Consider the following 72,089-nt stretch of genomic DNA (forward strand, 5'->3'; position numbering starts at 1 on the left):
TTGCATTTATGCTGTTGAGCCTCGGAAAGCGACAACTACAACAAGAATACCTAAACAGCTTTAATTACCTTTCTGCGTGTGCTGATGGGGAGGAAATGCCTGCTCGTTATGCGGCGAGGTGTTGTGACGGGATCAGATGGAGGTGTCAGAAGGGAGCCAAGCAGGCGTTTGGGAGGCTGGAGCGATGCCAGCGGCACGGAGGGAAAGGTTGGGGTTGACACACTTTGACACCGGGGTGAAATGCACTCCGACAACAAAGGAAAATGGGAAGTTTCAGCTAAACCCACACAAAAGCTCGCTGGCATCTTCTGGGTGACAGATACATGGTGACTTCCATTTTTCTTTTCTTTCTTTTTTTTTTTTTATTTCTTTATTTTTTTTAGGAAAGGGCCGCTGCAATTAAAACCACCATAGGGACCCCCCCCGTGTTGGTGGACCCAGCCCCTCCACTGTATGGGATACATATGGGATCCTCCCTGGCTCGGAGGAGAAAGCTCATTTTAGGTTTGTTTTCTGCTTTGCAAAACCAAATGGAGCATCTCTCAAGCCACCGAGGTGCCTGATGTGCTAGGAGAGGCTGCAGTGAAGACCCAAGTTTTTCTTTCCTTCCTCAGCCATCTGGATGTTCATTTCTCTGCCTTGTCTGGGTGGCCCTGCTGAGCTGGGCTTTTATCAGGGGTCAGCAAATGCAGCAGCAGACATCTCCTGCTGTCACAGGTGTGCTGCTGCGAGACCCCTCTGCATTGCACCCGCACTTCCCATGGACACCCAGCTGCAATGGGTGCTGCACATCTCCTGACTTTAAAGGCAGGATTTAAAAAAAGACAAAAATAGTCAGGTCCGTAGAAGACCATGAAGGTTGTCCTCTGAACCCTAAGGTTATAAACCCAGGACTGATCTCCTTAGGGTCTTGAGTGACAGCTCTGGAGATGCCAACAACTGCTTTGCTGTGGCTCCAGTGGAAAACTGGCAGGGTGCAATCTGAATGCTCACCCTGGCTTTCAGTTCCAGGAAAGAGAGAAAAATTGGTGCCCGTTGGGAAGGATCAGTGGGGTTTCCGTGAGAAATAGTGATGCTCCTTGTGATTATGGGGACCTTGGGTCTCCTCGTGCAGCTCCAGCAGTCACCAGGGAGGCCAGTGAGACAATTTATGGTTTCATTGACCAGCTGCTCTTGGCCACGTCTCTCTGTTCCTGGGCATCCCTGCACCCTCTCACCAGACAGCGCATAAACCTTTGGCACACAGAGGTGTGCCTGGGCTTCATGGTGTCAGGGCAGCTTTGGTTTCTTGCCTCTGCTGCATGCTGCTGGCAGCACCAGCAGGTCTTCACCAGGGCAGGCAAACCGTTTTTCCATCTCTCACTGCTGCTGCTTAGTTCGTAATGCAAAAAGGCTCCAGTGTTTCCATTGCAGATTTGATAAGCCAAAAGCCCAGAGAGCTGCTGTCACAGCACGCCACGGCAAAACCAAACGTCTGGCCAAGGGTCCAAGAACCACACAGCTAAACCCGCCTTCCAGAAAAAGGCAAATGGGATATGCTGTAAGATTGGAGCTTTTTTAAATCAATGTGGCTTATGATATACTGTAAAACTCAAGCATTTCTTGTGAGTTGTGCTTGGCTGAGCCAAGTGCTGGTGTTTTATGGATGAGGTTGGTGGCAGCTGCCTGTGCGTGGCCCAGGCCTTTGACATGTGGAAAATAAAGTGCCTGTGTTAGACCTGCCCTGAAGGTGAGGTGGCTCCGTCCAGCATCTGTCTGGAGCCAGGTCCCACCTGCAAAACCTGCTGTTTGCCAGAGCTGAACCCAAGGCCTGGGCACAGCACAGGTGTTGGCAAGGACCTCACTTCTCTAACAGAATGTTTAAAAACCCTTAATTATCTCTGTCAAGATAAAGGGTTGGGTTTTATCTGCCATTATTGACTACTGGATACTTTACATTACATCACAGCTGAAAAAAAACACGTATGGATTGACCTTAAAAAACTAGAGGGAAGGGTGCATGATGCAAAAGTGTTGAGGAATGGGGGCCTTCACAGCAGCTGCAGCTCGGTCTGTATCAGTAAGGATACGAAATGGAAAACCACATTTTAGGTTTATGTCCCACCTCAGTACCACCTGGCTGCACTTTTTGGTTTGCCACGTACTCCAGCCCAGCATCAGTCCACTTCACCGTCCAAACAAGATTGCTGCTGAGAGGCTGGGACCTGTTCCAGATCAGATTTAGATTTTTTTTTTGTTTTGTTTGTTCATTTTTGAAGATCGCCATCTAAGTGGCAAGCAGTCCCGGCACGCTGAGGTGAGGTCATTGCTGGCCCTCAGCCAGTCTCTTCTCCACAAGTGCTCTGTTTCTTTCTGTGTCTGGAGGAAACGACTTCGTTCACTCCTAAGCTGTGGCTGTCAAACTTCACACTTTATCCTCCCATGCTGGGGCTCTCCTGCAGCCCTCTGTGGCTCCTTAGTGAGACATGGGCAAACCCTTGAAGGTGACACAAGGCCACTGTTTCACCTCCAGGAAGGTTTCTGCCTCGCTGATGGTACAAGCCCTGTGCATTACTTCACTCGTGAAGTGCCACCCTTGAACTAGAAGCACACCTGGAGAGGTGCTGCAGGAGCGAGCTCGTGGTGGTGGGTATGGTCAAGCAGCTCCAGGTACCGGAGCTGGGAATGGGTATCAGCAGTAATGAGAAACTATCTATTCAGACCCATTATCAGCTGCTCTGCAGGGACTGAAGTCCATCAGAAAACTACCTCACTACCTACTACTTTCAAAGTACAGGCGGTGGGGCAGCCTGGCTGGGTGCAGGGATTTCAGAGGGTGCGCCCTGAGTTTGATGGGTGCTTCCTGGACCGCTCCTTGGGCGAGCGGCTTTCTCTGTGATGGACAGAATTCCCTCAACACTCATACCTAGGTGACATTTATGCCCTATGTCCACTTAATCTCAGATATAAATAGCCTGAGCATTTCTGGCATATAGATACAATCTTCTAAGCATCTCATTCCCAACAGATGCTTTAAAAATTGGCAGGTATAGCCACTGTAACCTAACAAAACCAGCCCAGTCAGAGCTCCCGAAAAGTATATTCTAGTCTTTGGGGAGCATGGTTTTGGTGGGTCTTCATTTTTATAGTGCAGTACTGCTTCCATCATCCCCAATTAAACCAAATTACCCTTTTTAATTTTTTTTTTTAAGAAATAGTCTCCACTTTTTTTTAAGAAATAGTCTCCACTGAGGATTTCTCCCTCTTTAAGAGGGAGTCCATAGTAAATACCATTAAAATCCCCCACACTAGTTTTAAACTTCGAGGTCATGGGATAATCTCGAGATGTTCCTCCTCATAGACCATTGCTCTGGTGTGCATGAACAAGCTGACCCGTGCTCCTGCCTGGAGGAGGAGAGCAGGCACTGGGGCAGATGGGGCTCCACAAGCCCCTGCCCCTCAGCCCGTGGCTTTGGAAGGGCTGCACCAGGGCCGGATTCACATCTGGCTTATGATTAAAAGCATCTACACGTATGCCAGCTTCCTACTGTTTATACAGCTGGGTTTTAGCACTCAGAGCTTGTACTGGGCTTTTGTCTCATCATGTGGTAAAAAGCTGAGGCTTGTTGGTATTTCTTTTGGCACACTAACACACAGGCTGGGATATCTGAAAATGAGCAGCGTCGGTACTGAAGGAATACCCTGTCCAAATGAGCACACCACCCACTGTGGTTTCAAAATACCACATCGTTTTGTACACGTATCTATGTATTTGTTATATATTTCTATGTTTACATGCATCCATACATTTCTGTGCATATATACCCATTTAATTTATTAAACAGTTCTAAGAGAGGAAAAGGAAACATCTTGTTCCAATGTAGATTTGTGCATCATCTTGTCTGTATCTGCTACAGCTCTATCCTATAGGCAGTTTTCAGCTCAGACTTGGGTAAATAGTGGAAAATGGTGAAGTGTGGCTGCTGAAGAGTTCACAGAATCACAGAATCACAGAATTGTCTAGGTCGGAAGAGACCTCCAAGATCACCTAGTCCAACCTCTGACCTAACACTAACAAGTTCTCCACTAAACCATATCACTAAGTTCAACATCTAAACGTCTCTTAAAGACCTCCAGGGATGGTGACTGAACCACTTCCCTGGGCAACCCATTCCAATGCTTAACAACCCTTTCAGTAAAGAAGTTCCTCCTAATATCCAACCTAAATTGTTGAACCCTGCTTCTGTCAGCAGGGGAATGCAATACGACATAACCTGTCCAAGGTGGCCTTGGATGTGCTAGAAAGGTGTTTGAGACAGCAAGTAAAGAAAACAAGGAGATTTTATCAACAGGAAATACGTTTTTTAAAAAAAATGTGAAGCTAGAAGTTGGTTGGGAGGCACAAAGTACAACATTATGTAGTTTGTGTTTCTTAGAAGGAGAAGAGTTGGTGATGAACATCAGTAAACTGAAAGACTCAGTAGATGGAAACCTACAAGAAGCAGGACTGAGGGAAAAAGTTCAGGTAAGTTAGCATTTCCTTTGAAGAAATGATCCTGAGGTCCAAGTACAAGCCATTCCATCAAGAGAGGACAGATGGGAAATGTTGTAACAGACCAAATAAACATAGAGTGGATGTATCCAGAGAATTAAAAGTAGATCGTGTTGCATACAGTAGTCAGTGAGCACAAGAGAAATAGCGTGGAGCTTCAGGGGCAAAATGAGAAGGTCCAAGACATAAATGAGATGCAACCTGCAATGATGTAAAGAAAAATATTTATTCCATGGCTATCTTAGAAAGGAGTTGAGGCGGCCCACTGCTAAATGACGTGGGAAAGCTAGAAATAGGTGATGCCATGAAGGCAAAAGCACACGTTATTTTGCTCCAGCCTTACCCACATAACCACTGAGGAACAATTTTGGGTGACGATATTCATCTCAGCAATCAGGAGGCCAAATTTAGGGTGGAAGAAGAAGACAGCAGGATATCCTCCATTAGGCTGGATGTGAGGGAACTCACAGAAGGAGTCTTGGGACTTGCCGAGGCGACCGGCTCCGGGGCAGACGCGTGCTGCAGCGGAGCGCGGGGTCGGGACAGGCAGGGCTATTTTTCGGGCATCGAGCCTACGTGAGGGAGCCGCCAGGCACCGGCAGCCCTCGTGAGGGAGGCTGACGAGGCGTAGGCGGAGCCAGCAGCGTCAGCGACAGCTCCTCCCCCCGGCCGTTCAAAGGCAGCCCTTAGGGAGCGCGAGCGACCAGGAGCGCGGCGAACAGGGCCAGCAAACAGGGAGTGACGCGGCAGTTAGCGAGGCAGTTAGCGCGGGCAGGAAGGGCGGAGCGCTCACACCCGCCCATAGGGACACCTCCTCTAACGGCACTCTCCCGTCAGCTGGGCTGCAATGGTCTCCACCAGGCACGGTGCTTTCTCTAGGAAGTCAGTACACACCCAGACCGACTGCCCGTCCAAACATGCGGCAGTTCAGGTCTCCGGATGTGGGGAGTGTCTGAGCCTCTTGCTGCCATCGGCGGGAGGCAGAGAGACTGCTTGCGTGAGGTGCGAGCAGGTGGACGACCTGGTCCGCATGGTGGCGGAACTCAAGGAGGAGGTGCAGAGGTTGAGGGATATCAGGGAGTGCGAGCGGGAGATAGACTGGTGGAGTGACTCCCTGCAGGACCGGAGGGAGAGGGACCAGGGTGAGACGCCCCAAATGGGGGTGGACCCCCTGCCCTGTTGCTATCGGGCAGAGGGAGGGGACCTGCGAGTTGAGGAGGAATGGAGACAGGTTCCCTCTCGACCTCGCAGGAGATGCCCTCCCCTTCCGGCGCCGCCTTCCCAGGTGCCCTTGAACAATAGGTTTGAGGCCCTAGAGCTTGAGAGACCAGTGGGTGAGGATGAGGTAGGAAGCCTACCCAGGAGGATGCCTGAGGTGAGGAAGTTGACTCCACACCTCAGGACTGCCTCCACCAAGAAAGAAAGAAGGGTGATTGTTGTGGGCGACTCCCTCCTCAGGGGAACGGAGGGCCCTATTTGTCGGCCTGACCCCACACATAGGGAAGTCTGCTGCCTCCCTGGGGCCAGGGTCAGAGACGTTACCAGGAAGCTTCCAAACCTGGTTCGCCCCTCTGACTATTACCCGCTTTTGATAGTCCAGGCTGGCAGTGATGATCTTGAAAAGAGAAGCCTCAAGGCTATCAAACAGGACTATAGGGGGCTGGGACGATTGGTGGAGGGAGCGGGAGTGCAGGTGGTGTTTTCGTCTATCCCTGTGGGGGAAGGGAGAGGCACGGAGAGGACACGGAAAGCTCACGTGGTTAATAGGTGGCTCAGAGGCTGGTGCCAGCACAGAAATTTTGGTTTTTTTCACCATGGGGAGCTTTACTCAGTGCCCGGCCTGATGGCCCCAGACGGGTCCCTATCTCCAAGGGGAAAACGGATCCTAGGCCAGGAGCTGGCGGGGCTCATAGAGAGCGCTTTAAACTAGGTAAGAAGGGGGATGGGGCTCAAACAAGGCTTGTTGGAGCTGTGCCGGGGGAAACAATGGCTAGGCTGGGGAAGAAGGCGATGGCCCAGCTGAAGTGCATCTACACTAATGCACGCAGCATGGGTAACAAACAGGAGGAGCTGGAAGCCATCGTGCAGCAGGCAGGCTACGACTTGGTTGCCATCACGGAGACGTGGTGGGACCGCTCCCATGACTGGAGTGCTGCAATGCCTGGCTATCGGCTCTTCAGGAGGGACAGGCAGCACAGAGGGGGTGGTGGCGTGGCTCTCTACATTAGAGAATCTTTTGACGTTGTGGAACTCCAGGCTGGGAATGATAAGGTTGAATCCCTGTGGGTTAGGATCTGCGGGAAGGCCGGCAAGGCTAGCATCCTGGTCGGGGTCTGTTATAGACCGCCGAACCAGGATGAGGAGACGGATGAGGAGTTTTATAGGCAACTGACAGAAGTTGCAAAATCGTCGGCGCTTGTCCTCGTGGGGGACTTCAACTTCCCGGACATATCCTGGAAACACAACACGGCACAGAGAAAGCAATCTAGGAGGTTTCTGGAGAGCGTGGGAGATAGCTTCCTGACGCAGCTGGTCAGTGAACCTACCAGGGGTGGTGCCCCGCTAGACCTTCTCTTCACAAACAGAGAAGGACCGGTGGGAGATGTGGTGGTCGGAAGCTGTCTTGGGCAGAGTGACCACGAAATGGTAGAGTTCTCTATTCTTGGCGAGGCCAGGAAGGGGACCAGTAAAACTGCTGTATTGGACTTCCGAAGGGCTGACATTGAGCTGCTCAGGATGCTGGTTGGCCGAGTCCCTTGGGAGGTGGTTCTGAAGGGCAGAGGAGTCCAGGAAGGCTGGGCGCTCCTCAAGAAGGAAATCTTAACGGCACAGGAGCGGTCCGTCCCCACGTGCCCAAAGACGAGCCGGCGTGGAAGAAGACCGGCCTGGCTCAACAGAGAGTTGCGGCTTGTGCTTAGCAGAAAAAAGAGGGTTTATAATCTTTGGAAAAAAGGGCGGGCCACTGAGGAGGACTACAAGGATGTAGCGAGGCTGTGCAGGGAGAAAATTAGAAAGGCCAAAGCTCATCTGGAGCTCAACCTGGCTACTGCCGTTAAAGACAACAAAAAATCCTTTTACAAATATATCAACGCGAAACGGAGGACTAAGGAGAATCTCCATCCTTTACTGGATGCGAGGGGAAACCTAGTTATTAAGGATGAGGAAAAGGCTGAGGTGCTTAATGCCGCCTTTGCCTCAGTCTTTAGTGGCAATACCGGTTGTTCTCTGGATACCCAGTGCCCTGAGCTGGCGGAAGGGGATGGGGAGCAGGATGTGGCCTTCGCTATTCATGAGGAAATGGTTGGCGACCTGCTACGGAGCTTGGATGTGCGCAAGTCGATGGGGCCAGATGGGATGCACCCGAGGGTACTGAAAGAACTGGTGGAGGAGCTGGCCGAGCCGCTTTCCATCATTTATCGGCAGTCCTGGCTATCGGGGGAGGTCCCAGTTGACTGGCGGCTAGCCAATGTGACGCCCATCTATAAGAAGGGCCGGAGGGCAGACCCGGGGAACTATAGGCCTGTCAGTTTGACCTCAGTGCCAGGAAAGCTCATGGAGCAGATTATCTTGAGGGTCATCACGCGGCACTTGAAGGGCAACCAGGCGATCAGGCCCAGTCAGCATGGGTTTATGAAAGGCAGGTCCTGCTTGACGAACCTGATCTCCTTCTATGACAAAGTGACGCGCTTTGTGGATGAGGGAAAGGCTGTGGATGTGGTTTACCTTGACCTCAGTAAGGCTTTTGACACCGTTCCCCACAACATTCTCCTCAAGAAACTGGCTGCTCGGGGCTTGGACTGGCGTACGCTTCGCTGGGTTAGAAACTGGCTGGATAGCCGGGCCCAGAGAGTTGTGGTGAATGGAGTCAAATCTGGTTGGAGGTCGGTCACTAGTGGAGTCCCCCAGGGCTCGGTACTGGGGCCGGTCCTCTTTAATATCTTTATCGATGATCTGGATGAGGGTGTCCAGTGCACCCTCAGTAAGTTTGCAGATGACACCAAGCTAAGTGCGTGTGTCGATCTGCTCGAGGGCAGGAAGGCTCTGCAGGAGGATCTGGATAGGCTGGAGCGATGGGCTGAGGTCAACTGTATGAAGTTCAACAAGGCCAAGTGCCGGGTCCTGCACCTGGGGCGCAACAACCCCAAGCAGAGCTACAGGCTGGGAGATGAGTGGCTGGAAAGCTGCCTGGCCGAGAAGGACCTGGGAGTACTGGTTGATAGTCGGCTGAATATGAGCCAGCAGTGTGCTCAGGTGGCCAAGAAGGCCAACAGCATCCTGGCTTGTATAAGAAGCAGTGTGGCCAGCAGGTCTAGGGAAGTGATTGTGCCCCTGTACTCGGCTCTGGTGAGGCCGCACCTTGAGTACTGTGTTCAGTTTTGGGCCCCTCGCTACAGGAAGGACATGGACATGCTCGAGCGAGTCCAGAGAAGGGCGACCAAGCTGGTGAGGGGTCTGGAGAACAAGTCTTACGAGGAGCGGCTGAGGGAGCTGGGCTTGTTCAGCCTGGAGAAGAGGAGGCTCAGGGGCGACCTTATCGCTCTCTACAGTTACCTTAAAGGAGGCTGTAGCGAGGTGGGGGTTGGTCTGTTCTCCCACGTGCCTGGTGACAGGACGAGGGGGAATGGGCGAAAGTTGCGACAGGGGAGTTTTAGGTTGGATGTTAGGAAGTACTTCTTTACCGAAAGGGTTATTAAGCATTGGAACGGGCTGCCCAGGGAGGTGGTGGAGTCACCATCCCTGGAGGTCTTTAAAAGACGTTTAGATGTAGAGCTTAGCGATATGGTTTAGTGGAGTACTTAGTGTTAGGTCGGAGGTTGGACTCGATGATCTTGAGGTCTCTTCCAACCTAGAAATCTGTGTCTGTGTCTGAGTCTTTCATCTCTTGGCATGGTTGTGCTGTGGACAACTCATGGTGAGCAGTGGAGGCTCCCGAAGTCCAGGAGAGGTTAAACAGAGTGCCTATCTTTGGAAAAAGGCAAATGAGGGAGCCAAGGAGCTGTAGACGAGCCAGTCTACTTAGCGCATGGAAAAATGCTGGAAGAAATAATCAAACAAATTATTTATGAGCCTCTAGAATATAGCACAGAGATAAGTAACAGCCAACAGGGATTTGTCAGGAACAAATCATGTCAAACTCACCTTATTTCCTCCTATGACAGGGCAATAAGCCTAGTGCAGAGGCAATGAATATCATATATCTTTGCTTAGGGAGGCTTCTGACACCGTCTCATGGGACATGATGGGAGAGGTGGCTTTTGGAAGGCCCCACGAGCCATCATCAGCGGTGCCCCATGGTGGGACATGCTGAGTCCACAGGAACACCCTGGTCAGTGTTTTGGTGAATTGCTTGGGGATGGGCGAGGGAGAGCAGAGGTGTCAAGGGGTGAAAAGGCAGGGAACCTGTGGGAGGGCAGGGATTCAACACACTAATGGGAAATTTTGAGGGGAAGACCGAGAAAAAAGGTGATGCGGTTTAATACGGCCACGTGCAAAGTGATGCATTGAGGTAGGAATGAATGGCACACATCCTGGGTGAGGAACCATTAGCTAAGTAGGAGATCAACAGGAAAAAAAGATCTGCCAGGACTTGAGAGCATCACAAGCAGCACACAATGCGCGGTTGTGAAAGAAGCAGGCGCCTCGCCCTGAGAAGCAAAGGGGGGATCACAAGCAAGGCAGGCTCTCTGCTCCACTCAGGAGCTCAGCTGGTGTTTTCTGCCCCATTTTGAAAGCTGCTTTTTGAGAAAAATGTGGCTTAATTGGCGGGAGCCCAGCAGAGAGCACCGAGGCTGATGTGAGGTCCGGGGAACACGTTTTGTGAGGAGCATGGAGAGGTGGGGGCGTATTTAGGCTAGGGAGGGGAAGGCTGAGGCTCAAGCCCATAGTGACATGCAGGAGGCTGATCCCACGTGGGGAGCAGACAGGGTGGTCCTGGGGCTCCTTCCAGCCATCCTTTTGGGCTGGGAAGGGGCAGGTTTGCTCTCCTGGAGTTCTCCCCTCAGCCTGGCCTTGGTGCTGGGCGAGGATGCTCTCCGGAAAGCAGCGCAGGCTGCTGCTGCCTCGTCAGCATTCGGGATGCTCCGCTGCCGGCGTGCTAAAACGAGCCCTGTGCTAATCAGCACAACGGGGAGATAATTAATTATTTCCCGCACCTTCTCAATGGAGATGTTAGGAAGGAGGGCTGAACCGTCCCCGCTACCCCCCGTAATCCTGTGCCACGGCTGGCTTTATTGGCTCTGAGGGGAAAAGAGGCACATTTGCCTTCCTGCTGATACCGCGTTAAGCACGCTCACTTCACAGGCGCGTGCAGATGAAAGCGTAATTGCATGGAAGGTGAATTGATTGCAATTAACCTCGGGACTTGGCCTCAGGCTGGGGTGTCCCACCTTCCTCCCTGGGAAAGTGCTGCCGGGGGCACCGTGCGCGGCTGATGAATACATACATCATGGCCTGGCACACACACCTTACCGGAGAGCGAGCATAAATCACGCAGGAAAACACGCATTATACCAAAATGATCAAATTAGAAATGAAGCACATCAATCACGGGATTACACCGCTGGATTGTATCGGGAAACATAAATTATATAGCAAGATCCCAGGTTCACCGAGAGGTTCCCAGCATAATGAAACGGGGCTGGTGACGCTCAAGGAAAACATCACTTCACCGTGAAATGCGAATGCAAGTATCCAGTCCAACCCGCGTGTATTTTCACAACATCTTCTGTCAAAAAGGATCACAACAATATGGACAGTTAAGCACAATAAGCCCCAAGGAAGCCTCCCCTGCCGAATCAAACAACGATTACACATTAAAAAGCATGTTCGGAAGATAAGTTTGTAAGGAAGATAAAAAGTCTCCAGCAGGGCTGATAGTTGGATGGAAAAGCTGCTCCAAAGGCTGGTGACACGTGAGCGAGCTGAAAAAGCCTTGCCGCTAAGTGCGAAAAGTGGGAAGAGTTGTTTTTCAGGCAGCCGCCTGATTTCCTATTGATGGAGAGCGTGGGGTGCTGGGGCTGCGTCGGGGCTGCTGCCTGGAAATGGGCCCAGCACGAGGCTGGCTTGCGGCAGCAGCTAGGCAATTAAAAGTGAGCACGGGAAAAAAAATCCAGATCAATATCCCTTACGACTGAGAGCCAGTGGAGTTCATGGGGAAAAAGGGGGAAAGGGATATTGAGTGCTGCTGGCTTGTGCCTGATTGTCCTCCACTTTTTTCTGTCATTGGCAGATTTTCCCTTGCCCCCTCTCCTAGGCTGTTCCTTCAACCAGACACAATCCAACAGAAGACCAGCCCAGCAAATCCTACTGTGAGCATCTCATGGGATGCTCGGCCCCCATGAGAGTGGGCTCCCTGCTAATTTATTCTGAGCCAGCTTGCATGGGGACCTGGGTTGGTATTATGCGAACATAAACAGACCTTTGAGACTTTTCGGACTGCTAATCCCTGGGAGGGAGAGGGCCACGCTCAGCCTCATAACCTAAATAAGTTGGTTAAAAGTAAACGGTTGAGCCTGCTAGGTGCGGGCGTAATCATTTTACCATATGATCTATGCGTTTCATTAGCTGAGGCACGCGCTTCGCTATAACAAATGCGCGTCAGCAGGTGATGTATGCGTTCCTTTCTGGAAGGCGTGCGTGCCGCGGGAGCAGGTATGTGCTCACCAGCCTGAGCAATGCCCTCACAGCACCGCGACATATCACCGGGCTGCTGCCCACAGGGTGCTGCACATCCACCCCGCCACAGCCACCAAGAGCTCGATTCGGCAGCCACCTGGGATGCTGCATGAGCTGGGGGTGCCCATGTCACCAGCCTATCCCTGCCACGGTGTCCCCACCACCGCTGCACGCCCTAGCTTTCCCCCTCAGGGTTCTTGGGACCACCTCTGCCTTTTGGCAATGGCCCTGGCCAGCACCCCAGGGCACCAAAACTGGGCAAATAACGGAGAAAAAGGTCTGCCACCTGCTGGATGGTGCCCGCCCTCCCCCAGCCAGGCTCTTTGCCGATTACAGTATTGTTATTCCCTTGCGATGACATCGGTTATTACAGCAGAATACATATTAGTCGTGGCCACAGGACTAATGATTTGTATCTGAGCCTTCGTTTTAAAATCACTTCTCATCAATACATTCATTTTTATACACACAGCTTTATATAATTCATTACACATATTTCCCTGTACTGACCTATTTTGCTGCACCCTGCATCTATCACTGTAGATGCTATTCTGCTCTTTAGAAAAAAAAACCTGCCTTTTCCACTTTTCTGTTCATTAATATGTGCAGAAGCTTCAGTTACATGTTTTTTTTTTGGTATTATTTTCTATTTTTTTCCTTCCACCTGAAAATAAGTTTTGATTCTGGAGAGGATTGTGAAAACTGAATGAATCTGAATTAATTAGGCACTCTACTGGTGCTATGAAGGGAGTATTTCAGTTTACCCCATATATGTTTTCTGCTTAGTCCCCCCCCCCCCAAAAAAAAAAGTAAAAAATTAAACTTTTTATAGCGTGTCATTCAGGAGCAGCAGTTTGAAAGGAAACCATTTTTGATAGATCTAGTTCATCACTGAATCACAGCTCCAAACTGGGTCAGCCGGGAAAGCCAGAGACCATTAGGAGACCTGAGAAGTGTCTGTTCTCTGCGAGGGGATGAACATTTTGGGTCTGATCCTTGGCAAGCAGAAGATGGAGAGATGGAGTAGGCCACCAGTTTTATAGAGCCACAGAATTATCTAGGTTGGAAAAGACCTTTGAGATCACCCAGTCCAACCACCAACCTGACCTATCAAGTCCCATCACTAAAGCATGTGATAAGCAGCTCTGATAAGCCTCAACAGAGGCTGAAGCAGAGCAGAGTTGGGAGCAAACCAACTAAAATTGAATTTTTCTGTGCCCAAGGGCGTGGTGTGGACCTTCCCCGTGCCTACAGGGGTCTCAGGGCTGCTGGCTGCAAAGCCCAGCATGGAGCATGCCGGGAGCGCCAGTCGATGGTGCAGCCACTGCTCAGTATTGCAGCCCCTGTCACTTGTGGAAATACTGCAGGTCAAAAAGATGGGATATGCTCTTGTTTCCTTCCCAAACCGCATCGCTCACTTATCTCCTTCTTCAGCTTTTTTCCTCGTCCTATTTTATTCTGGGCTCACAGGGTACATCAGGATACCTGCCAAATATGTGCTGACTCAGGACTATGATTTGTGTGCTGGCTTCTCCACGCTCATTTGCTGACTGTAAATTTGTGTGTGTGCTCTGGGACAGGCTTTTTTAATTTTCTGCGAATTGCTGCATCCTTTTTCAGATGTTTTTGCTACCATAGCATTATGATTATGAAATGAAGTTCAAAGAACACTGGTAGGCAGAAGATAGGCTAGAGCATTGCTTTTGCTTATGGAATGTCTGCATGTTTGGAAAATAAAAAAAAGAAAGGGGGGGGGATACTGAGTTATATAGAGACCACCACAAACCCCGCATTGCTCTGATGTTTTGGTCATCAGCTGCAACACCGACTGGAGATAAATCAATCTGCAGCAGCTGCAGATGTGAAATGGCCATAATCACCAAGGGTTTTCTGAAGGTGTGGAGGAATGGGGGAAGGCCAGGGAGGAAATGGGCCCATAAAGCAATGTTCCAACTTCTCCTGCCATTTCTATTAATTCAGATGCATATATGCAGCGCCTGAAGTTTGCGAACTTGATACGCTCCCGCCTGTTTCCAATCTATAAAAGTAATGCAGGCTGAAGGAGGCTGTGGTTGCCTAAATCCTGTTTGTTTGTCGCAGTCAACTGCTTCTTATTAGAACATGATTTAATGTGCTTGGCAGCAGTAAAACTACTAGTTTTATGTTCTTTTAATCTCAAATGGAAGCTAAGCTTGGTTTTCCAAAATGTTAAAACCAGCTGTGATCTAATATGAGATTCTTGAAGGCAGTGGTGCTGGGTTTGTTTTGGAATAGAAAATCTTTAGTAATAGTGTCCCAGATTTTTGAGATAAAGTATTTATAAAGAGAATATGTATGGTTTTTCTTTTCTTTCTTCGTTATTTTTTTTAAGCCATAAAGAGAATATTGTGTAAACTATATGTGGTCTGCCTCTTGCTGCAGTTTCCTTTACTTTTTCACCTTACATGCAGTTAATTTTGCAATATTTCTTCAGCGATTCTCAAAATAGCCTGAATTATTAGTCTGTTGCTGTTATTATTTTTGCTTTCAATCTGCAAGGAGCAGCCACAATTGGTTGATGATTATCTAATATTTGTCACAGGAAATCTTTTCTGCAAATGCACTTTCAATGTGTAATAATCACACCCTATTGTGGACCTATGGCCGCAAAAGGGTTGAGCAGCACACTCTGCACATCCATGTAATGGATGGCGTTTTCATGCCAAATGATTTCAGAGTGCTATCAGTGCCAAATATATTCCTGGCTTTAAATGCTGTTTTTCCACTTATTGTGCATGTAAGCTCTGCTTTCCTTGCCATAACTCAGTGTTTGGAATAGCTAATGACTGCTGCTGATGATGCATTTTATTATATTAATACAGCGAGTGGGCCAATAACATGTATAAGGTGCTACCTGCCTCCTCTTCCTCCCCGCACATCAAAGAGCAGTCAGACAAAGGCTGAGGAGGGTTTTTATTTTTCTGTCTCAGATTGGGTGATGCAAAAGCAAATATTGGTAAGGCTGGCAGAAGCCCACCAGGAGAAGTCAGGCTTTGTGTGGAAATGTATGCGGAGGTCCCTCAGCAGAGGTTGGGATTTTGAAGACTTTAAAGCATAAACCAAGAGCAAAGCTTGGAAATGGCATCAACTTTATGGAAATTTCCAAGCGGTGTTTTAAAACGTGTGTACGGGCTGGCCTTCCTACCCTTCAGGCATACTGGGGGTGAACGGATGGAGAAAGAGAGAATGGGAGAGCATGGCACACCCACCAGTCATTAACACTGAGCCTCTCAGCCATTTCACAGAATCACAGAACGTTAGGGATTGGAAGGGACCTTTCCTTGCAGAAACCACTGGTTTCTCTTGTTTCTTGCACTCTTAGCAGTGTGGAAAGGGTAAGGTGCCTCAGATCTCCTTTGGGAACCACTCTGACACATCATTTATAAGGACTGCTTGGTAAAACCTTGCTAAGTACACCCCAATACACTAATATCACAAGTGAAAACTGATTCATGAAAAATTTTGAATAGCAAGCAACACTCAGAGAACAGGCTTTGGAGGGTCAAGTCCACAGAAGAGTAAGGAATAGGACATTCCCTGCCTGAAACTAGAGCACATAGGAGAAAGATACCACTGAGGTCTTTGTGATCAGAGAAGATGGTTTATAGCCTAGGACTTTTAGAAGTGTTGGTTTGGGCTTCTCCACCACTAAAGATAAAGCCTCCATGTTCAGAACTCTCCTCTTGCTGCCCAGCTTTGAACCCCAGAGAGGAAACCTTCAGGCAAACAAGTCCATGCGCTCTTCTGGTCCTCTGCCAGTTGGCTTCCCATAGGAAAAATGGCCAGTAGGTCACACATGTTTGGGGGTGAATGTCTGAAAAGGGCATTCTGGAAAGGGATTTCCAGAAATTCAGGATCTCTCAAGGATGTTGGTTCTTTCTAAGAGGCTGAAGGGCTTCAGAGAGCAGCACCTATGTCTTCACAGCCAGAAGGTGCACCATGATCCTACTGACCATCACTGATGGTCAAAACTATCCCTCAAGCTAACCACGCTTCCTCTTTGTATTACTTTGCATTGCTCTTATTATTGTCATTAATTTTGATGCAGTAATTGTCGACGTCACACGTATGTACCCCACGATTAGGACTTTAGCAAGATTTAAGAGGACAAAGCAGAGAAGCTTTGGGGCTGCTCCTTTTAAAAGCCATAGGGTTGCACCCCAGCAGGTCTCCAGTGTGTGATGGTGTTAGACACAGTCCCTGCACTTGGTACAGCCCTCGTTGTGTCCACTGGCCATAAGGCAGCAACGCCAAGAAGAGAGTTTTAATTCCAGTCACCACTAAGGTTGACTAAGAAAAATAACATCAGTCCTCAGGACCTGGTCAAAACTTTCTGGCTCATGGCAAGACAAAGGAGCTCCTCTACAACACCATTTGGTGTCCACAATACCATTCGGAGCAGGAGGCTGCTCCAGAAAAACACGGTTATGTCACGGTAATCAAGTGTAATCAAACCCAAGCCTCCACCTGCAGTTTACAATTGCACTTGGATACGTTGTTCCTATAAGCAAGCGTGTCGGAGCCACAAGGCGGGTTGATTAATTCCCGGGATAACATGATGCTGCGTTAGCCTTACAGCACAGTCACCGCGTGGTTGGCTCCGAGAGGAACCCCACATAATTAACACGGCTCTCACCCTTTCACTTTTAACACGCTTCCTAATTAAGCTCTCCGGAATCTGAACTTCACTTTCTGGCCACGGTGTCTGCAAAATGATTTATCCCCCGGCGGTGGTCACCAGCGCCAACCTCGCTGTCAGGGAGGCACGCTGATGCGTTTAACTCCGTGAGTTATGGCAGCCCTCCTCCTCGCCTCTGCACAGGCGTAGGGCTGGTGCGGAAACTCGCATCGCAAAGCCAGGGGGGTAAATGTGCGAACGTGTCTGCAGGACAGCTCTTGCCTGCTTATGTGTAATGGATATATATATATAAGAAACGATAAGAATGCATATAAAAAGGCATTGACCTGTAATTAGCCCATCTTGCTTTTTTTTTCCCCCAAATCTTTATGTCACTCCATTTGCAGATTAATTAAACCTAATAGATGTAATGAAACACAAAGAGAGCTGATCCCTTTCTAGTGATTCAGTATTGATTTGTATACTAAGCCAGCTTCAGTGGATTTTAAGCAATTATTGTCAATACGCAAATTCTTCAATAATTGTTTTATGCATAAACAGATCATGCTGAGGTGCAAAGTCTACCTATGTATGTACTGGATAATTACCCCCTTCTCCCCATTTATATTTACATAGCCCTTTGCGATCCGTGGATGGGAGGTGCTGTGTGCACAGCTCCGTTTTAATTCCGTGTGATAAACGCGCTGCCAGGAAGCCAAGCATCCATCATTACTCGGGTGCGTGCTCCCCTCCTTCAGGGACGAGCGCTGTCAGCTATTAGCGCCCGCTCTCTGCAGATAACGCTGCTCGGGGAATAGCACTCGGATAGGGGAGAAATCCCATTTCCAAAAAATAAATAAATAAATCTCGTTGCAGATGTGCTCTGCTGCCCGCCCCCTCTGTGCTGGGGCCTGTGGGGGCCCAAATTGGGCTCGGTGGCTGCCTTCCCGAGCGGTGCTTCCCGGGGGGCTGTGGGAATCGCGGCGGGGCCCCCCCCGCCTGCATCGCTGCCCGAAGGACGTGGAGCTGGCGATGTTGAGGGCTCGCATGAATCCCCCGAGCCAGCAAGCAGGGATTCCTAATTGTCAGCTGCGCTGTGCTGGGCTTGTTTAAAATAATTAGAGTGCAGCGGCTTAAACAGACCGGGGGGGATGTTTTTTTTTTTTTTTAATGCCTCTGTATGGGTTTTTATCGGTTGCTATCAGCTCCCGCTCCTTTCTGACACCGTCGCTCTGCCGGGCTGGGGGATGGGGAGGAGAGCAAGGTATTATGTTTTAAGTACACAAATGCTGTCGTGAAGATGGGGATGAACCAGCCCCAGCATGCGAGATGGATGGAAACAATACACCCAGTGCATCCCAGCTATATTATTAAAATAAAAAATAAAGGGGGGTGGGGGAAGGGGGATGGGAGGGTGAAAAATGTGCTTTCTCCTCTTCCTCCTTTTTTTTCCCCTCCAAGAGGGATAGCTGAAATCTTTCTTAATTACCGCTTATTCCAATGACAGAATTGTAATTTATCATTTAGTTGTAATTTGACATATGTTCACACCTTTGCCATTTCCAATTTCCTCCCTCATCCTAATTGTCTGCCTGGCTCGCCTGTCACGCGCGCCTCCTGGGATTAATTCGAGCTGTCTGTCTGGGGCTGCCGGGAGCGTGACAGTGCCAATGTGCACACCGTTTATCCACGGCATCACCCAGCCGTCACGCGCCCGCCTCGCCACGGCCCCCATTGTTTATTGTTTACCCCGCCTCGCGCTTGTGACTTTGGGGTGTTTTATTAGACTCTAATTACGCTGCCGGCTGTCAGCTGCGGGGAGAGGAACCCTTGCGTTAATTACCGGGGGGAGGAATGGGCCGGTAGATGTCTCTCGCTCTGCCTCTAAAATGCACGCCACGTTCATGTGCTCTGCCTCTGATTCCTCCTCCGTGGCTGCTTGCACTCCTCTTGCCCTCTGTACACCCACCGCGGCCTCCTGGTCCCCGAGCCTGAACTTTGGGGGCTTTAAATCCGGAAAAGAGGCATCGCCCTCTGCCTTGGCTGTCAACACCCATCATTGGGCTGCCCAGGGCCAGGTGAGGAGTTGGGGTTCCCCTGCGGGCTGGACATGTCACTTCTAAAAGAAAACCAGGATCGACAGTCCTCCACCTCTCCTCTCCCCACCCAAATCCCCACGTGCACCTTCCACTATTTCCTCTAAGTTTCTTATGGTACCGAGGTGAAGCGATGTAAAGCGATGAGCAGAATAAACCACCTCCTCCAGCTGTTAAGCCCAGAAATGCCAAACAGAAAGTTTAAAACAAAAATCCCCCAAAGTACTTATTTTTCATGGTATTTTAAATGTCCCTGTCAGCACCCCCTGCCACAGGAAAAGCAAATCGCATGCAATGAAGTTCTGAAATGATGCAGTGGCATGGGAAACTGCCGGGGAGCAGCTTGGGACGAGCATCCCCACAGCCCAACTCAAGAGGCAGAAGCAGGAGTAAATCGGCCAGCGCTGCCAAGAGCACCAGGGATGCAGGTGCCGGGGACGCAGATGCAGTATATAAAATCAAGGTGGTACTTCGAAAACACAAACCCACCCACTTGACACCGTGCCCCCTCACCCAAGGTTGCACCTTGGCACCATACCATGAAAGCAGGGCGCGTGAGCTGGAGGTCAGCGCGTCGCAGCTCACCCTGGCACCTGTGCATTGTCAGAGCCTCACAGCAGACACCAGCCAGCACCATGAGCCATGCTCTCCGTTCCCTATGTGCTCTTGACATCTCAGATGTGTCACCGTGAGTCAGATTGCAAATCCCCCTCAATTACGCCCGCTCGCAGCCAGTCCGCAGCCCAGGTGTACAGAGCAGCCAGCACTACACTGCCTGAAAATATCTGATGCCTTGTAGGAGGCCAGACTGAATGGATTTACATTTATTTAGATTTTTTTTTCCCTTTCATGTTTGCTTCCTACACCAGTGACCTTTTAAAATTATTTCACTACTTGCTTTGTTTTCTGCTTGCTGTTGTTGGGAATTTTATCTTTCGTCCTCCTCCCTTTTGCCATATACGAGGGCCAGCCTTTCCGTGCAGCTTTCGTTTAGCACCAAGATTTCCCCGAAGTGTCTGCAAACTTTTAGGAGCCAGCATTTCTAGCCTTAGCTGGCAAATAATGAGCAAATTGTGAAAACGCAAAATGCCTTGAGATGAGCTCTAAAGAAGAAGGTCCTCCAAGTACTTAGCCACATTCTCCAGCCTTGGCCTAAAGATTGAGGTACGAGGTGCTAATGATTTAGTGTTGGAAGGCTGTCTTTACGACTTATTTCATATATTGGAAGCATTTCACTGGCAATACTGTTGGAAATCAATGTGCTCATTACGAATTGATGCTAAGTGCTTTTGAAAAGTCCCTTTCTTTTTAATTTCTTCTAGCTATCAATTTTGTTTTTTGTTTTAAACCTGACTTCCTGAGGCTTTATTCATTAATAGATAAGCAATAATAAGTAGGTTATGAGCATGCAGTAGGCTCATATTCTACACCGGCATACACAGTGCCCTTCCTACCTAGAAATAAATCTGATTTTGCAAGGATGCGCAACTCCATCAGCTCGCAGAAGGTCTCCAAAACCCACATGCTTTTGCTGCAGCTGTGACAAGAATGGCAAACTCCAGACAGCAAGGAGGGAGTGAAGCCAGACCTGAGCCAGCAAACAACCTTAAGGGTAGCTGTCCTCTGCAGTATCAGCTGCAGCGCTGCATAGTGTCAGCCGGGAGATAAAGGGAAGGAAATAGATGTGCTGAAACCTGTAGTCCTGGGCGGGGAGAACAGAATGATAACTTTTTCTAGAGGTTTCATTATTATTATTATTAGCCTGCTTTTGGGGCATTTATTGTCACGTCAGTGCTATTCATTCACAGGACATTTCATCAGTATCCACCTCAAATGCTCGGTAACGTGTTTAGGAGGAAAAGCCACCTCACCTTGGCCACATGGCTGGTTTGCCATGGTGGGTACAGCCAGCTGCACCCCAAAACCGTGCCCAGAGCTTGCAGGAGGGGGCTCCACCTGTGCACCTAGGGCATGTGGGATGAGCACCCCCACATCTGTTAACAAAACCCTCTGTTAGTCCTGTTGCTGTTAAACAAAAGAATGGGGAGGACAGACCGGTAACGCCTCACCAGGAGGTCTTGCAGACCCTTTGCTGTAGGCTCTCTTAGCTTATATTCGTTTGGTATCTCTCTATCTCCTCCTTGAACATGGTATAGCACGCTACAGCTGCTGGAGAACAGATGAGGATACAGTAACTCCTTTGCATACCCTCAGCATGCAAAGTATACTTGTTGCATCCCTATCAAATCAAATCCACTTTTGTTTCCAAGTACAAAGAAAACCAACCCAGCCAAACACCATAGCTGTCTGTGAGAATGTGAAATATTTCTTACAAGTAAAGAAGCCTCTTTCATTCATGTATGGAAAGGGAATAAACTCGCTTTAAAGGAAGCACTCCCCTCAGCCCCGTAGGTAGAGATCAAGCACATCCCATCATCATCCCAAAGCACAATGATCGGGGAAACTGTGAGAAGGCAAAGTCCAGGCAGCGCCCTCATGGAAACTGTTTCTGTGCACTAAAATGTAGTGGTCGCTACTGGTGGCCGCTGTAAAAGCTTTATTTGTAGAAAGTGACAGGCTATCACACTTTATATATATGCATATATAAAAGTGACAGGCAGTGGAATGGGCTGCCTGAAGCTGTAGGCTGGCAGCTCTATAGCCCGCAGTCCTTTTATTTATTTTTTTTTCTATCTCAGTGGGAAACGTTTTCAACCATTACCCAAAAATACACAACAAACGCTGTTATCTTTTGAGGACCATGACCGGGCACACAAGGAGACCCTCCTGCTTTCACCCAGGTGCTCACTGATGTTGTTTTGTGCTTGCTTGTGTGTCAGGGTGAATTAGGGCGGCTCCTGGAGCGGGATCCCGGTGCTGGGACTACACGTGCCTGCTTTTGTGACCTTAGGCATGGCCAGGACTTGCACAAGCAGGTGGGAGGGCACCTGAACACGTGGAGCCCCACAGCGTTTGGGAAGAAGCATGGCAGGAATGCTCTTTTCCACGCTCTGGAATGGAAATCCCATAGGTCCCGCAGCACAGATGCAGCTTTTAGTGAAGCACGTGCAGAGCGCAGAGGTTTTGGGACGTGGTGGATGTGCCTTTGTGTGCTGTACGTACATTTCCTTGCCTGCGATACCCCAGACAGACGTGTGGGAGGTCTACATGAGTGTACATGCCTGAAGGGCATAAGTAAAGGACCAGCCCAGAGCAGGACACCCTATGTGGGGTGGCACATGTCTGCTGGGGACACCACTGGCAGCTCTCTGAGGGTCTCCGAGGATCACTCAGGTCACCCAGGCGCCTCTGGCAGCTGCCACTTCGTGCCTCACATGAGGAGAAAGGCTGGGGAGCAATGACATAATGAGCCGAGCAGAAAAAGAGTTGTTATCGGAAAGTAATTTGTAATACAGCCTTTCAAATAAATATCCCAGCCATTCCTCTGCTTTATAGTGTCATTTCTAACTCTAAGAAGTCAGTGTATAAATCTAATGGAGTAGGCATTCATAAAAGTTCAGGTTGAGTAATAAAAGTAACAATTTTCTGTAATGATACTTTATAGATTTGAATAAGATATAAAATATTTTTGCTTTTACAGCATATGTATGTAAAAGGAGTAAGTATACTGTATCTATAAACCAGGGATTACTTTTAAATTCTTAAAATATTTCTAGAACAAAGTAAATAATACTCTTTTTTTTTTTTTTTTTCCTGAGAGACCATTTGAGAGCCACGCAAGAAACTTTCTAGATATTTTGTCCGAAAACAATTCTCCTGCAGCCTTGGAGAAGCCACAACGCACTCCGCCCCCCCTCCTTTAACAAAGGGAACCCACAGGGTCTCTTTGCCCCTCCTGTGTCTCACCGCCACCATCCAGCCCCCAGCATTTATTTCTTTGTGCAGCCTGTAACCTATACAATGCCTGTGTGCATGCTGGCTGCTCCGGCAGCCCTGTGTACATAAATTGGGTCAATACACACACTTGCATATGGATTTACCCTCTAAAATTACTTGTAGGGCATGTTAAAGAAGGGGTCTGATGCAAATATGAAATGTGTAAATTTCCCTTATGTGTATATATATATATACACACACATATACATATTCTCTCATGTATTTACATAACATGCACACATTTCTGCATGCACACTCGAGATGCTGTGGGGCTATTTCAACTTGCATATCCATTTGATATCAAATCTTGGGGTGTGCAGCATACAGCACAGCCATAAATACCTACATCTATAGGAAAATGAAAAACGTGACTCCAAGCACAGGCAGTCTATGCACGTTTCTATTGACTTGCTTATGGATTTACACCTACAGCTTGGCTCCTGTGCCTAGCTCAGTTGGCATCGGCATCACCTTGTCTTTGTATAAGCACAAAATGGTGGTGGGAGGTGGTGTCTTCATGGTGGGTATCTCTGTATATGGCCATCTTATGTACTCTGGCCAGGTCACTATACAGCCAAAGCTATCTTTCTATAAGACTTTTCAAATAAGAAAACCTATAAAAACTTTATACATGAAACATTCATGGGCTGTAGGCAGTGGATGTCCAGAAGGCTAACAACAGACTAATAAAAAGCAAACCATCTTTTGGGTCAAAAATCCAGTCACATTTTGGTGGTAAATTATGAAAAAAGGTGTTGGGAAAGTTACTGTGCTGTAGTAGAGAGTGCAGTTCAGCGCTGGTAGCATTGAGGGCTTCAAGGTTTCAATATTGGTGAAGTATGGTTTATTTTCATAGAATCACAGAATCATTAAGGATGGAAAAGACCTCCAAGATCATCTGGTCCAACCGTCACCCTACCACCAATGTCACCCATTAAACCATGTACCTGAGCGCCATGTCCAACTTTTCCTTGAACACCCCCAGGGACGGTGACTCCACCACCTCCCTGGGCAACCCGTTCCAATGCCTGACTGCTCTTTCTGAGAAGAAATGTCTCCTCATTTCTAACCTAAACCTCCCCTGGCACAACTTGAGGCCATTCCCTCTAGTCCTATCACTAGTTATCTGTGAGAAGAGGATGACCCCCAGCTCCCCACACCTTCCTTTCAGGCAGTTGTAGAGAGCAGTAAGGTCTCCCCTGAGCCTCCTCTTCTCCAGACTAAACAACCCCAGCTCCCTCAGCCGCTCCTCACGGAACTTGTGTTCCAGGCCCTTCACCAGCTTCGTAGCCCTTCTCTGGACACGCTCCAGGGCCTCGAAGTCCTTCTTGTAGTGAGGGGCCCAAAGCTGAACACAGTGCTCAAGATGCAGCCTCACCAGAACCCTTTTTTTTTTTTTAATTATTTTATGTTAGATTTCATTTTATTTCATTTTATTTTTATTTGCCAGTTGGCATATCTCTAAAAAGTCAGTGCGCATTTCTGAAATTTCATTGCACATCTGCGAATCATTACCTGCTGTCTCGGCACTCGGGGCACGGTGTCGCTGGGGCTTTCTCTCATGCAGGGAGGTGAGGCAGCAAGGCGTAACGGCGGTGCAGCCTGGCCTCTGGGGGAGCAGCACGGCTCTTCTCAAGCAGAAGGCATTGGTCCAGCTGAAAGTCCAAGACAAAGGAGGATTGCTTTCTTTCTAGCTGTACCTGGGTAATGAAAAGGAAACAGCAAGGGAAGGATTAAAAAAAAAAAAAAAAGAAATAGAATCTTGCTATTTTTAAAACGTGGTCCAAAGATGAACAAGTTGGTGAGCAGAAGCAAATACTCCTCATAAATGCCTGACTGCAGTGAAATATGTGAAATATTCCAGGAAAACATGACAGAGGAGTATTTTTGCCAGTAAGTATTGGAGCTGAGCAAGCCTGGCGCATCTCAAAGAAAATGATGGACAAATGCTGCAGGGCATGCTGAGGAAAATAAAATGCTTACCCTTTATCCCAAATCCATTCATCTGGGGACCATTCTGGGAGTTGAACAAAGTTCTCTGAGTTTTCTTTTTTTTTTCCTCTCTTTGGCCTTGTTCTTTTTATTTTCACTATACAAGTGCCTCTGTCCCTGGCTCTGGCTTGGACCAGGAACTCCTGGCCAGGAGGAGAGATGTCACTGGGTGAGGGCACTGAATTACCTGCCCCATTCACGCAACCCTCCCAAGGCAGCTCTTCCCCCAGACTAGTTCTAATTTATTTGGTATTTTGGCCATTCTCTGTAGTCATGGCTGAGGCATAGGAGATCTGGGTGCAGACGGTCTCTAAATCTGGATGGACTTTTTGGAGTAGAGGTGGGACATTTTAGCTAAATTTTCTCTAAGTTGTTGTCTTGCTCTGTAGCCTGGCACTACATCTCATACTTCTGACAAGGATCAAAGGCACCACGATAGAAAAGAAAACCACCCTCCAGTACATTGCAACTGAGAAAATATTTTTGCCAGGTTCTCCTGAGTTCTCCAGATTTCAGAAAAGCTTAGGAGAAACTTTGTTATTATTTTTTTTTTCCAAGATCTGGGCTGAGCTGGCACCATTAACCATTTCAGGTCTCCCCTTGCTGCCAGCCAAGGGGAAAATCCAGGTCTGAGCGCTTCCACTTCTGCATTGCATGGAGAGAAGCAGAGCCAGAGGCTGGGCGCCATGGGACTGATGTTACACACGTGCCAAAAGCCATTAATTAAATTACAGATCTCCGGCGGCGGCTCAGGAGCAGCTGTGCCATCAGTCATCGCACCCCAGGCTGACACGCAGGCTCTGTCACAGGCAGGGAAATTGTGTTTTTTCTTTTTCCTTTTTTCTTTTTTTTTTTTTAAATCTGGCTGAGGCGTAGGACTTCACACCACCTGTGCTGGGGGTCTCATGGCGTCACGGAGCCCTGCTGGCTCGCTACGCAGCGCATGGGGGTGAGACCCACGCCTCGTACTGGTGATGCTGAGTGACATGGCGTGGCGTGGAGGATGAGTGGATCCCAGCCGTGCATGGAAAAAAACAAATTGCTGCTCTCTGCAGGATCTGGGACGCCCGATGGGGAGCTTTCCGACTGCCTCCAAAGAGCTGCGGCTTTTAGACAGTTAATCAAATAAGAAAGGCTGAGGGTAGTCACTACACCCTTGGCAAATAGCAATCCAGACACAAGAGCAAATAATTTGTGTCAGCATGACAAGAGAAAATGGAATGTAAACTTGCTAAACAGCCAACAGATACCAGTTTTTCTATATCTGTTTGTCTGTCTCAGCCTGAGGAAAGAACCTGGTCACCTTTACATTTAGGATCCATTTACACTGCCAAGGGCTTCATTTTTTTCTCTCCACCCCCAGAAAATATATTAGTGGGGAGCAAAAGACAATAACTTCACACCTCCTGGGCCAGCTCCTGCATGCCCACCTCTACTGTGCTGCCCGCAGAGTGCCTGGGGCCTGTCAGTGGCATGGGGCAGCCTGGCAGTGGGTGGGAGCCAGCCCAACTTTTAACGTATTTTTATGAAGAAAAAAAAAAAGGTATAATAGTTTAGTGCCAGTGAGAAGCGGCCTGCGTGCAGATGACCCGCAAAGAGAAAATTGTCAGATAAACTATTTGTATTGAGTAATTTGACCGTCTGTCCTTGGAAGCCTAATGAATAGGTTATTTTCTGCAGCAGCTGCTGTTCAGACTCTCAGGCATAAGCCCACGTGGCCCTGCTGTTCAAAGGGAATTATTGTGCTGGGTGTTTTAAAATAACTCTTAAACAATTAAAACTGGGAGCACTCTGTCTGTTGGCGGGGAGGAAAGGTGGCGTGAGGAAGGTTGAAGCAGGTGGTAAAATGTCATGAGGCCCCAAAAACTGGCTGAAAGAAGGGTAATGGTGTGAAGGCGCAGACAACTTGCCTGTCCCTGGGGCTGGAAGAGGCCAAAGCACTGCAGATGGCCATGGTGCTGCTGTGAGGGCCTGCTCGTCCATGGCGTTTTGTTGTGGCTCCATGGTGGGCGCCATCTCGCTGGCAGCCCGTTGGGCATGTGGTGAGGGATCAGGAGGGAACAACGCAGCATCCCTTGGTCCTGGCGGCATTGCCTTTCCTTCGGGACAGAGACCAGGCCTCACCTTCCACATTCACGCAGCTTGTGCCTGACATCGGTCACACTTTGGTTTACGCTGCCCTGCAGGACATGTTGTGTCCCCCTGCCCCGTCTCCCCATCTGTGGGGGCAGGAGGCTGGTGAACGCAGGGCTGTCTGCCTCCATTTCACTGCTCTGGCATCTCGTGGCACTCAGGCGGAGCTGTGCGGAAAGCCACCCTGTGCCCTGCCAGACAGTTGTGCAGTGAGAGCTCACTTCGGGGCAAAATCTGCTGGGTTTGTGTTGAAGGTTGTTTGGCATATTGCAAGTATGTATCGTGTGCACAGCCCACATGTCGTCCCAGTGATGTCAAGTGTGCCTGTTGAACCTGTGTGCACTTTTACACAAAGTTTTCTTAATTGTGAAAAATCTACAGCTCTCGTGGTTTTTAGAGCCCACAAATTTAAAGTTTGTTCTCGTGATGAATTCTGAGCCAGCAGCATGAATCTGCTGATCCCTGCTCATACTGCTCTCACAAAATCACCTCTGATCAAACTGTCTTTTGGGAAGACAACCTTGCCTCCCACCTTCTCTTTGATGCCCCTCCTGCTAAGTTACTGCATCCCGAGGAGCGGCTTTGCCACTGGAGAGCTGCCTCTGGTCACCAGGCCACAGGTGCCACCTGCTCTAACCACAGTCCACAACGCAGAAAATGCTGCTTGTTTTCTTAACAAGGGAATAGCACAAGCTCAGAAACCATCCTTAAAAGTGCTCCATGCTCAGATGGCATCACCAAGACGCCCTTGGGACCAGAGGGGCTGGTATTGCTATGGGCAGAGTCACCAGCAGCACGTCCAGAGAGGAAAAGGTGAGCGTCTGTGGGTTGGGTCTGAAGGCAGGCAGCTGTAACAAAAGCCTGGGTGGTGAACCGAGGGATACACGCGATGCTCCCGTGAGCAGTGGGCTGCTGATGCCTCCGCTTGTCTCCATGTCCAGGCCTGGACATGGATGGTGGCGTTACGGTGCTGGGCTAGTGTCTGCGAGCAGCTGCCCTGCCACCGAGCGTGAGTGCAAGCGCCGCATTCGGCAGCACCTGGCCAAGTCACCAGCCTGCAGATGTTAACAGCGTTGGGTCGGAAACCACGTGCAGATCTAGGGGTCACCTCCCCAGAAATGAGGGCCTGGGTATTCAAGCGATATTTGCATGTTATAATTATCATTAATGTTGGGACATACGCACAACAAGTACAGCAGCAAAAGCAGGTTGTAACAGCAGGTGGCTGTCACATCAGTCACATTTTTTTTTTCTGCACATTTGGGCTGATATATATATATTCTAGATAACTGAGGTATGCTTTTTCAGCAAAGAAGCAACTTTTGCAATACCTTTCATTGCACGATCTGCATACGGTGCCCTTTTTTTATCAGGACTGATTAAGATTCATCTTTCTTTCCTCCAGAAGTGCTGGCTGAGGTTTCTATTTACACCTGATACAAGATCAATGGGCTAACAATTAAGACGGTAGTGTGCTGCTATTTCAAGTCTGTTGCCTGTTTATTTGGCACAGCTGTCTATGCATGCGGGCTGCGTGATACAGAGGTTGCCATGGTTAAAAACTGTGTGTGCTGAGCGCTTGGTAAATAGTTGCACAACTTGCTGTGTAAATGCCAGGTAGCACATTAGAGTTTCTCTTGGGTGGTTGCGCTCAGCCACAAGCTTTCTCCCCAGTTTCTGTGCCCGCATTGATTTTGTTCGCCTGCACGTACCTGTACAGAGTGAGATGAGGAAGAGGTGTGCCACCAGGAAAGGACTGAGTTTGTGTTTAACCTACAGAGATGAGGATGGAGGAGATGTGCAAATCTTCACAAGCATGGAAGGCCACTGCAAGGAAGCTGGGAGTAATCTCCTCCATCACTGGTGGCAAGGAAAGGAGCTGTGGTCTTCAATCGCCGCGAGGAAGAATCGAGTTAGGCATCAAGGAGTGACTTTGTAATGATAATGACGGTGAGGCAACAGCCTGTGGAGGCTGTCAAATCTCGATTGCTGAGGATCTCTAAGAGCAGATTGCATCTCTCTTTGGCAGGAGTGATATATTGCGACTAATGCAGCCTTAAATCAAGGAAACGGGCTGGATGACCTCTTGAAGTGCTTCATAGTCCATAACTCTATTTATGCCATTAATATTTGGAGGCAGAGCCTGATTAAACCGTGAAATGCACCAAACGCCGGTTCTTCCATCCGCAGCCCGCTGGGAGAAGACCCAGGATTATGTGGGAAGCAGCTCGGTCCACAGGAGGATGGGATCGCTGTGCCCAGACTGCCAGCCAGAGCGGGATGCTGGCTTTCCCAAAGTGGTACCCAGTGAGCATCTTCTGGTCTGTGCCCCTTTGGCTACCTGGCCTCGTGTCCCCCCGTGCCACACTGGGGCAGGGAGATGCTCGCATCCAGCACGCCCACTCTTTGTTTTCCACACTCCAGCTCAAGGTTTTATTTTAAATAACAAAGTATCAGCAATAGAAAATTAAAAATGTATTGTTGATGTTTTTTTTTTTTCTCTTCCATTTCAAAGAGCTCATACTTGCATTTTTTGGCACGTCTTATTTGCGTTTGGATCTGCAGATGTAAAGGGGACCCTTGGGGTCAGGCGGTGCAGGTTTTCTATTTTTCACATCGCTGCACCCACAGAAGGACAGAATTCGGCATCATTCACATGATGGGGCCTTCCTTTTCATTCTGGTTTTGTGGCCATATATTTTTCTTGCAGTAATGCTAAGGAAAAAAAAAAAAACAGAACCAAACCCACAAACATTTTTCTGCTGCAAAAGGCTGCTGTAGGCCCAGATACCGCTGTGGGTTGTGAATGAACATGCTTCCCGGTGACACGGTTTTCGCTAAAACAGGGGAAATATGAGAGGCAAAAGCAACCTGTAATGGTAGCATGCTGCAAGATGGATTAGCAGATACAGGACTTCTGTAAAGGGCTTACCTCTCACAAGGGCCTGGAATTGCTGATCTGCCAAGCAAGGACTTGCATAATAACAGCTAATTGGTATGTGATAAATTAATGAATTAGATTGACGTGCTGAGGAGATTAAAAAAAACTAGATGTTTGGATCACTTTTATTTACCTAAATCAAAAACATTGGTGTGGGATCTGCAAGGAAATTGGTAAAAAATACTGGAAGAGAAGTTTATACACATGATGGCTTCTCAATTTCTCTATGTGGTAGCTGCATTTTAACTGTGTCTGCCTTCAACGGAGAGCCTGCCCTGTTCTTGGTGCTTTGCTGTGCTGGCTTTACGTGCAGCCTCTTTCCTTTCTGAATAATCAACCACAGCTCGCACAGCTGCAAATAAAAACGCACTCTGCGCAAGCCTGGGTAGGAATTCTTACCGACTCCACAGATGATGAAAGTGATATTGCTGTGGGGCCTGGTGCAGGCTCACTCCTGCCAGCGGTTGTCCTCATGCTCGGTGGCTGTGGTGTGGAAGATTTTGGGCAGACCTGGGCAAGCTGGCTTCGAGAGAAGGAGCAAGGAGAGTAGCCCGTGCCCACACCTCGTGTGGCTTTTCCTCGTTTCCCATAGCAAGAGATTTGATGCAGCATTAATTATGCAAACTTCACGTCATCTCTGTGCGGTGCTCTCTCTGTAGCAAAACAAAAGCACAAAGGAGCTGTTTTTTTAATTATTTTTATTATTTATTATTACTCCAGAGTCACATTGCTAGGCAGTCTGCCGGGCTGGCCCGGTGGCCCTGACCACAGATAGGGCTTTGCGGTGAGCAGCCACGAAATTCTGACTCTGGAAATCATGGTCTAGAAAGCTGAGCAGCTGGAGGCAAACGAAGGATGGAAGGGAAAGTCCTAGCAATTGGCTGTTGGCATGAACAAGCCGTGCTGATGCAAAGAGGGAGCTGACAATCCAGGTGAGCTACGTGCCCGCGGAGCAACGGCTCTGCTTTCAATATCAGCTGCTCTGAGCAGCAATCACGGCAAGCAGCTCCCCAGCAATTTAGCCTGGAATATGTTTGCATGGCTTGTCAGATAATTTGGAGCGGTGGACATATTCATGGAAATTGTGATCTCTTTCAGGACAATGCACGAGCAGGAAAAGGGGCTAAATCCAACAAATCGATTCCTTGCCATGAATAGCTCACATAGAACGAGTTCCTCACAATAAGGCATTGCACATTTCCCATTTCTAACTCAAATCAGCACACTGCTGTGCCATTGCATTGTTTACACCTAGAAATTTTGACTCAGTAAACCCTGAATCACAAAACTGAGGTTACAAAAAACTTTCGGCATGTGGAAAAACAAGTCCTGTTTCCCCCCCTGCAATCCACTCCTCCTCCAGGGTGCTGCTTCCCCTCTTTGAAACCGTATTATTTTCCACTTGGACTTCTCTGTACTGGGGTAGATGCTGGCATTAATTGTCCCCCTCTCCTGGCTGTAATGCCATGACTTGATTTCAAAATTCAGATTCTTTTGAAAGACTGGGGGGGATTTTTTGTCTCAGATGCACACTGAACCCTGTTGTACCTCTGTTGGCACTCACGGGCCCCAGGTCAGAGGCACCAGTTATCTACCAAACACTTTTTCTGGGTTTGTTTTCACATCACACCATCGTGAACCTGGGAGAGCCAGCTGCCGGGCTTAGGAGTCAGAAGAATTTGGTGTGTCCATGACCCCTGCTTTATCTTGTGCAGCACACGAACAAAACTTAAAACCCTATCGGACAATTTCGGGGTGACAGCAACTTAGTGTCTGAGTGCAGCAGAACTGGATTTTACCCAAAGACTATTTTGTCCAGCTATAACACTGAAAAGAATTGTCTCAGCTGGGTTAGTAATTACATGCAAATGCTTTCTCTTACACTCCTAAAATATTTGCCTGTTTCTGTTTGTGCTGCTGGATGCATTCGAGGAGTACTAATTGCTGCAGTCTCGTGGGGAGGGGCATACTAGCCAGCTTAGCCAAAGCACAAGGCATAGAAGGTTATGATATTCCCTTACTTTACCCTGTTTGCTGATCCTTTTTGCAGTTGGTGCAAAGGAACAGGCTCCCTGATATCCCGTAGGCGTGCTCTCAACCCCAGCATCGCTTTTGGAAGCAGCTCACATACCTCCAGAATTGTTGCTGGGTGGCTTTTTTTTTTTTTTTTTTTCTCTTGGCTCTCCAGACTACTAAAGTGTCATTAAGACAAATGGCAAACATTTCTCCTTTTCTCACATCTGTCAAAACTTCAGAATCTACTTTCATGACATTTCACACGGAATTTTTTTACGTACCACTCAAAGGACACAGAATCCTAATGAGCCTTGCTTTCATGATTTTAATCTGCTGTGTGCTGCTGCCCTTGTATAATAAATTAACAAAAGGGAAGCGGGGAACGAATGAGATAAAGAGCTGCAGGCTGGGGGGGAGGGAAAGAAAATTAGGTTGGTACCCACATAGGATTTGGAGACGCTCTTTGAATGTGGTACCAGTGCTGTCTCACCAAGAGGGCACATTGCAGAGTGCTTTTCCAGCCTGCACCCCTTGGGCAAGGAGGCTGAGCTCCTTGATGGCAAACAAACTGGAGCCACCGAAGGAAAACGCTGTACAACTTTGGAGGATCCTTGCATTGCCAGTGTCAGCAAAGTGTTAGGAACTGAAAGAGAGCTTCATTTTCGTCCCTGAATTTTAAAAATAATTTGTTGTTTCTGCAGTGGCAGACTTGGCCAGCAAAATGTTAACTGATGTGCTTGCTTTTACTGGCCATAAATGTATTAGCTGCTATATAATAGTTTCTAATGGGAGAATGAGAACACTATTTTTTCTTATCAAAAACAGAAGGAAAATGTACCAAAAATTGCTTAAGTGCATCCTTTATGGAGGAAAAAAGTGGACAGCCATTTCTCTTAATTCAACACTGGGAAACTGTTGATGCTGGTAGCTCAGGTTCTTCCCTGTTAATGACTACAATACAAATAGAGCCACCTCCTCCCCGTCCTCTGGGCAGGGGAAGACAAGCTCAAATGGACTGTCTGCTTGTAATAGCTTGGATAATAGCAATGTAGTTAACAAGATGCTGGGCAAGTCTGTGTTAGACTGTTGAAGGCAGTCCATGAGCAAAAGACCTAGTTTTAGTACGAGAGATGCTGATGAACAGCTCTGCTAGCAGCATCTGAAAGCACCCAGGAATAATGCAGGGCCTCTGCTGCCAGAAAGGAGTGTTGCACAGTGATAACATGATACCAGCAGCTGCACCTGATGCAGGATGGTTAGGCTCCCATCTTTAAGATTCTAACTTTTCCATTCAGAGATGGCCTGTCTTGTTGTGTCATAAAAAATGTGGAACTTGGGGTTAGTGTGACACAAATATAAAGAAAGAAAATGATAAGGTTTGTTATTGGGATAAGGCACACAATCATTGAGATGCCCAAGGAATTTCTCCTTAGGCCTTGGTAGACCACACAGTGTTTCTGGTTTAGACCAGAAGTGCTATCAGGAAAATCAGGAGTAGCAGTACCGTCCATGATACCAAAATGGCCAATAATGAGAACTAGATCTTGTTATTTCCTCATTTCAGCTTTAACCTGGTGTGTCAGGACCATATATACATAGATTATATATATGTAAACACACATATATATATATAAACACACACACACATATATACACACACACGCATATATATTACATGCACACATATATATATGTGTGTGTGTGTGTATATATATATATATGTGTATATATATAGTGGTGCTATACATGTGTGCACACATTTTTTATAGCCCTAACACCAGCCAGGTCCCTGTGCCCATCCGGGCAGTGGACATCAAGATGTGATGTTTGCCCTTTTTGTTGCTTCCCAGCAGGGGAGGAGACCAAGGTCTCCAGGTGACTTCCAGCCCTGTGGGGCTGCTGGTGCTCCACAGCCCCTGCCTGAACCGCCACAGCCCCTGTCGGTGGCCTCAGAGGTCTGCGTGAGATGAAAACCGCAGCCTCCTTCCTGCCAGAGATGCAATGCTCGGACCAAATTGCCTCTAGCTGCCTCCCCAAAAGCCAAAGTTCAGCTTTCTCCAGCAGCACCAGTCAGCAGGAAGCCTAGATAATAGTTTGACACGGTACGTGGCAGCACAGTGCCTCCACACAGAGCCTGCAACCGTGCTCCTAATATATTTCCAGAGCTTCCCGATGAAGCAGATATGGCAGAAACTTATGAAAGTTTGATTTCACCTGCAGCAGGGGAAAGAGATGAGGAAGACGGGTTAATGTGCTTCTGAGAAGAAGATCCTCCAGGAGGAACGTTTACAGGTAATCACCCGCCCTGCATTTACCTTTCATGTCTGATGTCATCTTTTGCTAAATTGCCAAGATGTTCATTCACATCAATAGCAGCCTCAGAGCGCTCCAACTTCAGGAAATCAGCGTGCGTTTGGGGGCCTAAATCTGAACTCAGAAGAATAGTCTTGTGTTTTTTCATACCACTGGCAAAATGTAAATGTCGTTGGTGCAATGTTCACTCATTATCGCTGAATCAAAGAGCAGTCTCAGTTTCTGCTGGCATCCTATGTAAAAAAAAAAGAAAAAAAAAGTCTCTCTTCCTGTTACAGACATACATTGCTATGTGAATGGATGGTATTGTCTGGTGCTCGTGTCTCACATTCACGTTGATTAGCTGCCCTATTTTGGGACTGTTTGTATTAGGCACTAGGCTAGTAAAATCATTAGTTTGAAAATAAAAGTAAATCTTTGCCTTAAGAATTAAGCATATAAAACACATTTAAATTGATAGAGGTTTATAAAGAGGAGGGAAATGGCATGAAATAGGTGTGACACCATGGTTTGAGGCAGATGAGCTTCATTGGGGATGAATGACAGGGCTGAAGTAAAAATAATCAGAACTCCTGTGTAAAGTGATGCTGATGTATTCTGAATGTCACATTACACTGCACAGTGCCATGCTCACTCTGAAAATGCTCTTTAATTATAGCTGCTCGAGCCTTAAAATCACAACACTCAAATAGGGTGGAGGTGGGCATCATTTAAGCAACATAAATCACATTACTGAGGATGCAGTGTAAATAGGAAGTTCACCTCCTAGATAATTTAGCAAGACTTACATTGGATTCTTAATTATATATAGGTCTATTTAAGGCTAAAAGTTTAAAGGGGCTCTGATATATTTTTATAGACTATTCTCCTTTTTAAATACTTGTTTCTGCTTTATCTTTTCTTTCTAATGCTTGCATGGTAAATTGCATTTGTATGTTTTTGCTTTAGAAGAATGTTGCACAGCACAGCGACAATAAAATGATGAGATGTGACACCCCTTTGCCTCATGAGAGTCTATAACTCTGACTCCTGAGATAGTTTTCATCTTTTGAGGGATGCTTCTCTTCCTTTTCGTTCCTTTGCTGATAAATACACGCGCATACCAGCTCAGGTTACCTGCTCTTCCCATGCTGTTGTCAAAGATGGCAACCTACCCTGGACATCTCTTCCCAATTATTAGTTGTTCCCAAGCATCTGCACATGAGGACAACACCTGCTCACTGATGGACGGGTTAAACAGTCCCAGGGGGTGGGGACATCTTGTGTAGGGCCAGGGGGCCGGGATGAGGGTGCGTTGGAGGTCAGGGTGGCAGCGTATCGGTTCTCCATCACAATTTGGCAGGCCAAAATTACTTGGGCAGTTCTGTCCTCTCCTCTCCATCAGCTGTCACAAAGGGAACCATCCCCTCAGGCTTCGCTAGACACATCCCACACTCGGATAGTGATCCACAGGGGAAGTTTTCAAGCCAAAAATTCAGTTCCTGAATTAAATAAGACAGCTCCGCCCATGGTTGGTCGAGTGTCTTGGAGAGTGCAACCTGTGCCTTTGTCGGCTTTGTAAACTGCTGGCCTGGCTATTTAAGCTAAAAATAATTCTTTCATTGAGCACTTTTCTCCCACAGTTTTCTCTTCAGGAGTTGGCAACAAATAAAGTAGCTTAAGAAAAAAAAAAAAAGAAAAAAAAAAAACAAACACAAAACAGGACAGAATTTCAAGCAGAAAAACTGAAAAGCCCCCTTGAGCCACGGCCACACACAGTCGTACAGATCCCTCCAGAGCAAAGTTTGCCACTTGTATTGCAGCAGATGTTTTCTTTCCTTCAGACAGCACTGATACATCCATTAGAAGATCTCTGAAGAACGATTTGAGACCTGGAATCACCTACGCCACTGGTTTCCTTTCATACACCTCTCCCATGCCAGATGGAGCCAAGGGACTCAGGTTCATTGGTGGAAGGGCTTCTCCCTCCTTGCTTGGCAAAGCCCCTCGTCTTCTTAGGGAAATTCCTGGGGAAGTTCAAGGGCTCGGTGCCTGCGTTGGCTTTGCAAAACACGCTTAATGGTTACGAAGAAATTCATACATATCATGAGTGATGATTTGGCAAGCAAAGAGAGAAAAAAAAAACAGCAGCTGGGTTCCTTAAGTAAAATAGCAGCAACAAAAATCTGTGATTGACTCAGATATTTATTAAGAGAAAAGCATGAATGAAAAAAGAATGAAAGAATGTCTGTTCTAAACTAAAATGTTTTCCTGACAGCTCCCTACGAAAAGATTTTAAAAACAGTAACATTAGTGGCAAAGTATAGAAATTAATCTTTTCTCTAAATAAAAATAAGATGTTGAAAAGTATGTGAAATGTGAGGAGGAAAACGCTTTTAAGTATCAGAGTGCCCTGCCACGTTCCCCACAAGCAGAGGATGTGTTTGTCAAAGGCCTCCAGACTTAAATTCTCAATAACAGCGGGATATATGTGCCATAATTTACCATTAATGAACAAGAATGTGGTATTTCAAGGGTGTTATGTTTCAGTGAGGTACATATTTTGAAAATTGCTTTGTAGCTATTTGAAATTAAATGACTGATCCCCCTGCTGCCGCTCAAAAGGTAGAGCCACTGAACTACCTGCTCCTGCTTGGCTTGCTCCTTACCCTTACAGGGATACCTGGTTCTGTTTTTTTTTTTTTTCACAAGGCATTTCTTGTGCGGAGAGGGGAAAAAACAAAACTCTTTCCTGAATGTCTGCTTTCATAAAGCGTCTGTTTTGCTTGCCGTGCAGTGACAGACGTTAAAAACTCAGGAGAACTGTTTGTGGATGATCGGCATCCTGGGATGCAACTACATGAGCGGCTCTGTGATCTGCACACGCTACTCCTTTTTCTAATTTTATTTTATTTAGGTGTAAACCTTCTCTGCACCCACTCTTTTTGAGTATTGCAGAGCGGAAAAATGCGCATGAAATGGTTTCAGTCCTGGAAAACCAACAGTTCATTTTAGTTGAGAAACCTGGAGCCATGCATAAGCGCTCATGCTTGCTCCTTCTCGCTCAATCTTTTTTTATTTTTTTTATTTAATATCTTTCTGCTCTTATAGTGCCAAAGGAAAAATTCAGTCAGAGCCGAGTCTCTGCACGAAATACAAGAGGTTTGCTGGAGTCCCCTGCTGTGCAGGGAAGAAGCATCAGCTGATTGATCCACCATGTCATTTTACCTTCTCTCAAGATTTCACAGCCTTAAATGTCTTTGTCTGTAAAGATCCTAAAGCTGGTGTAAATATGATTGAGGTTTTACACCAGGAAAGAAAACCAAATGTAAGCTTTAAGGGAAAGAGGTGTGCATGTGGAAGAAGCAGTAGCCGGATTCGAAGGCATCGCATCTGAATCCACAAGCACGCTTGCATTTTGCTATCTTGGAGACCTGCGAGGGAGCAGCTTTGAACACGTTCCCTGCTCCTCCTAATGAGACTCAATTTGCCACACTTACATCCGTCCATTTGGTTCGGGAAGCACTCGGTGCTGTGCACATCGCCCCTGCCACGCTGCACGGCCCCAGCCCTTTGTGCTGCGCGCTTTCAGATGGATGGCTTTTTCCATCATACATCACGGCTGTGACAGCAGGCTGATGATCTACAACTCCGAGCACTGTAGCTCTGATGATGTGGCTGTGGCTGCAGTAATAATGTGGGCCTACTCCTGGGAGAGCAATGCTGCATGGTGTGTTTTTTTTTTTTAAAGGTGAAGAGAAAGGCTTAAATCCCCTCTCGTCTGCTGTCTGCCTCCTCCCCAAAGTCCCAGATCAGCGGGGAAAAAAAAAGATTAATCCATCTTCTGCGGAAACATCGGCACTGGCACAAGAGAGCGCACTGATTTAGATGCTTGGCAGGATGTCACAGAATCCAGGTTTGTAAATAAAGATTTGGCAGATATGCAAAGGAAAGAGCAACTTTCGGGTCTCGCACCCTGACAGGTGAATATTGCAGTATGGGGAGCAGAACAAGCTTGTCTTCTGCGTGGCTGCAGTTCAGTCGACACTCGGAGCCCCTCATAGGCTCATATCTCTTGTATTCTTCAAAACTCCAGCTCCTGGAGGCAAGCGAGTTTGTTAAATCAGACATTACCGAAGTAAATAAGCAGCACTTTGTTCGAAAGGAAATGTAAACTCTCCAAATCATGGCATTAGTCACCCACAGAGGTTCAGAAATAAGAAAGGTTGAGGGAAGAACACACATTTTATCGTTACCATATTTCATGGGTTTTAAACCCTTCTACTGATGTAGGGTTGAGCCACAAGACTGGATTGCTTGGGGTAAAATAACAGTGCCTGTTGGTGTGCGGAGCCCCAGCTCTGGCTGGGGGCTGCCAGCCAGGCTACATCCAGCACCACGGCACACCGTGCCTTAGTCCAAAGCACAGACAAGTGAAGGGAGATCTTCAGCAAAACAACACTCAAGCCCAAGCCTCAGGCATCACAGAAATTGGGAGTACTGCCTGTGCACACTGGTAGAAACAGTGCAAGTTGCCTTTCTTGTGGTTTGTGTTGCTTTCTAAAGCGTATGTTTCTGCTAAGGTCAAAGGGTTTTAGGAGGTGAGGTTGAAATCTGTCTCCGAATCAGTGCAGGTGAAATCATTCCACCTTTTCTCTGGCAAATGAAACAGAAAACGCAGGGGCAGACACATTTGCTGCTGTTAATTAAGCTACATCTGTTTGCAGAGGACCTTAAGCAGATGTGGCACTGAAAATGATAACGCACCGTGGCAGAGGGCAGTGACACAGCCCTCAGCTTGGGCTGAGGGGCGAGGAGAGCTTTGCACGTCCTCTGCCAGCAGCAGGAGGCCTCCAGCTGCTTCAGCGATGCTCTCACAGCAGATGCAGTCTGGGGGCATCTCTGCCAGTAGAGGTAAAAGTTTTAAACTGAAGGAGGGTAGTTTGAGATTAGATATTAGGAAGAAATACTTCACTCAGAGAGCGGAGATGCACTGGCACAGGCTGCCCAGAGAAGCTGTGGATGCCCCATCCCTGGAAGTGTTCAAGGCCAGGCTGGATGGGTGCTTTGGGCAACCTGATTTAGTAGGAGTGGGGAACCAAGGACAGAGTGGCTTGACATTCTCCATCACTACTCACCCCACTGCACCAAAACCTCTGCCCCATCATCGAGAAGCTCTTGCCAAATACTTTCCAGACCTCCCAGATACTCTGCTCCCTCTGGGACATCTTTTCCTGCTCATTAGTGTTTTGGGAGAGAGGAGATTCTTAGTGCATCAGTCCCGATCTCCAGCCTGGCTGTTAGCAGGTTGCTCAGGTGATTTCCCCACTGATTTTGGGCGCCTGGAGTCTGGTCTCTCCTGGCATCCTTAGGCTGGTGGCCACTGTCCAAGCTCTCTTGACACTGTCCACTGTCCAGGATTCTTGTTCCATTACCTGGTCCACCTCAGAGTTATGCTTTCCCTAATGCTTAACCTATTTTTTGCCTACTGCAGTTAAGATCCATTAGTTCCTGTTCTGTCCTTACTGACTAATGAGAATTGGTCCCAATCCTCTTTATAATGTCCCTTAATGTGCTTGTAGACAGTTATGTGTCCCTTCAGCCCGCTCTTCTCCAGGCTAGACATGCCCAGCTCTCTTTGCCTTTCCCTCACAGGTCTTGTTTTCTAAATCCTTTATCACCTTTGTTGCTTTCCTGTGAGCTCTTCCCACTTAATCTCTTAAAAAATATGCTGCCCCGCACTGAACACAGCGCACCATTGCCTCTGCTGCTGGAGGAGAGCAGCAGCATTAGCATAATTATCTCGCCTGGCTTTCCCACAGCCCTGCTATTAACCGTTTTATTTCTGGGGCACCTTGTCTGGACGGTGCATGCAAATCCAGCCTCCCCCTGCGTGCAGGTTGATGCTAGCTGCTGAGAAGGCAGGCACCACTCTGCAGGCAGAGCCCAACCCCTGCCCTCGGGCAGACCTCGTCTTCAGAGAGCGATGTGAGAGCATTGCAAGCAGGGAAAAGCCCTGGGGACCCCCTGCTCCAGAGAGCCTGGGGATGGCGGGTGGCTCCAGGAGGAGCTGCCGGTGGTCCACCTGGTGGTATGGGGACACCGGCCACATTGGGCACCAAAGCTGGTGGCTGGCAGAGAGGTCAGCTTTGAAACAATGTCCAAAAGGAAAATTTGCATGCTCCTGGTCCTGGCCTGGCAGAGCCCACCTCACCCAGCCCATGGGTGCACGGAGCCGTGCTGCTGGCTTGTGTGCTTGGATGGGTTTAACGGCGACCTCGAGACCCCACGGAGAAACAGCAGGGTCCCCAGCTCCTTCCATTGTCCTGCATTTCGTTCTTCTCTGTTCTGCAGAAAGCGTGGCTTGACTTGGTTGAATCTCAGTACATTTCTTTAATTTATCTCCCAAACACCACGCTATCCTTTAATCCTGTCCTTCCAGATATTTGCACATCCTGCTCGGTCTGAGCGGTACCTCCATGCGGGCTGGCTCTTAAAGGCACACGGAGATCTGCATGCCTGGCTGTGCCAAGAGCTGCTAATGAAAACACCAGCGAGCATGGGGGAATAAACTCACCACCTGTGGAGTCTTGTTTGGCATCCTCATTCAGCCTAATAAAGAATCATTCATGTTTAATTGCTACATTTGATTGTTTAATTACAGTTATTTTACATGCCATCTTGTAGTTTTGTCTTGGCTTTAGACACTATCTACTACCTTACTCTTTCTGAATAGTGAATTATACTATAATAGAAAATTATGTTAGTCAAAGAATTAGAGCTAGGCCTTCAAATTGTAATCAGGATTTTTTTTTTTAAATCTGTTCATAAAACCCTTTTTACTTGGCATTGATGTACAGATTCAAATCCAGAGTTTTTTTTCTGTGCAGCAAGAATTATACAAATAACTCTTTCAAATGTTCTTGCAGGGCCACAATATGGGTAGCCTCATCTTCTCACTGAAGTTTTATCAAATTACGCTTACTTTGTTTAAATGCCAATTCATTTTAACAACTGCAAGATTTTTTTGTAGCGGCTTAACTTGGCATAAAATTAGTTTATTGCAGGTTCACTTAGTTTGGCAATACTCTGACTTCAAATCAATACAAATCTGTCCTAAACTTCAATAAGACAGTCTGCTTGCAAACCTGACTCCTCTTTAGCTAGATGAATGAAAAGGAAGCCAGGGGTTTTCCCTGTGTTTCTTCAGTGGTGCCTTTTTGTTGTCCCCATCTTGTGCTGGTATTCTCTCTGGGTTCACCCCATGCTCCCCAGATGTGGTCTGGCAATGAACCACTTTTCATTTAGGTTTCAACAGGTCCAGCTCCCTTTTCACTAATATGCTTGACGACTTCTTCCAGAAACAACGGCACACCTCTGGTTCATTTGACAACCCTTTCTTTGTATTTCTGTAAATCATACTGAGTCCTACACAGCAGATATCGCCACATGCTGAGCCATCCCTGGTTCTTCTCGTGGCTTTAGGAGCAGCACAAGGCATCACGGGTTTGCTCTGAGCCCTCCTGGCTTTGCTTTTTTTTTTTTTTTTCTTCTCATCCCTTGGTAATGCCTAAATCTGTCTCCAAGCTGTTTGCCCTTGTGTTCTGCCTACCCAGAAGAGAGGCAACTTACAGAGACTGCTCTTTAACTAAGCTGTTTAATTGGAGAAGACTTTAGGATGCTAGCAACTGGTGCCTGGGATTTAGAGAAAAAATATGGAAAAGGCATTTATCAAATAATATAAAGAGGGGCTAAATTCAGGGCACTGCACTCTGTGTAGGCTCTTTCCTAAGAAAGGAAAAAAAAAAGTGAGCTGAAGAGATGAAGGACAATTTAATGCTAGTTATTTGCCTGCTTGGAGCTGGGAGGCTGTAAGGGATTTCCCTTTGGATGTCTCTCAAGCTCCTTCCCAGGAAATTCTCCCCTTGCTTTTATTGCTGTCTTGCCTTTCCCCTTCTTGCCTCCTACAGCTAGGAAATGACCTGCCACCTGAGTGCTTTTTTTTTTAGGGTAATTTCAGCTACTTCTTGTTAAGATTTTTTAAAAGATCAGGCTTATGTACTCAAATCAGTCTAAAGTGCTTTGCAAGAATATGGCGCAGGAATCATTATTCATCATTTGACCAAATATGAAAATAATCTACACTCATAATTAGTTTCTTAAAATGGACAGTGTAATTTTTATACACGCAATAACAACGTAGGAAGCGACTGCTATTTCTGCAGCAGACAAGGAGCATCTCGCTGAGACAAAGCTACGGCAAAGCAGGCAATTTTCAGTTCTTTTTCAGCAAGCTTTCTATATCCTTTCTTGCCTCTGCACTCACAGAAAGCCAATTTTCCATGTCCCTTCTACACACAAAATGGGGCAAGATTTTAAAGATACAGCTCCACGCCATTTGACTGCAGTAGGCTGAAAGAAAAATGAAGTTCAGCACTTAACTGATCCCTTTGCAATATTTCAGGGTAAATTAAAAATCAAAATGTCAAGAGGTTCAATATGTCAGCGAGCTTTTTGACAGGGCGGCCACTTTGAAGCCTAAATGGGAACTGCGCTTTTTTTAGAAACTAAAACCAAATGTGTGCAGCTGCTGCACTGGCCCTTTTTCTTTTTATTTTTTTATGTAATAAAATTAGTAAAATATTCTGGCTGCTGTTTTACTCATTCTCACAGTGGAAAGCCTCCATTTCATAGAGTAGATATCTATTTAATCCGACAACTATTTTTCATTATCTGCATTAAGGTAAAGCCTGGTGATCTTGCCCTCTGCCTTTTCCCACTGAGAAAAACCATCTTTGCTGCCCACAATGTGTTTATCTTGCTTGGCCCTCAGCAAATCATTTTTTTGTTTTGTTTTGTTTTGTTTTGCCATCTCAGTTTGTGTTTGTAAAACAGGGAAGATAATAAATGATAATACTTACCTTCTTTAGAGAGATGTGGTGAAGATTAATTAGTTCTTGTTTATACAAAGATTGGCAATAGTGATCTGCGGGTTTGCTAAACACCAGAGTGATTGCTATCACTGCCTCGCTTGACAAAGAAGCACAGTCAAGGACAGGAGCTGGTGCCACTGCAATCATTTACAGGACCGATGATAGCTGTGGCCTTGGAGAAAACTCTCCCGAACCTTCTGCATCTGAGAACAGGAGGAAATGCGTATCAGGACTCACAGGAGAGGTAGGCAGAGTAGCACTGGTGGGATGGAGCTGTGGCAGGCCCTTCGCTGTGTGTTTCAGCAGAAGCAGGGTTACCAGCTAGTCCTCTGGTGGGGATTTCTCCTCGTTGGAGTTGTCCTAAAGTGCTTCAAGTCCAATTGTGTGCCATTATCACGTGGCAAGCAGAAGGGTGTCCAGTTATCGTGAAGAGGCTTGCTCTCTGGCTGGGTCCATGCTGCCCCAGCCACATCACAGAGGACATGGGCAGGGAATCTGAGGCAGAATTTGGTTGCTGAAGCTCCAAACTTGCTCTGAACAACACCAGGAGCAGCTGACCAGCTCTGAAGGTGCTTATTCTTGCCCAGCAGGCTGCTCCTTGCCCAGCTGCATGAGCTGTTGTGGACGTGGCATTGGAGCCCACCTCAGGTGCTTTGGCCATGGCACCTCTGGGGTATTTGTTGCCCCACCAGCGGTACCGACAGCCCCCCATCACAAACCCTTTTGTGTGCTGGGAAAGGCACACAAATAGACCATCTGAACTGCTTACTCAGTGTTGAACTGTTTCCTCCTGAACCTTGCTGTAGATGCAGGGATGGACTCAGCCTCTCACACTCACATACACATTTGCCGCCAGTTGCTGCATGCATACCTTGTGCCACAGCAAATTGACACCTTTCGCTTCGGCCTGCTGTGTTAGTTAGACACTCACAGGCAGTCCCATAGGCACGTTAGGCTATTTTCATAGCAGTGCAGCCACAGCAAAACGTATTTTTCCTCACAGCCATCCAATTCGCTCTCACTGGTGCTCTCAGCTTTGCCGGTTTGCCAAGCACATCTGCTGCAGGCAGGGCTGTCTGTGTACAAAACGATGGCAGGCCGTGCTGGCCTCCACACATTGCATTCCCCTGTTCCGCACAGCTTTCTGTAGGCTGGTGAGTGTCTCTTTTCAACTTCCTCAGTAGTTTCTCAGTTCTTTGTCAGCTGCCCCAACTATCCTGTGCCACTGGACCACCCATGGTGAGGAGGAAAGGAGACACATCCACAGATGACGATGCAGCAGGTACCCAAATAAGATGGTTGGTCCATTCTTGAACGACTGGATATCTTGCTGTAGTTCAAACAAACACCAGGATCTTACTTCAGCCTTCTTTACTCACAGCTAGGTACAGTTGTGCTGGTCCTCTCCAGCCATCTACTTGCTCACCTGAATAAAAATAATAATATTAAAAAACAACATCCAACACTGACTGCTCATAACTCTACTCATGTTCTAACAGAAGCAGCACTGATAAAAGTTCCTCATTTTGTTACGACACAGTTCCTCGGTAAGCGCTTTTTAAGAGCAAAGTTTCAGTTACCATGGTGGATAGTTATGCTGTTAAAGTCAAAGCTGACAGGTTAGACTGTGCAAGACCAAAAATTCATGCCATGAGGTATCAGGCAATTGACATCCATTTAGAGTCACAGGTAGGCAGTCATTTAGCTTAAAGGAAGGCTGTATTTGGGCCAATTTGCATTGCAATGCATGTACAGGTGAGAGCGCAATATGGCAGGAGATGTTATCACTGAGATTAGAATTTATTTTTATAACCTCAGTTAGGATTGTATTTGTCTGAGGAAAAAATGGTGCCCTGGAAAAAATTACTAAACATCTGCTAATTTAATATTGTCTGTGTCCAGTAAATATCCCTTAAGTTTTCTATTTCCAGTTAAGATTAATTTTCTGATCAAAGAAAGTTTGATCAGAAGTACATAGCCACCACAGCAGCAGCAATATTACATGGCTTGAGGATACGTGTTGTGTCTTTGAATCTCTGCAGGAAAGTCAGCCAGGAGGGGATGATGATGGCTTGTGGTAGAAGCTCTACAATAAATAATAACTCTTTGTTGGTTTTGGAAAAGAGTTATTTTTATGCATTCCTTTCCCACTGACAAACAGAGAAGTTCTTTCCTCACTTTCAGAGTACAGTCTTTGTTTTACACATTTAAAACTGTTAGGATGCTTTTGGTTGAACCCTGTGCTAATTTCAATTATTTTTATTTTGATCTCTTAAAAACATCCAAAAGAGAAGAGTGCTACCTTGCCATTTGTTTTGGTGTTGCAAGTGATGTTAACAAGATTAATCCCCATCCTCCCAAGTCCCTGCCTTGTCCCACATAGCAGACAGACAGTTGACGTCTCTTCCCCTCCCACTTCCACCTAGCCCTGCTAGATCAGCTGTCCTCATCACACTCAGAGCATCTCACCCACGCAAGCCCTCAATGGTTTCTGCTGAGCCCGTCACCAGTCCTTCTGCAATATCATCTTCCCCACTTCTCCACTGCCATCACACTAAATATTCACCGCCTTGCAGTGTCTGTTAACTGGGTGGCTTGTTACTAATATCTGTCTCTGAATGGAAGCATCGTGCTCGGAGTATTCCCAGCACCATCTGCCGTCTTTCTTTATTTCAGTTTCTAGAAAGGGTTTTGCTGTATCTGAGAAGCAGAGGAGGAATCTGGATACGGTTGACACAAATCCCAGAAAACGTTTGTCTGTTTGCCTTATGCACTAATTAGTGCAGACTTGGTCAAAAGTGCTCTGAACTTTTATTTATTTATTTTTCTCCTTTCTCTAGCATCTATCACCATGACAGCAATGTGCTTCAACCGCAGGAAATTAAAACACACGACGCAAGCAGCTAATCAAATGCAGAGGCAAACAGAAGAATTTTGCATAGAGCCCTCGGTGTCGCTACAATCCTGCTTTGACGGGCGACAGAGTTTCTGCAGGGAAAAAAAAAAAAAAAAAAAGATGTTTTGTTTGTTTCAAATTCCCTTTTCCCTTGGAAGCGTAAACATGAAATTACTCTCTTTTCTTCCGGTGGGATGTCTTATTTATTTTCCTGCTGGTGGCTGTTAAAGGAGATGCTGCTGGGTTGTATCCTGGCTTTAATTCACGGCTTGCACAGTTCAGCATGGGGATACGGTGGGACTGGGGTGGGCAAACCCACGGAGCCTTGTGTTGGCTGCCTGCTCGGCAGGGCAGGAGGGGCTGGCAGGAGCTTTCTGCAGCCAGGAAGACCCGCTGTGAGGCTGTGCTGGGATGAAGGCAGGAGGAAGGAGAGCCGAGTGCTGTGGACCCAGGAGCCATGGCTACAAGGATGGGTGCCTACCAGTTTGTCCTCTGCCATCCATGTGGAGCCAGGATAGGGGCAAAGGAAAACCCAGCAGGAAAACAATTCCCTGCAAATCTCTCAAAGCGCTTGGTTTTGTAGGAACCAAAAACAGACCTCGTGTCTGGGCCGAGTGAAGCTTTTTATTTTTGTGGTATTTGAACGTAAGTGTTACTGCGGTTTCCAACATGTCATGACCCTTCTTAAGTTTTCTCACACAAGCCCAAACCCCACGTGGCAACACCAAGTGCCGAATTGTGCCAACAGCCACATGTGAGAGGCAGAGTTAGGGCTAAAACTTGGCTTATCTTACACCCTTCCCCTCGGTCCCCAGATGTGCAGTGCACCGCTCACCTCACTCTTGCCTACAGGTAAGATGTACATTTGTGCATCCATCTACATCTTTGGGTATGCAGTTCAGTTGTATGTAGCAGTGTTTTGGGCTTCAGGGGGTTGAGATAATTGCCATGTTTAACATTATTTTTAAAAAAGACGGCTCTTTTAGAAAAAAAAAAAGATTTTAAATAAGCAATGCAGAGAGTCCAGTAAAAGGCAAACAAGATCATTTTAGGCTCTTTTTAACCTTCACAGTGACCCTTTGCGATCTGTGCAGGGTATTGCCTATGTCAGTCACAGTCTTGGCCCTGCTAGAGATTTCAGATAGAAGTCTCCTAACTTCTCTTGAACACTTTCATCAGATCATCATCTTATACTGGAGTCTTCAGATGATTTCTTTTGGGGAGCCATGGAGTTTTACCAAATATAACATTTGGTTTATTCCCCTTGCACCTACATTCGATTGTATCCTTTTATGTCAACAGCTCAAACATCTAAGTATACCTACGAAGGAGCGTCATAAAGGACTTCTTTCCTGTTAATCTTTCTTTAGGATTGAAAAATGAAATGCATTTTTCCTGGACTGATAAAACGTCTGCCATGTGAGTAATGGATCCCACAGAGCTCGAGGCCTTCCCTGCACCCAGTGCATCTGTGCAGGTGAGTCAAGTTTTTCTGCTTTGCTCCTGTAAGCTAAGTCTGGATTTCATAGAGCCATTAAGTAACTCATCTCATAAATCCATATAGCGCCACTAGTACCCTTAAATCCTCTCAAAATAATTACATTGCTTCTACCACAGGTCAAAAACTTTGATATGTTGTTAAACACCTGCTGTGTCCCACCCTCCAAAGGAACAGAACAAGTCAAGGTACAAAGCAACTGGGTCCTCTCCCAGGTGGGATGGGGAATCCCCATGAACCTGAGAGACTCACTATTTGCCTGTCCACCCAGATACATGCAGGATAAAGCAATTTACCAGCGGCCATTTTTCATCAGTGAATTATACTAATGAATGCATTCATCTCTTTTTTAGTTCTCTCTCCAGCTTTTTAAGTTATGCAGTTGATATTAATTACTGAAAAGCATTCACTATGTTGCAGAGCCCCTGTAAACAAGTAGCGTATTCTTTGCCAAAAGGGCGCAGCAAGGTTAAATACTGAACACCACTTGACGAGATTTTGCAGAGATTTTGGACATATGGAGCCATGAAAATGCCTGAGGCTGTCATCAGATCCACTTGGAATCCGTAATCAGGATGAGCGAGCTGATTGTCTTTGCTTTTCATAATTCTGCATTTGAGTAGTAACTCTCCAAACTATCTCATCCCATAATGTCTTGGCGAAACTTTCATTTTGTGTACGCAGCTAGGGAGGCTCTGCTTGCTTTGATTTTATTTCATGGCATTTTTCTCTTGTCTTTGTTTCACGTTTGGAGGTGCCAGCTGAGTGGCTGCTGTTTTTAAGGATTTTTTTTCTTTGCATGCTTCTTTAAAGTGATTTGTTGGTATTGAGTATGATGTATTTTAAATGTCTAAAATAGACTGCACTGGGTGCAGGTTCAATATAAATTGATTTGAGACTGCAGCAGCCATGGTACCTTCATATACTAAAACCAGAAGGTGTCATAGTTTCTAAAGCAGTGAATGTTAGCACCTGAGAAGAACTCACTATCGTCCAGGTTCAGACTATAGCCCATTTCCTTTTTTTTCCTTTTTTTTTAATAGGTGAAAGTTATTCTCCGGCCTGTAGATATTTAGTTTTCTGTACTTGAAAATAAATCAAAATTTATTTTCCACTCATGCGAGGAGAATAATTTTGCAAACTCTAAAGTGAATATTGCATTGAAAACCTGCATGAACATATTCACACAGCACTTACTAAAATGACAGGAACCCCAAAAAGGCTTTTGCTGCAGAGGGGTGAGAAGAGCTCACAAGTGCCTACTACGGGTTATAAGCTCTAAATTTCAGCTCTGTTCTCCGATCCACAGGGGCAATTCCTCTTAACCTGATCCCAAAGTCTGTGGCAAACTGTTGTATTTAAGAGCCCTTGGGAGAGTATTTCACAGGACAGAGATTAGAAAGCAAGAACGGAAAACTGGAAAGTGCTTCGTGGTGTCTCTTTAACAGCTTAGGATTGATTCATTTTTGTATTTGTGTCTGGGTCTTACTCACTGCTGCCTCATAGATCAATGGCACGACGGAGTCCCAGCTCATGTTGATGCAGCATATGGGAACGGGATCCATTATCTTTAGTTCCCAGGACTATAAAATGTCTAATAAACTCAGCAGCAAGAGCGCTGGATTTGCGCGGCACTGCCAGCTGCTGTAGCCTTGCTGTCTATTAAGCTGTGTTTTTAGTTTCATTATTGATGGGGAATGCTGATAGCCTAGCAAATGATGTCGCTTGCAGATTTGAGGCACCTTCCTAAAGCCTCGATGACATTAGGGAGTTCAGAGAGGCTAACATTAAAGAAAAAAAGGTCAGGAAACAGCACCCACAGAGTAAATTCCTGGTTCACCTGAGTTATTTCTCCTTTGGAAAGCAGGAGGCCTCCAATGCTGTGCCCGTGGGATTTGTCTGTGAGCACTCTTTGCAGGAGACAAGGGAGAACAAAAATCGTGTGTAGCAGAGCAAGGAGGAGACCTAGCTGTGGGAGCTCAGGGCTCACCTAGCCTGTCCCCATCCTGCCTCCTCCTTCTTCTTTCTCTTCTGCAGATTCTGGATCAGAAAACAGGGGAAATCCCCAGTTCATCACCTAATTAAAAAATATCTGCTCATTTTCTCCTAAGCCTCTTACTCCTATGCCAGCCTGGCTTGTAAAGGTGACTTGTGCTGTGGTGCCTCCACTTGCAGGGAAGGAGGAGAGAGGGATTCATGGTGCAATGAGAAATCAATTTAAATTAACACGGGCACAGTCAATCCTTAGTCATGTCAGCATCTCGGGCTGGCTGCAGGAATCTGAGCAGCAAGTTCAAATGCCTCGGTCTCAAATATTCATCCCCATGACAGAACCCTAGGCAGGGTATCCTTGAGCACATTTGCTGCTCCAGCACTGTTCTCAGTCTCTCCCTTGGCTGTTTACATTACAGCTTGACTCTCCCCTGTTTTTCCCACCCAGAGCTCTGTGGCTCCTGCTACACCTTTGGGATTAATTCCATAACCACTCTGAAAATGGTGCAAAACCCGACCTACGGAAGTTGCTGTGGTGGGGCGGGGGAGCAGCTCTCAACTCCATTTTGCTTGTTCCCTGCGCTTTGCCACAAGGGGCACATTCCTGACCAGTATTAGTTTTTATTGCTTTCTTTAGTCTCCTGGGACACGGATATCAAGCACAGCTATGGGAAATCAGCTAACATTTTTGGTCTCTAGCATCTTTAGTTTAGGTACTTCAAATCAGCAGCAGGCACTCAAATGGAAGTTAATATGAGCCAGCACCCACAGCTCCTACTTAATCCACTGAATATTGATGCCTTTGAACAATCTTTGAACAATCTCCAGATATTCTTTTAGTGTTTAAATATTTGAATTCCTACTGAACTGTGGGCATCTGTTCATGAGAAGAGAAGCCTCTATCCCTCAAGCAGGATCTGTTTCTATTCTGGACATCTGTGTCACCTCTTTGACAAAGGAAGGCCAAATTTGCAGTATCAATGCTGGTATGAATGCAGAAGAAAACGTTCCCTCAAGTCTCACCTGGGCTACAGTCTGTCCGGGCAGTGATTATAGTAGCTATCACCCGTGCTTATAGCCTGGCTGCTCTTGGTTTGTACGTCTGCTGTCGCTGCCTGTGCCCTTGGGTGCCTTCTCTAGAATTTCCGTCTCGCATTCCCTGCCGTCAGGAGCTGCAGCACCAGCACAAATCTGTTCAGTGCTGGTGTATTTCTGCCAGCTTTTCTCCAAGGAACAGAAAGAAAGAAGCTCGTGATCCAGAAGGACTTTACTTTAAAGATCATGGATCAGGGGTTTTGTGCAAACTACTTTCTTAAATTATTGAAAATCTGCCATAATTACTGGGTATTTCAAAATATTCCAGGGAGAACTTCTGGGCCCGTTTTTCCCTTCTCTTCACAGCCAGATGGCTTCTCAGTCATTAGACACGCAGAAGGATGGCTTTCGTGAAAATGGAGGAGATGGCAATGATGTGTTTGACAAAATGTGACTTCTGCCAGGTGAAGCGGTGTATCTTGATCAGCAGACACCATGAGGCAGAGGATTCATTACCTCCATCGATAGCTTGTTCGGAGCTTTTCACCCATCTTCTTAAAAATGCATTCCTACCGCCTCCGATTTGTCCGTCTCGAGCTTCCAGCTAATGGTTCTTGTTATCTACCACATTAAAGAGCTTCACAGTTCCCTCTGTTTCCTTTCCGCGAAGGTAATGGTACATTGTAATCAAGCCACCTCTCGGTCGTCTTTTTGATAAGCTAAACAGATTGCGCTCTTTATGTTTCTCACTCTAAAGCACTTTCTTCAGCTCTTAAATCATTTTCGCGGCACTTGCTGTGGCTTTTTTCTGTGCAGTCACCAATTTTGTTACACTCTTATTAAAAAAGATGAACCTTGGAGCTGAGCGCAGTGTCAGGAACCGGCCTCATCGAGACTGCATGCAGCCTAAAAAGCCTGTGCCTGCATCTGCTCGCATTCTCCTCTTTGTATACAGGGATCATTTCACCTCTTTTTACTGTGGCTTTCCCCAGTTGCTTGTCCACTGTGCCATTAAACCATATGCAGTTATTGCAGGGTTTTCCTGCTGCCCTTAGCCTGTATTTAGATGTGATTGTTTGAGCAAGCCTATCTTACACCATCCTCAGTGTGACTAAATTTCTCTCAGGGACTTTTAGCGGGAGAGCTGGCACCTAGTGCGGGATGTTGAGCCAGTGCCTCCTGTCCAAGCTCCAACAGGAATGCCCTGGGAAAGGACCACAGTCCACGAAAGATCATAAAATGAATCTTCCAGGTCTGTTTCTTCAGGCAATAAAATGGAAAAAAAAAAAAAAAAAAAAAAAAGGAAGCCTTTGGCTCCATCAGTGTGGTTAATGCTCCTGGCCCCATCCTTGTGACAGCTCTTTTCTTACTTGCCACATCTGCAAATTGGCGAAGTTTAAGATTTCATCGGTAGTCTTGGGTGGAAAATGCCTTCAATGTCTCGACATTTCTGGAAATACCTGTTTGAATCCCATCTGAAAATAACTCGTGAAATCAGCTCTTCATCCATTTACTGCAATCTTTACTGGTGCTGCGGACTGCTCACTTTTTAATCACCATGCGTTATGCTACTAAGTGAAGCACCCGACAGTGGAAGGAGGTTAGCCACCGCACCAAATCCATCATCAGAAAGGCAAGTAGTTTTTGAGACAGGGTTTCTATTCCTAATAATGCTGACTGACATTAATTATCCCTTAAAACCCCCCTTTGTCAGCACTTCCATTTGGCATAGGAATGATGCCAGGAGGCTGCGCCAGCAGTAGGAAGAATTGATGCCCAGGTCCACACTAGGTCCCTGGCGGTTGCTGCAGTGTTGACCACACACCGGCGGCAGAAACGGGAGGTGCTGCCCTCCCCTTCCCAAACCTCTCGTTTTTCCAATTGGGTTTGCACGCTTGGGCCTTTGCTCCGCTGCTCGGCTCCACTTTATGAGTGCGGCAGGGTGATTTATTGCAGCCTTCGAGTGGGAGACACAAGGGTCGGTCCCGCGGGGCTGGCTGAGCCCCCTCCCCGTGCGCCTCTGCAGCCACCGAACTGCTCTTTGCACGGCACGCGGTGGCAGAGCAGGAGGCACTCGCCCATTAAAATGCTTTCAGTGGTTATCCTCACGACTTAAATAAAGGCTTCTGGTTTTCCAGGCGAGGGTTTTTGAGGTGTCCGTCTCTTCGTTCTTTTTTTCTTTTTTTTTTTTTTGTCCTTCGCGTGTTGTTATTGCTTCCATTCCTGAAAGCGCCGCAAATTGCAAGCCTGTGGCTTGCCGTGAAGGCATGCTGGTAAATGATTTATAGAGGGTCCTACAAATCATGTTGCACAGAGCGCAACCCCTTCCCCCACAGCAACAGTCATCATTTTAGAGCAACGCAGCCTTCAAGGGAGCTAAGCTGTCCTTTCCCTGCTGAGATTTAGGAAGCCAAACAGTACAATGCAGCTAGAAGTGAGAGTAAACACGCTGCAGTAATAGCCTGGCATTTAAGTTTCAGCAGGGCTTAAGGTGGCCTTGCTTATCAGCGGAATTACGTTATAACACCAACTGGTACCCGCACACGGTTGTGATGCTTTTACAGATACAAAAGAGAAGCCCAAAATATGAATATGTCAGCAAGGAGTTAAAATTACTTGGAGGACTAAAAGGCTAGCAGAAACGTCTGACAGTGAAATGAATTGCAGCAATCTCCGGTATTAATTGTGGTCTCAGCCCTCGCCACCCGGTCGAACCTCGTGGTGGTTGCAGCACAACTGAAAGCACCACGTGGCCCTGTGGCGATAACCTCAGGCCCTTCTGGCCAGAGATTTCCAAGAGCCATCACACACAACTCTCTGTAGTGCACTAGAAATGCTGCAAGATCAGAGATGGGAAGCCCTCAGCCTGCCCTGGCCCTGAAACACAGAGAAGGGATGCTCTTACCTGGCTGCTGGCGCAAGACGTCTGAGGATCCCTCCTGGTCTCAGCTGGCTCCGGCATGAGGTGAATGTGGAGAGCTGGTCGAATTGACGACGCTGCCTTCCTGTCCCCCTTGTTCTCCGTGCTGATCACAGACTCGCAGAGTAATTTGGAATGGGAGGGAGCTCAGGGTCATGTAGGGCAAGCCCTGCGTGGAGCAGTGCCAATTAAATCCGGCTGTGCAGAGCCTTGTCTAAACGGGCTTGAGCATCGCCAATGGTAGAGACTGCAGCCTCTGTGGGGTCCTGCTCCCATCTTTTCACTGCCTTTCTCATGAAAAAAAATCTTGGCTAATATCTAATCTGAATTTCCTGCATGCCAGCTCACATCCATTGCCTCCTGCACAATTCAGTGCCTCTTGTCCTATCTGGCAGCACATCTGGGAGGTGTCTGGTCCAGGCTCTGCACTTCAGGTAGCTGTTCCAGGTCCAAAAAGCAAAACCCCACTGTTTGCCAGCTCTGTTGAATGCAGTGGCTCCAAAGAGTTAATACAATAAAACATCACAAGGAAAACAGTTCTGGTGCCTAGAAAGGAACAATTCGCCAAGCAGTGAAACAACTGGAACAGCAGATTGCAATTTCGACAAAATATTTTGCCAAGCAAGTTGCCAAAAAGTAAAAATGAATATATATATATATATATATATATATAAAAGTAAATTAAATGTTCGTCTGGGACTGGGAAGGGGGTGTTTATCAGCAAGTTATGACCTCTTTAAAATAATCCAAACATTCCTGGAGCTATAGACGAATGTCTGAGCAAGACACACCATCTCCTTAATGGAAAAGTGAATTCCAGCCACTGTGATACTCCATCTGATGGGGACACTTAGCTGTGATGGGGTGGAATAAAGTGCTTTATTACACTAAAGTGAACCGCGCTGGGAGTGTTGGGGATACGGTTAATGCAAGTACAGAGAAATTACACAGTGTCTGCTTTGACTTTCTGATTTCCTCTAATGGACACATGACTCCCAGTCCAAGTGCTCAGAGAGCTTTGTGCCATGCCATTTTTTCCAGTTATTAGCTGGGCTTTTCCTCCAAAGTCCTTGGCAGCAGCAGACTCATTGACAAACCTGGCATTTGCAGCTGGGAATTTAGAGAGCTGGCATCTTGGGTCCGGCATCCCTCCTCTCAATCCAATTTTCCTCTAATGACGCATTAGGCATTTTAACTCATTAACTGATGTCACCTGTACTCTGCAGGAAATGCAGCAAAACCAACACTTCCCTGTGAGGTTTTGGCTGTGGATTTTGTTAGTTCAGCACTCATCCTCTGACCGCAGCTATTTTTCTCTTTCTGAGATCCATCTCAGCTCCCCATTTTGATGCTTCGCTGGTAAACGCAGCAGTGCATCGCGCCACTGACGGGAGAAATTTCCTGCCTGAGAACTGCTTTACTGGTAAAAAAGGGCTGCTGAACACACATGTATATGTCTACATATATACATTTACAAAGGGGCCACTTTGTCCTGCAGCCTCCTGTCCTGCCATCCCCTCTGTTTCCCTCTGCCTGCCCTCCAGTCTCTGCCAGTTTAAGTTGAAATCTGTCTGAATTCCCCACCAGTGTGGGATATTCTCCTCCATTTTTGTCTCTCTTCCCATCCATCCCCTGACCATTTTCCCCCCCACTGCTCCTGAACGGGGTGTGTTGTGTGGAGAGGAGTTACTGAAACGGTCTGGCTTCAGATTTGTCTTGGTCTTGTCCAGACGATAGGGAAATGCATGCAGAAACAGTCTCCTAGGAAAACCGACCGTGGAAAATGCAGCTTAAGGAGCAATAAAAGAGTTTACCGCCGTCACGCAGGCACTGACAGGAGAATTTACGTCTCCCACCGAAAGCTCCCCTGGGGGCACCTCTGTTGTGGACCAAGGAGACAGCAGCGGGCCCACGCGACCGCCCCGTGCACCACAGGGCCCTCCTCTCCCCTTCCGGGGGCTCCTCCGCATCCCCTCCACCCTCCGCAGTAATTTTCTGCTTGTTGCCTTTTGTCACGGTCTTCACCCCTGTTACAAGACCCCGCTGACCTCCCAGGGCACCAGGCTCTTGGCTTGCTACCCCAAAGACTCTCGCACACACGCTGCCTCGGCACTGGTGCGCGCTGGCTGTGGGGAGGCCTCAGAGGATTTTCTGGTCTTATTTCATCTGGGTATTTATGTCACTTCCAAGCCTGCAGCACAAAATTCAAGGGCAAGCTAACATTTAGGCCTGCTGTTGTCAAAAATGGCAGTGGAAGACTAGTGTTCCTACACTGAGGACTCCTTGGGGTGCGTGGGTGAGGCAGGCCGAGAGGCTCGGCACCTCAGCAGAGAGCTGAGAGCCCCACAAACCATGTCCCCCTTAGGCTGTTCCAACACTTTTGGGGTTGCATGAGAGAAAGGAGGCAGGGTCCTCACAGGGATTTTTTGGGAAGAGCTTTCCTATGGGGGCTATGTGAGCAGGCAGTGCTCCAGCAGTCCCCTGTGCTCCGAAAAGCCTCACAGGGCCGGGCCGGGCGAGGGTGAAAAGCAGCACGTGGCCCTGAGTGCTCATCGTTCCCCAGGACGGGGACAAAGGCACTGCAAGGGCTTGACAAGTTTGTGTACAGGCATATTTTCCTGAGAGCCATTTCCCCAAAGTCTTTGTAATTTTTGTTTTGTTTTGTTTTTTAATCTCAAGCTCTTTTTCCTGCTTTATGTCATGCCTTCCATTTTAGAGATGTCAAATGATCTGTGATAAACTGACAGTATGTGCAGGAGCAGCAAGGAGACGAGGTCCATTTTAATGAGACTAACTCTACTGGGTAGTGCAAACTGTGCCTCAACAAGCCCTTGGATCTTGTTTCCCTTCGCAAAGCACCTTAATGGCATAAAAGGATTTTTGCACAAATAAGGAAAGGCAATTCCCCAAACAGATTTCTTTCAGTAGCCATTGAAATGGAAAGCTGCCACCGAGAATTGCATGATCCCCTCTAAGAGGTAAGCACGATCAGAAATCAGTATTCTCTCAGATCCTGAAAACAGACTGAAATATTTCCAAATAAATTGAGTGTTTGCTTGGGGCTCACCATTCACCCAGCAGATCCTGCCCACTGGCCCTGAGATTTAATGGCACATACGGACACTCTTACCCAGTGCTGCCCACAAATGACCCATTCCTTCAGCGGAGCAGGCAGCTTGGATGCTGGTGAGGTGGTAAAGGAGGTAGGAAGACTGGGGATGTATAGCAAATCTCAAGGTAAACGTGAGAAGGCACCACACTGTTCTTGAGTCCTTGGTCATTTCAGTAAAAAATTTGGGTGCTTTTCGTTGCCTACGTGCCATCATCATTCCTTGTGGATGAAGAAGTCAAGTCAACAAAAAAGCTTTTGGTGCTGCTACCACCTTATAACTAGCATGTCAGTAGGCAACCACATGCACATGCTAAGTCATTAGTCCTTCAGGCGGGCTGGCCTCATGCTTCCCACTGGCAGCCAATGTGGTCTGGGTGAATTTCGGAGAGTCAGTCAGAGTTCAAGCAGGGTCAGCTGCGCAAGGCCCAGGCTCATGATGGCTTTTTTTTGGCTGTTGGTTGTGGCCATGTCTGTCTCAACTCTCACTCCTGCAAAAAACAGAAAGTCTTCACTTAGGTCTCCACATAAGGAACTCCTCAGCATAGGGCAGAGGCTTGAGCTGCAATGCGATTACATACAAACCTTCAGCAATTCAGTAATTCCAAAAAAAATAAAATAATTAATCATACCAACACCAGGTAAATGCACAAAGACAGCTAGGTCTGGTCAAAGCTGCAAATAAGAGCTCTCTTTCAATGCTTTATTTTTAACCTAGACACCACTAGCTTAATGTGTTCTGGAGCATCTACAGAGAATAACTTTTATGGAATATATTTTTTTAAATCTTGCTTTCCAGGGAAGTAGTTTTTTATCTACTCCTCTTTCCTGAGCTATTTTTGGACCCCAAGGCATGAATTCTAACATTTTCTGGGCAACACTGTGAAAAAGTGAATAGATGAATAGAAGATGTAACATACTCCAGACTGCCTAAGAGTTATGCAGTCCAGTTTTCCCTATTCTCTATTGAAATATGGATTTAGTGAGGGTTTGTTCAAGCCTGCAGGAAATCTTATTTAGCTATGTATTAAAAAATAATAATAATCAAATGTTCTGATCTTAACTTGCATTTCTGACTACAAATGATTCCTGTATTTTTTCAGGTAGGTCTGGAATATTTCTCCAAGATAATTTTGATCTATTCTTAAATTTCCTCTGTTTATAAAAAACAGATTTATTTAAATAGATGTAGGAAATGCCATATAGCTAGTGATGAGAGGATATTAACTGATTTTTAAAGGCCCGATCAGAACAACTGCAGCGAAGAGGTCAATATTAACTTGACTGTTATTCTCATTGTTCTTCTTGACTTCAGTAATATTAGATGCTAAAACAGGCTCCCAGATAGGAATTGCAAATCTTGCATTTGAGAAGAAAGGAAATGTGATCCTAGAAAACAGATGCAAAGTTCTCCAGATCTCTGTGAGTGTCCAATCTTTACACGTCTGATCGATAGTTTTAGCAGTGGGACAGATGTGTGATGTATTCACATTCAGATCTTTCTAAGGAAGGCAACAAAACAGTACTAAAATGTCCCGTTGCTGCTCAGTGAGGAGATGGCATTCACCGGGGGAGGAGTGGGAAGCTTGCCTTGTGGAGGCACAGGCAGCCATAGCTACAGGAACATTTTTAGATTAAGGTGAAGGCAGGAAGGTGATGAAGAAAGCTTTGATTTCTGTCCATTGGGACAGCAAACAAGTGAAATAAATAGGGCAGGTGGGCGCACACAAGGGAACTGAGCAGTGCCAGGGGAGCACCAAAATCAAGGTAACACCCAGGGTGATGGAGTGGGGCAGGCGCATTGAGACGGTGCTTGACCCTACCGGCAGACCTTACCCTCTCTCTTCTGACAGCTAGCACAGATGTTTTTTCTGTACTCATATTGCTCCTTTAGGGACCCTAACCATCACTAACAGCATCTCAGGGGCAAAAAAGGCCAGGGCCTTTGGGTACCACAGATTTCATCTATAGCCATCAAACAGCAGGTACATGCCAGAGGCCATCTGGAATACAGCCAGTGCCAATTACTGCCCAGTGCCCTAAAAACAGCTCTGAAAAGGAGTTAACAGCATCACAGCAAATGCCTGCTTGTGGGTTCTTTGTGTCTCACCTCGCCGCGGCCAGGCTGGCTCCCCAGGCTCCCATACGACAAGATACGCAAGAAGCACCGGCAGTGCAGAGATTAGAGAGGCATCAAAAAAGCCCCCCTGCACAGTGGACCTGGGGAATCTTTGATGGGTTTGAAGCCCTAAAAGGGGGTCTCTGTGTTCTGGTATTGCTTGAACCTCCACAAAGGAGATGAAAAGGAGGAATAAAACATCTGAAGAGCCCAGTCTGCCCTGAATGGTGCGCATTCATTATGGCAAAGATGGATTTCTTCTGGTCCCTCCCCTGTATCCTCCTCCTCAGCACGGGCAGTGAGGATCTCAATACTCCAATTACAGGATATTCATATTAAACAGAGAAGGGGGACAGCAAGCATTTAGGATATGACATCTGAGAATCCAGCCAGCAGAAACCTGGAAGAATGACTGAAATGACCCTAATGGCTCAGCTCCTCACAAGTCTTAGGTGCAGGCTTAAATTGGCTCCTGGCAGACAGCCTTACACTTGGCTTAAGTCAGGTCCCAGATGTTCCCACTTCACCAAAGCCACTGTGAAATGGGACTGGTGGCCCCAGCTGGACACTTGGCTGCACCTTACTTCTAAGCCCCGCAGCACAGGGTCTGCAGCCAGCCTTGCTGCTCGCTCTGTCCAGGTACAACACCACCCAGCCAACATCCTTCAGGTGTTTTTGATGCTTGTGGCTTAGAAACCTCTTTGTCCCTTCAAACTTTCCCAAAATTTTTTGCCTCCCGCCCTTTCAGATGGAAATGAAAATGTAGGCTAAGAAAAAATGGCATTAATAATACAAACTGGGGCCTTTGGGAGAAAATTTTAGTTTTGGAAAGCAACTACTCAGCATGAATATGTTATGCTATTAGAAGTTTACCTGGATTTTCTTGACTTCTCACAAATGCATGTATTTCTCTTCTGCCACACATAGCCCTTTTTCCATATTTAATTAGGGCATAATTATAAGTGTATAACTAAATTAGAAGAAATAAATAGAGATTCATCCCTTCAGTAGGCATTTTTCTTGGAAAATAAATGTTCCCCTTCTTCAGGTATTGGTTTTCTTCAGTTTTGTTTCTCTATTTTTAATTTAAAGGTACTTCTCTTATGTTTTATTCACTTGTTTTCATTAGGTAAAAGAATGCTTTGGCATGAAAACCTGTCCTGAATGCACTGCCTGTTTGACAGATACATACAAAGACTTGAAACATGAGAGGAGAAGCGGATGGTTGCAAGCAAAAAAAAAAAAAAAAAAAAAAAGCCTAAACAAAAGAAAGGAATTAAACCCAGCACCAGGGCACGTACTGAAACCACGCGGCTGTCATTGTGTGCCCTGATTCCTATGAGCGATGCAGAGCATCCTGCTTGGCAGGATAAGACAGACAGACCTCGAATACGAATCTCTACTGCCTTCTGAAGAGGTAGGGCCGTCCTTTTTATCTCCGGATCGATCCTGACCAGTTTACTGCACGTAGCTACTGCTTGAATTTCAAATGCTGAGTGCTGGTATCCACGATTGGCCGTGCACAGTAAATCACATGCTAATGTTGCTCTGTCTTGACTGGATGAGAATAAACATCATAATCAGGAAAAGGCCTTGGAGGAGCCACTGTGGCTTTAAATCTCTCAGGGAGCAGCAGCAGTTTCAGGAGAAGTGGCTGATAAAGCAGATTAGGGAATTCTAGAAAATTTAAAACCCGCTCCTTTCTGGGCCACACAGGCTCTGCCCCAGGGCGTCACTGCTGGCAAAATTAGGCTGCTGCAAAATTTATCGCCAGGGTCCCAAATTTCCATTTCGATTTCTCCCGTCCCAGTCCCACACGCTTGCCCAGTCAGATCCTGCCCGCCCCCCCCTTGCCCGCTCCACACCAGCACCAGCCCCGGGCATCACCCGCGCTTCTTCTGGGGGTGCTCAAGATGCCTGCGGGCTGGCCTTCCAGCAGCACAAGGAAAGCAATGGCAGCTGCCAGCATTTGTATAGGTTATTTATTGCTTCTTTTTGCTGTATTCCCGTCCCTACATTATCTTCCACAGCCAATAAATTCCACTCAGGAGTTCACCCCAGGAAAGGATGCAGAAGCCAAGGACCCGGCATCCTTTTGCAGGCATCAGCAGGGCTCTGCTGGGCTCCACAGCCCCATGTGCCCTTCCAGCCAAGGCGATGCTCAGCTGTTTCCAGCTGCACCAGAGCAGGGCTGGTTAGCCCTCAAAACATTGTCTAAGAAATGGAAGAAGAATGGCAAATGATGAGATTGCTGGTGACAAAGCAGTCCTGGAAAATGTTTGGATGAACTTAGCAGATCTGCTTCCCTGTCACACCTGCCCCTCCGTGCCCTCTGTTCATATTACTCTCCTGGTCATTAGCAGGAAGGTTTGCAGAAGGGACAGTCATTAGGTGAATATTCATAAACATCCAGCACGCTGCCAGTCACAGGACAGGACCAGGCTGTATTAACCCTGGGCCTGAGCAGAGTCAGCCAAAAGAGTTTGAAATATGCAATGTGTGCGTTTGTGGAGGAGCCTAAGACCTAGTACTGATGTCATGACTAGCTGAAATGATGTCTAAATTTGAAAAGAAAAAAAAAAGACTTCCTCAGAGGTATTTTGCAACTGTAAATGAGCCATAACTTGAATAATCTATGAGCTATGATGAGCTGCTATTACCATTTGAGTTACACTTCCCTCAGAAAGTCATGAGAGGTTCTGGCCCCAGATTATGGTTCCCTCCTTACATGTAAATAGGTTGTGCATATGGAAATGGAGTTGTCCAGGGTGTCACCACCTCAAGGTGAGCGATAGCTTCAGGAGGAAGGGTGGAGAATAAATGTTACTGCAAGAAAAGCTGCTGAATTTCCTTTTGAGAGACTGATAATCCCGCAGGCTTCTGCAGAAGCAGCTTTTGATTATCATTGCTGATGATATTAGAAGACATCTCTGGAGTCTGTCTTTTAAAAAATGTTTCCCTAGTGCTACTTGAAAACATATGGGTTGGGAACTGAAGTGAAAAACTGATGTTTTGCTAACTCTCTTGGCATGATGGAGGCTTAAAAATGATGTGCCTGATACCGGAGATGCATTTTTAACAGTAAATGAAAGCAGACTGCATAAAAATTCAAAATACTAGACTGGCAAATGTGGATGAGAAATGAAGCTGGAAGAAGAAAAAGGGGCTGGTTAAAGAACCAGATGAGAAAAGATGGATCAGACCTACAGCTGGGCTGAATTGGAGCAGCCCTACCAGCTTCAGCAGATCTGTGTTGGGTTGCTTGGACTCACTGAAGATCCAGATGTACACTAGCAACTTATAGGTTGGATTTGACTAAACGAGGTCTAACACAGCATTTTCAAATGCAACAATTTCCTGAGGGCCTCATCAAGTAATAGGACAGGCAAGACTGCTGTTTGAAAGGTAACAATCTGGATGGGAAAAGGTCAGAGAGATGGAGCCAGTGTCAGTGTATTTTGCCAGTTCCAGCTCTTGTACCAGCAATGCCTAGAGAAGTGGCATCCTGGCTTCAAAGGACGCACATCTACATGGCTTACTGAAAGGAAACAGGAGGGGAACAAAAGGGAAGAGAACAGGAAAGAGAAAGGCTACACATCCTGGAAAGCTTCTTCAGTCTAGCATCTCATCCATCTGGGAAACTAGTCTGTAGTTGTGGTATCTAACACAGACATCACACGCAGAGAGAAGTTCATGCCCCAGATCCAATGGCTCTTATCCACACAAACCTATTTCCAGAAAACACACATTAAAACACAGGAAATGTTTTATACTGGAATAAGTGTGTCCTATACTGGAGTTGGATGAGGTTAGTTTTGCTGGTTTACTAGATCATACCAAGGAAAAAAGAAAAGAAAAATAAAAAAAGAAAAAAGAAGAAAAAAGAAAAAAAGAAAAAAAAAAGAAAAAAGACAAAAAAAAGACAAAAAGAAAAAAGATAAAAAGAAAAATGAAAAAAGACAAAGCGTTATGCTGATACCATTTTGAAGTTTTCATTGGGTAAAACACTGGCCTTCAACAAGAGAGAAAGCTGGATAGGCTTTGTCCCACCAGCTCCACCAACTGTAGAAAAATTAATAGTTTGAGGCTGCTGCAGAAGAACTTTTGAGATAAAGTTACTTTGGCAAAGTGCAGAATGATTCTGTCTCTTGACTGGTTGTGCATTTTCTGAGCAACTGCCAGCAATGACTGCTTTTGTGAACTTCTGAAAGGAAAAAAAAAGTGTTTTCTTTCAGTGGCTTTCCGTTCCACCTCTTTGTCTCTTTTGGGCCCCTCAGTCAGCACATGCATACCCACACAGAGAGTCAGATGACCAGCAGATTGATGCTACCAAATTCCTTTGCCTTCCAAAATTTTAGGTGATGATCTTCAGGAGGTTTGGGTGTGGTCGTAAGACAAAAATGCAAACTGCTGTTGAGGTTGGCATCCTTGTGCACCAGTATGGGCAAGCCTTCCATCTGCTCCACTTCTGTAAACAGGTTGGATATTCCCCCTACCCAGGAGGTGTTTCTTAAGATGCCAGAGCTTGCATTTTTGCTGTATGCTGGTTAGAGTGTCTGCTGAAGCTGTAAGGTTCTGCAGCGTCCTAAAGGAACGGTAGATCCTAAATGCAGTTCTCATCTTTATCCACAATCAATTAACATAATCTATTTCTATGATTTTCCCAGGCCCTGTTTTTACAACCTCTAACTAGGAGCTTAACCTCTTTTCCAAAAACCAACATGGATAAAATACACTTAATATTGCTCACAGTTCTTACAGAAAACGGAACGGGTTTTTACTACCTGAAACCAGGACAGCTACACAAAGAAGTTTTATTTCAGTGACTTTAGGCACTAGGATTTCTCCAGATGTGACTCAAGCCATGATTTTCCATTGAAATAAGCTTTTATGCTTTATCCAAGAGATAGAGCACATTCTGAGAAAATTCAAATGATTTTATTCTAGCCTATGTCTAATTAAATTGAACAATAAAAATTGTTATCCTTTTATGACCGCCAGCCAATTAACTGACCTGGTGATAGGGAATTAAGTCAGTCTTCTTCCTTTGAAATGACAGCTGAAATAACAGCGGTACGGTTCTTTGTCTACTGTGTGAGTGCTGGAGAGGAGGCAGAGAAGGAACAGGATGATAGACAGACAGAAAAATCCTGCCCCTGTTGCAATGCTGAAATGCTTCCCATTAACTTTCTGAAGGGCAGGATCTCCCCCATTGTGTCACATCTCCTAGGAAGGCTTCACAAAAAACAGGTAAACAAAAAAAAACCATGCTTCTATTGTGATTTATACTATTCCACAATTTGTTCATTTGAGAAGCTCTGTGAGTATATTTTATGGACTTCCTCTTTCTTCTTCTTTCACATCCCTCAGTGTAAATGACAATGGAGCAGGAAGAGTGCACACCAGCTCATTGAAGGTGTGTGCCAATGAACTTGTAATTTAAACATGAGCCAGTGGAAATTGATTAGGGACATTTGGGTACAAAACCAGGAGCACCTAACGTGCCGGGGCTGTGGCAAATTCATCAGCATGGTAGACTGCAGCCTCTCCATCAAAGATGGGAGATGCAAATGCCAGCTCAGAGCTGCCAAGGGCCAGCTTGGCTGCCAAGAAAGTTTTGCCTTTCGCACTACTACAGATAACTTGATTATAGGAACTTAGTTTAATTGACATGCAGTTGCTTTCATTCAGGGATAATAGTGTCCACGGTTACACAACTCAAGACAAAAACTGCACATTTATATGCAAATCAATGAATCTGTATGAGACATTATATTGGCATAAACTATTCTTGTTTAAAATCATGTCTCATCTAGTGCATTTTTTTTCCAGAGCATCTGATCTTTAGGTGTCTGTTGACTATGCAGCACTGTGTGGTAGGTCCATCATGCAAAAGCATCAACATGTGTTTGTGTATTCTATAAAATCACAGACAAAAATCACCTCAATACACATGGTTTCAATAAAGCAGCTGAAAGCTTGTAGGACAGTAACAAACAGACAAAAAATATGCATCTGTTTTGGTGCCATTTGCTGGTTAGTGTTAGTTATTTGCCAACAGACATCTGATGTGCAAAGATGAAAGATTGTTTTGCCTCCTTCTCCTCAAACTGCCATAGTCATGATTCACCACTGGACTCCCTTTGAAAATGAAAAAGTTGCTATCAACTGTTCCTCATTATCTGCTGCAGTCCATCTGGAACAAAGTTTCTGTTAGCTTGCATAGATTTGGTCTAATTGTTAATTAATGTAATTTATTAACTTCCATAGATGGGAAAAGATGGAAATGAAAGCAAAAGAGCAAGACAGTCTCAGGCAGAAGATGTTTCTACAGCAGCTGAGCACTCCGTGCTTTCACGGCACTGTTGTGAAAGTTCCTGTTTCAGGCTCTCAGTTCTCCTTGATGATGGTGGCATTAATAATTGCCAACAGGGATAGACTTCAGACTTCAGAGTGTCAAAAGAATTAGGGCTGTAATGTCAGAAAATAGGAATGCAAGCCATGCCAAATAAATATAGAGTTGGTTGTTTTTTTTTAATATGTTTAGATTTTAAATCCTTTTAAGGGATAGCATTGCAGGCTTCAAGTGACCTAGCAAATAATTAATGATAATAGGAAATCCCAGCAGAATTACAGCAGCTATTTCACCAAGAACTTGGCCATCCAGCTATGGAAGAATAGCCCTTTCCACCTGTGAGTCATTCCAAAAAAAAATGTCATCTTCCCAACAGTCTAATGGGGTAGCCTGATCAGAGACAAAAACTAAAACAGTGACTCTTATTAGCAATACTCTTTACTTTATACAGACTTAACAAAAAGAATGACTGGACAAATTCATATAACAAAGTTTCCTTAAGGGCTCTTAAATCTCCAAAAGTCAGTGAGCTGCAAATTGTTGCAGGCTCAAAAAGTCCTTGGAGGGACCATCCCTACATGCTTGTCCTGCTATGCTGCCTAGGCACCCAATGTTGGCTGCTGTCAGCAGCTTCTGGACTTGTGTTCAAGACAGCGACTTCAGAGGCAGATCATAATTACAGGTCTATTTTTAGAAGCTCTAATTTTGGCAGGAGGCCAAAAGTTGTAATAAAACAGCTTTGGTATTATCTGTCATCTCCAGACATGGAAAAGGGCCATGAATTCAGTATGGGGGTAGATAATGTAGATATATTAGAATGCATTATTATCTACAGTGTTGCCTATTGCCAGTTTCATTTTTATTGCATGGCAAAGGTCAGCACCTTTCGGTAGCTCAGAGGTCCCAAAGGATGACAAATTACCAAGAATTCATCTATTCAGCATATATATGAAGCCATCATAAGAGAATATCAGCATGGTGCTAGCAGGCTCTGATCTACAATTATATGCTTCTTTTGGCAACAAAAATTTGTCCACCACTGATGGTGGACAGATACTGAGGGCTGAAAATTAATACAGGCAAAATGAAAGTAAGCTGGCACCTTACTTGTTCTTCAGCTGAAATACAGCTTACGTTACCAAGATTCACAAGGCTCTGATTCCTACTGGAAACTGAGCTGTGTTTGGTTTCAGAAAGCTGCAAGAATATTTTTTATTTCAGAATGTCTTACTGTTATTCCTACAAAACACAGGTCTATCCAGACTTTTTTCAATTAAAAAGAGGAAGAAAATGGAATGAAAATACCAATCAATATGGGAAAAAATGGAACATTTGTATACAGAAAAAATGGGACTTGTTTCCATACCTTGCTTTTACAGGCACAAAGCTCTTGTGGGTGCCAGACCTGACAGACTTTGTTGGATCCTTCAGGACAACTTAGTCTCAGCCAGAAAAGATTGCACTGAGCCACGTATTTAGTGATGCTTAAGTGAGCAAACAATTACATTAGTACACCAATACATTGGCTTATGATTGGTGTCCAGTTAAATCATTTTGGATGTGCTTTACAAGAATCTGCATGCTCTACATCCGAGAAAACTTTAGAGTCTGTCACATGATGGGATGGCAAGAAAAGTTACACACCAAAGAGTTCAAAAATTGGGAGCTTTCAGAGAAAGGTCCAAAACCTGTCATTTTGGCCCTCGGGTTTCATTCTGACTAAAGTACCATTACATCATCTCATTTTATCTCACGTTACATCCCTTTGTTATTGTTGAGCCTTTTACTCCTCATAAGGCTCTGGCCTCAGTGGTTAACTGTTACAGCCAGCTCCCCTGATGGGTTCTCCGCTCTGTGAAACAGTTTTTAAAGTTTGTCACCTTCAAAATATGTTAAAGTCTCCTTGTTGTATGATCAGAAGAGGTGGCTAGAAATGTCCAGCTGACCATCTCCTTTGCCCCTCCTGCTAACCCTAAAATTTGTTCTCCACATTGGCCTGACAGAGTCTGAGATGGTTGTACTTCAGACCACTTTGCAAGACCCGTCTATTATTCTCTTTTTGCCAAAGAGACTGATTTGAAGGGGTGTGAATTTTTGTGAGGCTTAGGAAGTGTTGAATTGACTTTTCTGTCACTTTCGCTATATTTCACTTTCCGTGGGTTACAGCTCTGATGGAAATGTCCTTATAGTCTATGATAGGCACATTCTAGAAATAGCATGTTAAATAAATTGAAATGTTTTTAAAAATTAAGAATCCTCCAAAAGTTTTAAAAATATAGACACTGTATATAATCGACCAAAAATAACCATGGCGTTTTTATTTTTGGCAAAAGATACGGAGTAAGAAGGAAAACTATGCAGTTTAATTTGCTTCTTGGTATTAGTTCTTATAGTATTTGCCAGTAATGGCAACATTATAATTTGTAGAATTAATTAATGATCTGGCATCTGATTTTGATTCATTAATGCTTAAGCCAGCTAAGTCTCAATTATCCTCTGGACTATTTATTCCTTAACAAGCTTTTAGCTAATGTGATTTTGAAAATATGAAAATAGGTCTTAACTTGCCTTTAAGAAGTGGCAATATTTTAACACTCCTCTATAAAATAAAAGAACCTTCATATTTTTTTGTGCTATTATAGTTACATTCAAAATTAGACTTGGGGATTTCCAATGTATTCACTAAATATATATTATATTTATATGTACCTGGAACCTGACTTCAATTTAGTCTTGATTAAAAAATGTACTGAATTGGAAACTGTGTAATAAAGGATGCCTAAATCATACTGACCCAGAATAGCTCACTCAGTCAGACAGTTAGCAAATAAGTGCACAAGCAAGCAGATGATACGAGAATTCAAAATTAATTTTATTCTCAGAGGATGCATAGACTAGGAGATAGCATCTGATTCTATCTGCAGAGGTGTAAATCCAGAGTAACATCTTAGCTAAGGTCTCGTTACCCTGAATTTCATTGCTTATCCTGCAAATGATCAGAACTGGACTCTTCTGTGCCCAAGGCTAGGTTAAAGTAGCTGAAATATCCAGTATTACTTCACGACATTTTTGTAATGCAACTGAAAGCTTCTACTGATTTCCAGGTATTTATTATTTATAACTAATCCATTTACCAAAGTAATTTAAAGTCTCCTGAAATTTCCTCCAAATGACTGGTATTTTTGAAAGTTCAATCACCACATCCTTTAGGAAAATCTGCTCGACAAAGTTATCGCTTGTGCTACAGTTGTATTATGAGAGTGGGCATCCAGAAACTGCATACCATTGATTTAGGATTGTCAGGCACCAGTTTAAGAGCTGATGTGAACTCATCTCGGGGAGTTGCTTCTATTGCTGGGCTCTGACGTGATGTTTGTGCCTGTCATCATCATACCTTGTCCCCACTCACATCAAAACAGAAATGCATAATTACAAAGATCAGTAAACATATGAATCACAGACATTTTAACCAAATTAACAACCTTAGTTAATCACTTTAGTTACTGAGAATTGTTCTGAAAGTACCTTCCAAAAGCTCTCCGGCATTATATAGATGGTAGAAAATAGAAAACTAAGCCATCAGTGTTACAGCACAGGAAATAACTCATCTCCTGAAATCGTGCTTCCTTCTCCTAAGAAGCCATTCAGAGGCCTTCGAATACCTGCATTTTGGTCTAACACCATTGGCATCAGCATAGTTATTCTTACTTCACACTGCTATGACACCAGCTAGAGCTTTCCTTACCCCTCTCATCAAAAAACAAACAAACAAAACACAAACAAACAAAAAAACAAACAAAAAAACACTTGAGACAAACATCTGAGACTATCTTCCTTCCCCTTTTTAGATCAAGTTGAGGTCCTTTCAGTCCGAGACTGGTCCATGACTGCATGGAGAGATCTGTAACACCAGCTCCTCATTATCCCCAAGGAGCTGTTAGCTCAGCCAGGTCCCAAAGGGCTTCCCCAGATCTACCGAGCAGGGGGATTGCTCACGTCCCAAGCTGCCTATGGTTGTAAAAATCAAACCCCATTTGCTGAGTCACACGCTCTGGCCCACCAAATCCACTCTGCACTGCTTCAGGGGCATAAGGCAGCTCTAAACCTTCTTATGTGGCTGGCGCAGAACCGGGATGTCACAAAACCAACTTCCAGAGGCATACCTGAGGCAACGAACAAAGGAATTAATCTCACAAGGAAAGGTCCCAGTCACCTGCGTCACTATGGCATGAGCACATTTGGACTACGTGGTAAACAGAGACGGTCGAGCTTGGTCTCTAAAGCTAGGGCTGGACTGGTGGAAGCACAATTTTTTCTCAATTCCTTTGAGGAAAGGATTTGGTTGAGAAATCAGAGCAGCCCTGATCACTTTTAATCAACTGAATGAGGGGGAAGGAGGGGAGCTGGAGGCTCGGGAAGAAAAAATATGTAAAGCTTAAAAAGTTCCAGCTGCTGCTCTCTAATGGAGGCCTAGTTCCTCGTGAACGGTGGAATAGTTAGGCCACCTGGTGGTAAACGCCAAACCAACAACCTTTGCAATTTCCAAGCCACAATAAATAGCCTGAGGCCTAGAGAGCTCAGGGGATTGTCATAGGCTGGGGGAACCTTTTATTCCTGGCAGCTGCTGTGCAGCCACCTCTGGGAGACTGCAGGCAGCAAAGGCCTCCATCAGCTGCTGCTCAGGTGCAGTGCAGGACAGGCTGATCTCTGGTGTCTGGCTGATTCCTGTCAGGCAGCTCCCTCCATCACGCTCTTCCACCTCAGCCAGCCTCTCCTTTGCCTCAGGAGAAAGCAGTTTCCAGGGACAGGTGAACTTAAGTAAGCTTGTGAAGTGGGGGCCTAAGTGGCTGAGCGTGGGCCCCTGTCCTTCAATGCAGCATCAGGTCTGATAAGTAAGTGAGGCTTAAGTGAGGCTGCTGTGTATAGTCATCGCTACACGTTCACTATTCTTATTTTTATGAATATTCTACAACAGAGTTTTCATTTCTGTGCCTGTCACTTGTTTCTTCCAGCAAATCTACTCACCAGAACTACCATAAAGTATCAGATGTAAATGGAGAGTGCATGAGATGTCAGTACTGCTGTTGAAGTCCTTCTTCAGCAGCGCTTCTAAGTACCAATATTTAGTATCTATGAACTTGGCTGCATTGGGCAGTAGGGCAATTCCAAAGGGCATTCACAGATGGATTCAGCACAGGCAAATGAATACAAAAGGAAATTTGTTTGACAATGTAGTTCTTCTTAAATAAAGAACTGACAGTTTTGCTCAATTCTGTCCACTGCAGCTTTTATCTGAGCCTGGGGAAAACAAGTCACCATGTCCAGCACTGCTCCTAGCTGCTCTCTCCTCTGCTGTTCTTGCCTGATTCTCTCACTGCATTCTCTAACACTTGAAAACTCACCAGACTTGTGACTCACATTTTAATCTTATCCAAGTCACAATGTTTATTTCACAGGATGCCCAATTAAACAGTAATTCAATCTGCTCTGGAGTTGTTTCCTTCCCCTCTGGTGATTAGTATAACCTGAATAATGTAGGAAGCACAGGAGAAAAAAAAAAAGGCAGTAAACAACTTCAGCGACATCGGGAGAGCAAGCTGCAACTTTTCCCACTGAAGAAGAGGGAAAAACAGCATGCACAAAAGTGTTAACATGGGTCATAATTTCTGATGTTCTCTGACTCTCAAGAGCAAGAGGAAAACGGTGCTACCTCACTGTGTCTTATGGATTCCCTTTAAGCCTGGGGAAAACAGGAGCAGGTTGTGGAGCTGTGCAAGCCACACAAAGTGAAAGAAAATCCGCAGCCCCATCTTCCATGTCCATTTGAGTGCCTGCTTTTGCCCTTCATTGAAACCACTGCAAGTACGCCAGTTCCTTGCACCTTGCCTCCAACACAAGCGCTGGAGCTTTGAGCTCTATAAGCCAAGGAGTGGGTTCCTGCCTATCACTTGCTGCACGCTAGAGTCCAGGAGCCCTAAAAACCCAAAGGGGATTTTTATCATGGCATTTCTCAGGCCTTTCTTTTCATCTACACACAGGCACATCCAGAGCCATGTGACCCACACAAATTTACTCTTGTTATCTGCTCCTACAAGTACAGTGCCAGCAGTCTTCTGCAGCACCCCAGACTCACGCTGGAGACATGAAAGGAGAGGAAGAACTCAGCATAATGGGCTGTTTTTCAAAAACAAAAGAAAACTTAACTAGACTTACATATTGCCTGGTCTTTAAAAAGCAAGTAAATGAAAACCTCTTGGGAAACTCCAGGTAGGGGAAGCTCAGAGCTACCTTCCCAACTCACACAACTCGGCCAGCTCGGAGATGAGTATCAGGAGGAATGCCCTGCCACACACAGGGACAACTCTACAGAAGACCTCTCCTGTTTACGCAAGTGTTCTGACAAAATGTGCCACTGGTTCCTTGCTGTACCGAAGCGTCAGATGCTAGTGCTGGGTCGAGGCCCAGTTTTGCCTCTGGGCTCTGCTGAGTTTGTGCTGGATGCCAACTGAGCAGGGTTTGCAGCCTGGGATGCTGCAGGGCCAAGCAAACCGTGGCAAAGGACCTGAAGCATGTGGGTACAGCCCTCTCCAAGAGCCAGGCATTCTCTCCTGCTTGCAAAGGCAGCAATTTTGTGGCTTAGGAAGAGGTATTGCCATCCGAGCTCCTGCTGGGACACCGCTCATTACTCTCGGCTGTGCCTAAGTGGCGTTACTGCGAGCTCCTCGCGCAGTGCGCCTTGTGCCCCCCTGCTTTTCTTTTCTTTTTTTTTCCTGGAAGAAGTTTGATGTTTGACTTTTGTGGTTCTAACAGCGTAGAATTCTTCCCAAAGAAATTTTCAATGTGTTTTGCTGAGACTTTCTAAAAAAAATATAGATTAATTGTGATAATTAGATTTTCCTCTGAGTGATTTCTTTGATAAATGTGTCTAGTTAGGACTTTCAATTAAGCACTGGGCCCTGCTGTGAAGTCAGACTGAGCTTCGTGTTGCAGGCATTTATTGCCT

At 46.2% G+C, this 72,089-nt stretch overlaps 1 long non-coding RNA gene across 1 annotated transcript; it reads right to left on the reverse strand.

Moving 5' to 3' along the window:
• Positions 1-24,408: 24,408 nt before the first annotated feature.
• On the reverse strand, positions 24,409-54,049 carry LOC118243993 (uncharacterized). Its single transcript, XR_004777416.2, has 5 exons — positions 53,489-54,049; positions 43,151-44,588; positions 34,253-34,483; positions 30,321-30,574; positions 24,409-24,555 (listed from the first exon to the last, which is right to left on the reverse strand). It is a non-coding gene; the product is annotated as an uncharacterized LOC118243993 (long non-coding RNA).
• Positions 54,050-72,089: the final 18,040 nt, after the last annotated feature.

Source organism: Cygnus atratus, chromosome 4 (assembly GCF_013377495.2).
Source record: "Cygnus atratus isolate AKBS03 ecotype Queensland, Australia chromosome 4, CAtr_DNAZoo_HiC_assembly, whole genome shotgun sequence".
NCBI classification, from domain to species: Eukaryota; Metazoa; Chordata; class Aves; order Anseriformes; family Anatidae; genus Cygnus; species Cygnus atratus.